At 43.1% G+C, this 60,948-nt stretch overlaps 2 protein-coding genes across 2 annotated transcripts in view; one reads left to right on the top strand and one right to left on the bottom strand.

Moving 5' to 3' along the window:
- Positions 1 to 401: 401 nt before the first annotated feature.
- Positions 402 to 45,967, top strand: arid1ab (AT rich interactive domain 1Ab (SWI-like)). Its single transcript, XM_053489853.1, has 20 exons — positions 402 to 1,651; positions 13,193 to 13,405; positions 18,446 to 19,009; positions 19,287 to 19,403; positions 32,655 to 32,883; positions 33,038 to 33,127; positions 33,736 to 33,903; positions 35,039 to 35,351; positions 36,631 to 36,770; positions 37,563 to 37,654; positions 37,854 to 38,063; positions 40,093 to 40,291; positions 40,604 to 40,736; positions 40,855 to 41,030; positions 41,307 to 41,448; positions 42,090 to 42,203; positions 42,299 to 42,392; positions 42,549 to 43,380; positions 43,492 to 43,622; positions 43,744 to 45,967. Exons 1-20 carry the CDS (start codon positions 809 to 811, stop codon positions 45,583 to 45,585), a joined length of 6,642 nt encoding a protein of 2,213 aa, XP_053345828.1. The 5' UTR covers positions 402 to 808; the 3' UTR covers positions 45,586 to 45,967.
- A 4,606-nt stretch (positions 45,968 to 50,573) lies between these two features.
- kat2b (K(lysine) acetyltransferase 2B) overlaps positions 50,574 to 60,948 on the bottom strand; it is a 15,234-nt gene continuing 4,859 nt past the window's right edge. Inside the window, exons 7-18 of the mRNA XM_053490407.1 lie at positions 60,772 to 60,869; positions 58,843 to 58,968; positions 58,299 to 58,438; positions 57,928 to 58,136; positions 55,672 to 55,798; positions 55,454 to 55,564; positions 54,619 to 54,762; positions 53,481 to 53,595; positions 53,367 to 53,397; positions 52,128 to 52,191; positions 51,924 to 52,008; positions 50,574 to 51,728 (exon numbers count right to left, since the gene is read on the bottom strand). Of these exons, the coding sequence (XP_053346382.1) occupies positions 51,535 to 51,728; positions 51,924 to 52,008; positions 52,128 to 52,191; positions 53,367 to 53,397; positions 53,481 to 53,595; positions 54,619 to 54,762; positions 55,454 to 55,564; positions 55,672 to 55,798; positions 57,928 to 58,136; positions 58,299 to 58,438; positions 58,843 to 58,968; positions 60,772 to 60,869 (1,444 nt within the window). The 3' untranslated portion in view covers positions 50,574 to 51,534. The remainder of the gene's footprint in view (positions 51,729 to 51,923; positions 52,009 to 52,127; positions 52,192 to 53,366; positions 53,398 to 53,480; positions 53,596 to 54,618; positions 54,763 to 55,453; positions 55,565 to 55,671; positions 55,799 to 57,927; positions 58,137 to 58,298; positions 58,439 to 58,842; positions 58,969 to 60,771; positions 60,870 to 60,948) is intronic.

The following is a 60,948-nucleotide window of genomic DNA, read 5'->3' as shown; positions in this document are numbered from 1 at the left end:
CCCTTTCCATGCGGAACCACGCTGCAATTTCACGCGTTTCCCTCTCCGTAGTGCAAAAACTTCTCGCTTTGCCACTCCTATTCGCCGTGTGCACATGCAGGGAGCACGCATTTACCCACCTCCGTGTGTGACAAGCAATATGCATCAGTGTACTGCAGCATGCAATAATATCTAACATGTGCACTAGACTCGTTTACTAATAATAATGCACTCGATTAGGCCGCACATATTCTTTATTATTATAGATTTCCCCCTTTGTTCTTCTTTTAATCATTCAAAGGAGTAAAAAAAAAAAAAAAAAAAGGCCACATCCTAAAACGAAAGTAACGTTTGTTAATGTTACTATGTCGCCCCTGTAGTCCGGATCCGCGCGCGTGCTCAGCTCCACGCCTGCTGTTCCACGTGACTCTGCGCTTCGTCGGTAAAATGGCTCGGTCTCGCGGAGCCTCGTGCTGCCGAGATCGGATTCTCGCTCCTACTCTCCTTCTGTAACACACAGTGTGCATGCATCCCGTGTCCGGTCCGTTCGTCCCCCAGGAGGGTCCGTTGTTTATATCAATCACGCAACTTCGTTTCTTTTTGTTTGTTTGTTTCTTTTTTCTTTTTAAATAGAACTTTGAAGCTGGAGCGCGCGCCGGCTCCGGTCTGGGGGGAGGAGGAGGAGGAGGAATGATCCGGGACACGGGTACATTGTTCACATAAGTGTGTTTAGATTCAGTGAGGGGGGAAAAGAAAAAGAGAGAAACAGAGAGAGTGAAGGAGGGAGAGAGAGAGAAAAGGAGAGAGAGAGAGAGAGAGAGGAGGAATAATGGCCGCTCAGGTCGCTGCGCTGAGCACGAGCCCCGCCGCCGAGCTGAAGAAGGCGGACGCGCACGAGGACGCGCTACCGGGAGAGACGACGCAGCACGAGAGCGCAGAGACCGGCGGACAGAAGGAGCTCCAGGACGGCGCGGATGCACCGGGAGGAGGAGGAGGAGGAGGCGGAGGGAGGCGCGGAGGAGGTGGAGATCCTGAGCTGAAGAACGGTAACGACAATTCGTCCCGTAACAACAACAACAATAACAACAACCTGGACGCGGGCGTCGCTCCTCCTCACCACCACAACCAGCAGCAGCACCCGCACCCGGGCGCGTTCCCTCCACCGCCATACGGCGGCAGCCAGCACTACACCCGGGGCCCTTTTCATCAACATGGCGGACAACAAAGCCCTGGCATGGCACCGGGGCTCCCGGGCGGCGTGATGGAGCAGTACCCGGGTAACTCACACGAGCACGGCTTCTCCAACCACTACGGGCCTTTCCCGAACCGGACTCAGTACCAGGGCCAGGGTTACGGCATGAACTCCCCGCGCGCGAACCAGCCGGGCAAACCAGGGGCAACTCTCATGGCGTTTAATAATCAGAGGTATAACATGAACAACCCGCAACCGACCCCGACCCCGACCCTGAACCAGCTCCTGACCTCCCCCGCCGCCGGGGGCAGGAGCTACCAGAACTACCCCCAGACTGACTTTAACGCTCAGGACGGGACGGGGAAAAGCGCGGGGGAGCTGAGCGGCACTAATCACTACGCAGGGGGTCACGCGCCGTGGCAACAAAGAGGCCATCACGCGAGCCCGGGCAGCACCGCTCACGCGCTCAACAGGAACCAGGTAAACTTTGTTGCGCTCAAACTTTCCTAGAGCCGCACGCGCTCACACACACACACACACACACCGCGTCTGCCATTGTTTCTGTAATGTCTCCTCTAAAATGGCTGCCTTTTCTCTTCTCCTCCCTCTTTCACTCTCTCTCTCTCTCTTTCTGTTTTTTTCCTTCTTCCTGAACTAAATGAGTGTAACACACTTTTATCATCGTGATGATGATGAGCTTCACTCAGTCGAGTGTGTGAATGCACCAAAAAAAAAAAAAAAAAGCTGCGCACTTGACTTCTGTGCTTTTTGTGTTGCTGCAGTAGGAAGAGCAGTGCAGTAGAAACACACACACACACACACACACACAGTCCACCTTGGCAGTGTGTTAGTGTGGAGAAATAAGTGCACACACGCATAAAAAAAAACACACAGGACAATTTTACAAGATGCTGCAGACTGCTGTTAGTGGAGGCCATGTCGTGTGTGTGATTCTTGTTTAGGAGTGTGTGTGTGTGTGTTTCGTGCTGGCTGCCTGGTGAACAGCTCAGTGCCTCGATCAGGCAGCTCTGCTGAGGGATTTGAATTCTGGAGGTAAAAAGACTTCTGTCAGAGCCAGGACACAGTTGGTCTCGGGTTGACATGCGAGCTGAAATCTGATTGGCTCCCTGTCTGCTCCTGGCCGTGTATAATTGTGTCTAATGCAATGCTGCAAAGAGTCCTGCTGACGCGCTGCTGCACTTCAGCTCTGTGTGTGTGTGTGTGTGTGTGTGCACGCCTCCAGGATGTACTAGGTTATGAATCAAATCGTCAGTGCTGTATGAAGATAAATAAACGTGTGTGTGTGTGTGTGTATATATATATATATTAGTGTTTTAATATCTCGCAGTCAGATTTTCATCAGCCTCATGCACAATCTGAAGAAAAAAATAATAGACATTTTTATTTAACATTACAAAAGAAAAATAATGTAAACTAATCCCATTCAAGGGCTTTAGATAATGGTTTTTTTTTTTACACCTTATCAATAATAAAATAATCCAAACATGAATGTTTCACGCTCAATAGGCCCGCTGTTTACAGTATGACTTTATCATTGTTTACACATTTAAGGAATGAGCGGTGATGTAACTGGTCTTTATTTACAGTATGTATGGGAATCACCAGAGAGATGACCCGATATAATGATATCGCGATACTCAGACGTCGATTCAATTTGTAGTGCGATTATTTAGTTTCCTAAATATCCCAATATCATTGAATAATATTTTTATTCATGATTTTGTTTATTGCAGGACACTGTGCTGTGTGAATAGTTTTGAGCGCCACCTGCAGGATCATGGCAGAATGCCAACGCTTTAACCACCTCAAATGCATTTATAAATGTAAATTATTATTATTATTTTTTTTTGAGGCATTGTGGCGAGATGTGTATCGGGACTTTAAAGACATAACTGAATCAATACCCCCCAACATTTCTTATTTATAGTAAGGTTAACACTTTTTACCTGTAACTGTTCTTTTAATCCGTCTGTGGGATTTCACTTCCCTATACTTGTAATTTGAGTTTACGTTATCCAGTCTTAGAAAACCCTTGATGCGTGTCTGTTTGGAGAAATGAACTGTGGTACTGTGAGCCGATGCCATCTGCCCAGGATCTAACAGGCTGATTTGAGTGTAAGAGGGAGTTAATTGTTAAACTTTTAGACGAATGACCGGCTCATTAGCTAGCCTACTGGGTAAACACATGACCGCCAGCGAGCTAGTCAAGGGGCAGTTGTAGCTCAGAGGGCTAAGGCACAGAGTCACTGATCGGCGGTTTAAGTCCCAGCTCCACCAAGTTGTCATTGTTGGACCTTGAGCAAGGCCCTTAACCATATCTGCTATCATGGCTGACTCGCGCTCTGACCCCAGTTACGCTGGTATGTGCGAAGACTGTGCAGTAATGTATATTTGACAAATAAAGGCTTAACTTAAAAACTTAGTCTGGATTAATAAACTAAATTAGGTCAAGAAAATGTGATTAAATGTCCAAGGAGGGAGAGAAAGTGTATGCATAGTTTTTACCCTGTTCTGAGTTTAATAAGTTCACGATGTGTTTAGTGCAGCGGGTGGAGCGATTCACAACGGGTATGTTCATCATATTAGAGTAGAAGTGCTACTTGGCTACCTTTTGTGTGGGGGTTTTAAGGACGCTCGTTATGCGTCAACCCAAAAAGCCCTCGTTCACTTAAGTACAATTAACTCACCTATACAGTGCAGTAAAACAAAGTTATAGACTTATAATACAAGGAAGTGAACAGAAATGCACAACAGTTTGTTTTTCATATTATCCTTTTGCAAAGCAACAACACTTGTGTAGGCTGTGGGATTTAAACCTTGCTCAGTTGATACCAAGGTGCCCAAAGTGCCCTCACACCATTACATCACCACCATCAACCTGAACCGTAGATACAAGGCAGGATGGATCCATGCTTGCATGTGGTTTACACCAAGTTCTGACCCTTCATCTGAATGTCCCAGCAGAAATCATGACTCTTTAGACCAAGCAACGTTTATCTTCTGTGTTCTGTTGTCCAGCTTTGGTGAGTCTGTGTGACCTGAAGCCTCAGTTTTCTGTTCTTAGCTGACAGAACCACCTGCTTGAGTTTTAGTCCCTTTCTCCTTCAAGGTTCAACATGTTGTGTTCAGAGATGTTCTTCAGCGGTCCTCAGTTATAACGAGATGTTATTTCAGTTACTGCTGCCTTTCTATCAGCTTAGATCCAGTCTGGCCATTCTCCTCTGACCCCTGGTATCATCAAGACGTTTCACCCAGATATCTGCCCTCACTGGATATTTTCTCTCTTTTAGACCATTCTCTGTAAACACTACAGAAGCTCATTTGTGAAAATCCCAGTAGATCAGCTGTTTGTACTGTAACAAAATCTGAAAATTTTATTAAAGAGGTTTTTAAAATCGCAAGATTAAATTGGCACGGGCGTCTCAAGATTGTAGCAGGTTCTTCCTGGTGATTCCCGTCCCTAATCAGGTATCATTTAACAATACCACGGTGTGTGTGTGCAAACAAAACACATGGGGGGGGGGGGGGGGGGTTGCATTTCCTGCCTTTTTTTGTCATTGTTTTATTTTTGTATTGGTTTAAACGAGCAAATCAGATTGTTCTTCTAATGTGACGTCACTTAAGATGAGAGCACCTCAGCTCTGCTGTTCTCCTGGGGGATTTGATCAGATACTGAAATGGCACATTTGGAGGGGGAGTGCAATATCTGTGGGAAGCTTTCACCTGTGCTATCTTGTGAAAATAAAGGTCAGATAGGGGACCTTAAAAAGCAGTCTGTAGTACCATTCTGTTCACATTCCATGATGTTGGGAGCGCACGCTCTCTCAGCCGCCTCGGAGTGTTTATCTTTCCTGCAGTCTCCCAATTCCTTCTCCTCATTTTTTTTAAATTTATTTATTTTTCTATAAGAGCGCTTAGTTGAGTCTGGAGGCTTGATGTGAAAATTGCTGGCTGAAAGACTCGTTAACGTGGTAGTTCAGTTGTGTGGTGTTTGGCCTGTGTGATTCTCCTGCTCCGTGGTCACTGCACTGAGTAACCTCCTGAATTAGACTGTTTAAGACCATCAGGCTACGGCGTCTCTGAGCGACTAACCAACAGCATTAACCAGGTAATGAAATGCAACCAATGAACAGTATAGCGCTGTACATTGAGTTTTAGTCCCTTTCCACCACACCACTTAAACTTCTGATGTTGACATGAAAAAGGCGGTTACGAAGCTCGTTCTCCATAAACGTCACATTACGGCGCATCATACAAAGGATTATACATCTGTACCTTAAGAACATTTCTCGTTGGTCTTGCGTAAAGCGTCTGCTGTCCGAGTCCCTGCGCAGTTTAATGTTTTGTTGTAGTTAATTGAATAAGTGGGTCAGTTTTCGATTCTGTTCTCTAAAGTTTTTAGGCCATACCCCAGTCTCAGCAGAAAACTGGAAGCGCTTCTGCATTTTGTGAGATTCTTACATCATCTTCGGTCAGTGCGTCGCCGCCATCTACTGGACCGGAGTGTGGCGCAGAAGATCGGCAGGAAAAAATGATTTAACCAACCGATACCAGGATCTAAAGAAAATTTTGTGTATTTTGGTTTTACGATCTTTAAATACTTCGTAACTTGTAAGAAATCTGAACTGAATAGAAAATCCCAACATCCGACCCTTAAATGGTGTTGAAGCGACAGTCTGCCTGTGACCCCTAGCTCCACTGTAAACAAGCTGTTACTATGGAAATGACTCATTTCTGACACCTGCGTTGTGTCGCACTAGAGAGAGGTTTTACGAGTTTAGCGAGCTCTTGCGGTGGGGGAGGGGTGGCACAGGCCCACTAATGGTGTGTGAGCTGCAGTTCGAAACGATGCGCTTGGTGACGTGATGCGTCTTGGTGCACACAGTAGCCTTCATACTCCCTGACTGGTAGACGTGATTTCTCATTCGCAATAAAATGGTCTGTCCTGTGACCTGGTGCCGATTTGGAGAAAATGTGGAAGTTATTTAATCGTCCATGTTTTATGACGAACATACAGGTAAAAATTTAAATTAAATGTTACAAAAATGACATGTTTACATTATGTTATAGGTTTTAGAAAGAAAGATTGTCGATAAGACAAAATAGTAATATATAGGGCCGTGCTCTGTCTCCCCTGACACACACTAACTGGAGGTCAGAAATTCTAGTTGTAAGTGCAAGGCGGTGACGTCGTGGTTCCAGCATCACCTCCGGAGTTCGCTTAGATCAGACGTCGCTCTTCTTCTGATGTTTAAAGTGAAGAGATTTATATACAGATTAATTGTAGTCACTTCCTTGTAAACATTCGGCTGTGTTTCTGAATCCAGCTGTGTATCTGTTAATAAACGACGACTGAACACCTGAGCGGAAAATGAAGCACAGCTGGCGAGCCATCATGGTGTTTGAGCGCTCCTGTGCTGATTATTCGCCGAATCTCCTGACTGTGGTTATTTACGCTAACTGCAATGATCATCAGTCATCATGTTTCATATTTAGGTTTCGACAAACCGTTTGATTTGTCTACAACAGAAGGGATGCGGCTTCAAACCACATGGACCTTCAGGCTGATAAACTCGTTGTGGTGTGTGTGTGTTTCATAAAGTAACAACAGAAACTAGACTTGTGCGATCTCACCATATTGTCTCTCGGTGAGGTCAAATTTATTGAGCCTCTTAAGGGACGCTGGAGAAAATAAATGTACTTGTTTATTTCTTTAATACGTTACAAAATATTTAAACATAAAATGAGTGTAAAATTCTTAGAACTTTGTGTGTGTGGTTTAGAAATCCGTCTTTCAAACTTCTCATTGGTTACGAGAACTCAGTCCTGAGATCTAGATCATTAAGGCGGGACTTAAACAATATTTCTTAGCCATTAAATCTTGGTGTAAGTGTAAACATATTTGTGCCACCGTAACAGTGATGCACTAAGTGTTCTGACACCTTTTTATCACAACCAGCATTAACCTTTTCATCAGTCTGATCTACACCAGCGCTACTCGTGGATTGGACGACACTTTTGGTCGGTTTTGACCGCTGCAGACGAGGAATATCCCGGGACGCCTGCAGGTTTGGAGTTGCTCTGATCCTGTCCGCTACCCATCACAATTTGGCCCTCATCATAGTCACTCTAACAGTAACGCCCATTTTCTTCTGCTTCCAACACAAAAATCCACTTTTAGTCACACTGTGTTGTCGCTAACACTGTGAGAGTTTCTTATTTACTTCTGTAACCTCAAATCCAAAATCTAAATCTGGGTCGAGTGCTGGTGATGCAGCAGAGGAAAGAAAACAGTCATGAGTGAAAAGAAAGTGGGAACAATAGAGCGATAGGAAACGGGTGCAACACCATCGGCATGTTATGTACAGTACTGTATTAATGTTTTCAGGAAGCGTTTTAAGTGTTTTATTTTACACACCAAGCCAAATATTTGGGTAACGCTGATTAGGAACCGTACCTGGCTGATGCAGAACTGGAACTCGTCTCTTGGACGCTCCACAGAGGTTATAACCGTAATCTGCTTTACCGTATCATGTGGTATTAATAAATGAACCGCTGTGATATAAACAGAATAACACACTGGAGAGCGAGTGCCGTTATCTATAAATAATGTTTTATGGGAACGGTAACTCTGCGTGCACGTCACGCTGCCTGACCAGTCGCTCCTAAAGAATGGAGGTCTCGACTTGGCCAGATTAATAACTTAATGAAATCATGGCGGGACATTTCTTCTGCTGATTCGTATCCTCATTTAGATTATGTCTTGATGTTTTTACTCTTTACTGCATTTCATTACCGCAGAATCACGTAAAACTCCAGCAGAGAGCTTTCCGCCTGCACGGCCACGCCTCCGCCCCTCCCCCCCTTAAACCAAGCGGCTAGCGGCTCTGAAACGTTAAATGGTTAGCGCGGTGTCCGAACTCGGAGGAGCGCAGTCGCACACAAGCTGGTGAACATCTGGAATGTGAGTGTGCACGCGGTGTAGTGGAGAGACGTGGCATGAGCTCTGGCTTTCTGCTAAAGTTTCATGAGAACTGGATGAGACCTCAGCAGAAAGCCAGACAAACCCAAACACGAGCTCCAGTGAACAACAGGAGTGTTTATAGAGGAGCAGACACTGGCAGGGTCGATCGCGTTATCGTGTGTGTGTGTGTGTGTGGGGGGGGGGGGGGGGTTTGTGTGTGTGTTTGTATACAGAAACATTGCTCCAGTACGGAACGGTTTGGAGTCGGACTGCAGTTATTCTGATAATCGCCTGATCTGTTGATTTATTGTTCTATTTTTAGTAATTAGGATATTTAATGTTCATATAAATAAATAACGCTGGAAAAAATCTGCTGCCTGCCGCGCTTACTCAGTGAACCTCAGTGATTGGGCTTTACTTAGGCTCTGTGTGTGTGTGTGTGTGTGTGTGTGTGTGTGTGTGTCTGTAAAGAGGGAAATAAAGCGGGGGAGAGGGAGACAAGCATGCATAATGAGAAAGAGGAGCCATGAGAAAGAAAGAGGCACAATGATGACGAGAAGTAGAGAGAGAGAGACAACTAGAGAGAGAGAGAGAGGGACAACTAGAGAGAGAGGGACAACTAGAGAGAGAGGGACAACTAGAGAGAGAGGGACAACTAGAGAGAGAGGGACATATGATGAGAGAGGGACATATGATGAGAGAGGGACATATGATGAGAGAGGGACATATGATGAGAGAGGGACATATGATGAGAGAGGGACATATGATGAGAGAGGGACATATGATGAGAGAGACAATGAGGCGATGAAAGGGAGACACAACAACAATGAGCCACAGACACAACAAAGAGCGAGAGACACAATAATAAACACATGAGAGAGGGGTGTAGGGGACATTGTGGCAATATGTGTGTGTGTGGCAAAGAGGGAGAGACACAATTGGAGAGAGAGAATGAGACAGCAAGCAAAAGAGACATAAATGCACATCGAAAGAGGGTGAGAGACATGACAGACAGTGTGGGAACAGAATAATTTTGGAATCGAGTGTGAAGCCGTGACTCTGACAGTAACAGCTCGCACGGCTCAGGCGCGCTCGCACGGCTCAGGCGCGCTCGCACGGCTCAGGCGCGCTCGCACTGCCCACACTCACTAACCCGTGCTGAAACACCAGAGTAACAGTGGCGGCGTCGCTCCAGCAGACTGTCCTGTCCTGAATGCTAACACCCCTCTGGACCTGGGGGTGATGGAACCTCGTGTAACTCACGGTTTGTGTGTGTGTGTGTGTGCTGGATGTTTAAATGGATTAGTGTGTTTAGTGTGTTTTCTGGCATTTCTACAGGGGATTAAATGAGCAGCATCCGTTGTTTCATCTCTTCCTCATTCATCCGTCTGCGTGTTGAGATCAGGCACAACCTCTTCAAGACAGTCTAGCCATCGCTTCATCCCGTATACCATGGGAAAGGTTTAGCGGTTTCACTCTCTACAGTGAAAGTCCTATCTCCATGTCCCCAGATGTAAGTCGAAAGCCACATTAGAACATCTGAGAGACTTTAGAAAGGGGGTTTAAGCTCTGATGAGGTCAAGTCGAAACATTTGGTCTAAAAGGTGCAACACAGTGGTAACAGCATCGCAATGATGATCATGCTCTGGGGGATGTGTCCAGATCCTTTATGGAAAGGAGGAACATTGAGGAACCCAAGATGTAGGGTAGTCTAAGTTCCAACAGGACAATCAGTCGGAGCTCAGGACCGACCTCAGGATCTCACGGTCCACTGCACGGATTTGCACAAGCACTTCATTACGTCATCATATGCAAAGTTTGGTGTTACACAGAGGGAGTGAAGTTGAGGTGAAGTAACTGTTCCTCAGAAAACCGTACATCTGATCACGCTGAGATTTGGTGCTAAGCAAAGCAGAGGCGGAGCTTCACCGGCCAAGCTTTAAAGTTGACCTCACGCAGTCGAGCTAAATGAAATTAGAATCAGTTTCCCAAACTGTGTGTATATGATGAAGCATTGACGATTTATCCGATTTTGGAATAAAACATTTTTGCCTCTTCTACAGAATCGTGCTTATATTATAACTTACATTGCTTGACCAGGTGCTGCTCATCATCAGCCTTTGATTAGTTGGTTGTCAGCAGGTGTGTAGACCTCTGTTCTGAATGTACCAGACTAAAACTTGTGTGTGTAACACTATGCCAAGAGGGAACGACATAAGCATGGGTTTAGAGAAGCAACTGTTGCTCCACATAAATCTAGAAATGGATATAAAACCATTTCCAAACAATTTAGAGTTCAACATTCTCCAGTGAGAAAGATTATTCACCCCCCCCCCCCCAAATAAAACCCTGCAACGATCAAGTACGGTTTGTCTGAAAGGGTGTCCAGAGAAAGCCTCTTCCTTCTAAAAAGATCATGGAAGCACGATTAAGGGTTGCAAAACTGCATCTAAACAAAAAAACAAATTGACTGGAATAAAGGCCCATGGACTGGTGACTAAAACTGAGATGTTTGGTTTTTGCCAAACAGCATTTCTGCAGGATCACCTCATACACACTGTCAAGCACGGCAGTGGAGGGGTGATGATTTAGGGAGTGGGCAGATGATTTGGGCTGGTTATGCAGGACCTGGGCACCTTGCAGTCATTGAGTCGACCATGAGTAATCCAGACGTAAATGTGAGGCCAAGCTTGGTCTAAATTGGCTCAGTAATCTAAAGCAGACCATTAAATCTACATCAGAATGGCTGAAAAAGAAAAGAATCAAGGTTTTGGACTGAGCTAGTCAAAGTCCTGGCCTTAACCTAACTGAAATGCTGTGGTGGGATCTTAACGGAGCTGTGCATAAGCAAATCCCCCCAAAACCTCAATGCACTAAAGCAAGAAGACTGGACCTAAACGATGAGACATACAGGAAGTGATTACTTCAAGTTATAGTCGCTAAAGGTGGGTCTACAGGCTACTGAAACAGGGGGGTACTTATTTTTGCCTGCATGGTTTTTTTCCCCCCCCCCCCCCCCCCTTTTCGGCTCTTTTGTTTGTTTGTTTAAATAATGTCACAGTGAAAAAGGTAATGTGTTGTTGTTGGTCTGAGGTTGTATTTGCCTAATGCTAAGACTTCCTAAGTTTATTGATTTATTTTTATGCTTTTACACAAAAAACACATTTCCCCTTCTTTTGATCAGAACCTTCGAACATGACTGTGTGTGTATAGTTCTAGTGTCTGCAGACAGCTTCTGTAGTTCCTGAGGTGAGAGATTGAAAGCAGAAGTAGTTCAGTTCTCGTGAAAGGGCTCACGGGGTTAAAGTTGTCTGAAGTGGAGTTAAAGCTCTACGGGTTCTCGCAGGTTCTCCGCTTTGAGTAAACCTAAGCGTTTAACCTCTTCACATATTGGTCTTGATGCTTGTGTGTGTGTGCGTGGCTCAATCTCTTCTCCTGTATATCCCAGGCGTCTCGTCCTGCTCGGGGTTAAACGGTCAGGTTCAGGATCAGACGCCGAAATGTGTCTCGTCTGTCCTTCCAGACGGCTTTGAGGCCGCGGCTGCGCTTCCATGATTCATCCGGTGCCAAGAGTGTTTTATTAAAGCTGCAGGGAATCAGGGCTGGCCTTGGTTCAGACACATGCACGAACAAACAACCCCACACACACACACACACACGGCTTTGTTGGACCCATCCAGACTGTGCTGTGCCTTCCTGCTATAAATAGCTCTAATGGTCTTCTTCAATGACCTACGGAAAGGGGTGTGTGTGTGTGTGTGTGTGGTAGTGGAGGATACTAAAACGAGTGCTGCAGTGTGAGGATCGTAAGGCTGGATTTAGACGGCGTTTGACTTCGTACCTCAGAAGCTCCGAGTGACCGTGTGTTTGAGCTCCATACACTCGGGCCTTTAAAGTCATCCCTGTGTGTAAACACTGCAGAACGTCACTGCTGTTACTATTCGCTGATCCTTATTTAGCTAAAATTGGAAGTGAGGAAATAAGGAGGAGCGAAACAGCCATCGATTTTTAGGAAAAGTATGAGAATAATTGTACTGTAGTTAAAATGATTATTAATTGATTAGCGATTGGTTTATTCACACCGCTGATCGATTATAGGATGGTTACTGACTAGTGGAGTGTGTTCGGTTGTTGGCGGTGTTGATGTATGTCAGGCTGTTTGAACCGAGTGCACGGAGCTGGACAGACAAAAGCACTAAAGAGATTTTTGACAGAGATGAAACAAAAACGCTAAGTATCACTCCGCCGCTGTCGGTACTTAATCGAACGAGTTCGTTAGCAGCTCCGTCGTTTCTCTTGATTATTAGAGCGTTCAGAAAACAACAACCGTTTTTTTCATTTTTGCCAATGTTTGACATGGGACACGATGCTTTATTAGACAGGAATAAATCACATGGTTGTTGGGTTGTGAATGTTGTGTTGTGGTTTTGTGGTGTTGGGCACAGCGCTGAGCTTCGACCCATAAGCAGTGCACCAGGGCTGTACCGGTCACGGTGTGATGCGGGTGGCGTGGCATGGTGCGGGTGGTGCGATGCAGGTGTGATGCGGGCAGGGTGGCGCGCAGGTGTGTAGAATAACCTAACGTAAAATCTACTATAGCCTCACTTCCTGTTTATAAACTCTTTGCTCCGGCACTCTGTCCTCTCCTCACACTCAGGCAGGACAATGACAGACTAATTGTCTGTTTTTAGACTCTTTCATGGACTCTCTAGTCTCAGTGTTTCTAACCAGGCTGTTTGTCTGTGTCTCACTTACCGGGCAGCAACTGTGTTCATGACAAGAGCGAGAGTGAAACAACGGAAAAAACGCAGTGGCTCAAAGCCCTCTGCAGTCGGTCTCATGAACATCCAGGGAGTGGAACGCTTGATTCTTGAAAATCGATAACTCATTGCCAGAGACGCACCTGTCTGTGGGAACTGTACACGGTTAAGAAAGCAGAGTTTTTGAACCTGCGCTCGGAGAAAGCATTTTACCTGAACCTTAAAGTGAACTTACTTGCAGCAACCAGATGAATTCCTTCTTTTCCTTCTCTTTAGACCCCAACGCCAATGGACCAGGTGGGGAAGATCAGGGGTCAGCATTTCGGAGCAGGAAACCCTTACTCTCAGCAGCAGGGGCCTGCACCTGGGGCCCAGCAAGGGCCTCCTTACCCCGGGCAAGGCTACGGTTCCCCCGGAACACAGAGATACCCAATGGGCATGCAAGGACGGACCCCTGGTGCTGTGGGGGGTCTGCAGTACGGACAGCAGGTGAGTTCTGACTTAAGATGCTTGACTCGTATGATTTTAGGATTTGGGGTCTGATTACATCCAGCATAAGCTGCTTCCTCGGATGCAGTCTGGAGGGGCTTAGGACGTTCATTCACATGCTTCGGCTATTTAACTGGATATTAAAAGTTTTGCGTTAAAAACTACCCTTTGGTAGGATCACACACACAGTTAAGCGGCGCGATGGCTACAGCTCAACTAGGCCATTTGACTGGACTATTGTCCTTGTCTGATTATACAAGCACAGCAGAAGAATCAATTTGTTGACCGAAGTATGTCCATCTTCACTCCGACCGGTGGCTGTATGCCTGCTTCCAGCTTTGTTGGTATTGTATTCCCAATTGACCACACTGGTATCACATTGAGCGCAATCTGTGCTTTATACCTGCTATACGGTTAGGTTTTTTCTACAAATGAGATGCACGCTATCCCCCATGGTTACGGTGTTACCCAAAGGTAGACGACACTGTCGTATTGTTAGCGGCTTCTTCTGCCGGTGCGCATTTTGTTCGACTTCCGGATCGAAGGCTGGGACGGTTAATATGGATCGTGTGCAGAGCGCCTTGGCCGGTTTCTGTGTCCGATTGAGTTATACGTGCAGGAAAACTCACGCACTCAACTCCCAGCCGGAGTGCGAGTCAGACTTTGAGAAGTTTACTAGAAATGAAGGGGAAAAATTTATTTAGACACATAGTCATAATTTATGTAATTGTCTGTATGCGGTGATCCTAATGGAGGGTAATGAGTCTGATCCAAATGGATGTCCAACGGGCATATTACTAGGGCTGCAACTAACGATTATTTTGATAATCGATTAGTTGGGCGATTATGTTTTCGATTAATCGGATCAAACCTACCCGCTTGTTTAATTTGATATTTCGCTTATAACTATAAAAAAAAAAAAATCAGGGTGTTATTTATGTATAAAAATAAACTTTTAAAAATGCAATGGCCACATAAAGAGTTTAATAATCTTTAATTTTGACATTTTAAACCTTAAATGAAATGTAGTATATAATATATACAGTGTATATATATATATATATATATATATATGTATATAATATATACAGTGTGTATATATATATATATATATATATATATATATATATATATATATATACACTCAACAAAAATATAAACGCAACACCTTTGTTTCTGCTCCGATTTTTCATGAGATGGACTTAAAGATCTCACAATATTACCATTTCTCTCAAACATTGTTCACAAATCAGTCTAAATGTGTGATAGTGAGCACTTCTGCTTTGCTGAGATAATCCATCCCACCTCACAGGTGTGCCACATCAAGATGCTGATCTGACATCATGAGTAGTGCACAGGTGTACCTTATACTGCCCACAATAAAAGGCCACCCTGAAATGTTGGAGAGAAATGGTAATATTGTATAACTGGAATGAATTTTAGATCTTTAAGTCCATCTCATGAAAAATCGGAGCAGAAACAAAGGTGTTGCGTTTATATTTTTGTTGAGTGTATACAGTTTTAAAAAAATACACTGATATATTTAATTGATAAGATATACAGCTAAAATAATGTAATTTTGTATAATAAAATGATGTATGCATAAGTAAAACCACAGTAAATTACAAGTTAACTTTGTAGTGGACTATAAAAAAAACTGTAGAAATGCAAAAATCTAATAGTCACAAATATACTGTTATTTGCATTCGCTGAAAACCACAACAATCACTAAATGTAATATTCTGTTATTCGCACCGTGTAATTTAAACTAATCTAAAATAGCGCCATTTAACTACTCACTATTGCTCATGAGGTGATTGCTAACTTCGGGACAGTCGCGCTAGATCTGTTCACGTGCTACTCGCTAGCATCACATTGCGCAAACAGTTTAAACAAAAGCACTTCAACTTTTACACGATGAAGAGATACAGTTTTTACTGACCCTGCTGACGTTTCGCCATCCGTAACACCAACGTGTTTTCTTTTTAAGTGTTCGTGCATGACATGCCGTGAAAGTTCGGTCTTGCATAGCGTGCAGGTTATCGTCTTCTTAGAGGAGTTTAATCGCTCCCATACCTTGGAGGACTTGGGGCGCGCGCTTTTTCCTGCAGACGCTTTTGTAACCTCCATTGCACGAGCGGCTGTGTGTATTTGTGCATCTTGTGGTCGCGCGCCTCAGTGACGTGACCAGCCCAACTAATCGATAACGGCATTCGTTGACAACGAATTTCATTATCGATAATTATCGATTTTATCGATTAGTTGTTGCAGCCCTACATATTACACAAGCAAACACTCGGTCAGATTTCTCTCTCTTGTTGGAATAAATATAATCTTTCAGCGCATGTTTTCCCCATGTGAGGGTAACACTAAGTTACGTGATGAGTTTCTGGGAGTTCCGCGAGCACTAACGACTCTCCCACCTTTACTTACTTTAGGTTTTCATCCATCGAGTCTCCAGCTGTGAAAAGAGCTCTGATTGGCTCGCATTTAACCAATCATAGATTAGACTGAATGCTTGTGACCAATTATAATGCAGAAGGTGGGATTTATCAGAAAAGAATAACCATGGACGTGATCAGGTGTATGACTCCTAACCTCAGAGTCAGGGGGAAAGTCTTTTACAGGTCTTGGAGATTAAACCCTTTTTAAGTTAGAATTTCTAATCAGAAAGATTTCAGTCAGATTGAAGAAATATTACAGTATAAATGCGGATAGCGTGAGCAGTTTAAACGGAACAGTGTTGCACGAGACGTTCTGTCCGTGACCGTGAGCCGAATCAGAATTCCGATCTCAGGACACCAAACCCATCACATGAACTAAAGATAATAAACAAGCTTGAAGTTTGTTTGCGAGCTACTACAAGCAGGAAGTGAGGCGCGGTGTGTCGGAGGGCGCGTGCTCGAGCAGCAGTTTGTAAATGAGTGAGTGGGAGGAGGTGGTGCACCTGAAGGTGATCCTGATCATGAGCTTTCTCTGTTTTAGTGAGCGCTGATGAGATAAAGGAGGAGGTGCGACGTTTAGAACAAGGTTAAAAAAATAAGCTTCCGTTTCATTTCAACCCCTTTTTGATGCCACTTGCGCCTCTCGTCTTACGTGTGCTTTTCAACTCGAGTAAAGAAAGAAGAGAGGAAGAAGCCTCGGTTTGGGGAAACCCCTGAGAGGTGCCCCTGCTTCTGATGTCGCGCAGCACCCCGAGAGGGGGACTGATCAACAAACCCATGACATTTTGAACAGCCTGATTTCATTTTAATGCAAACGTTTATTGCTAATTGTCTGTTGAACTCAACTGTTCCAAATTCTTACCCATGATCCTCAGCACTGTTACAAAATCAACCCTAAATAAAGCTCGTTACCCTGACGCTTGATTTGCAGGATGGTTCTTCTGTAATGTTCGTATACCTTTGATGACTGAATTTCCAAACAGGAAGTGAGGGAGGAAAAGTAGAGCTTAAGAAACGCCCCCTTGCTTCAGCCACACCCCTTTATCAGTCACGTCAGTCACGTCAGTAACTCTGACTCTGTGCACATCAAGAAGTTTTATTCGTTGTACTGCTATGCCTTGACACGTTATAATCCGATAGAGAAGCCAAATGGTTCAGGCGCTGCTTATCCTACAGTTTGTTTCGCTACAGCACACACACTTCATTTATTCTATTGTCTACTCCATTCAGAGTTTTTCCAGCCGGCTGTACAGAGCGTAACACACACTGCAGCGTCAAGGCAAAAGGCACGTTAAGGACTGTGTGTGTGTGTGTGTGTGTGTGTGTGTGTGTGTGTGTGTGTGTAGCATGCATGTACAGTGCAGTGACCCCCCCCCTCCTGATTTCCTCTATCTTTGCATATTTCTCACACCACATGGTTTCAGATCCTCATACAGAGCGCAGCGAGGAGAATGTGAGGAAACATGAAATGCAGTCGTTAAATGACTGTTTCATGTATAGAAGAGAGAAATGATTATGCAACATCTCTATCACTTCGCCGTATAAACTCAAACTGTTTGAAAAATCTTTGGCAAATGGTTACAGATCAGATTTCTCCAAAAATTAAAGTGCAGATATTAAACCGCCAGAGCATGGATTAATTTTTGTGTAATTAATGTCGCTAATTAGAGTGTGAATCCCTCTTTCTTTGTGCCAATCATAACTGCAACCTAAACCTCAGTGAAGCTTCTCAATTATCGCAAAAATCATAATCACGATTATTTTAGTCAATATTGAAATTTGGTAACAAGAACAAACAGTCACTTATTTTTATTTATTACTTACAGAACTACAAACTTAAAATTTAAACAGCATTTAAAATGTTCAATAATTTTATAAAATCTTTGTACTTCTTTTGTTACTGTTTTATACATAAGGCACTGATTTCTTTCTTTAAATAATAGTAAATAAAACAAATTATAACGGGTATTTTTTAGCATGTTTGGCTGAAGAAAATGTGTTTTGGTCAGTTTTATTGACGCAGGATGCATGTGTATGGTGCAATTAAACTACAGTAGGCGTTTATAGTTCTGTTATTTGGCCTGATTTTTTATTAATTAATTTATAATTTTTTTTAAACCAGCTTACATTTCCAGCATTTGCCAGACACCCTTATCCAGAGTGACTTACATTTTAATCTCATCATACATCTAAGCAGTTGAGGGTTAAGGGTCATGCTCAAGGGCGTAACTGCTACAACCTGGTGGTGATGAGGTTTGAACCTGCGACCTTTCGATCGGTGGTCCAATGCCTTAACCGCTAAGCGACCCCTGTTAGTGGGTGTATGGCCAAGTTTAAAGTCTTTGGCAACTTAAAATTCAAAGGCACTGAAGTTTGGTTTGTACTTTTTTAATAACCTCAGTTTTGTATTAAGCCTCAGTGGTGATTTTGGGATTTATGACTTTTATTTGTTTTTGAGCCCACTGTTTGAGTTGTTCCGCTTCTACAATCCTTGTTTTTTGAACAAATGTAAACCTTGTTCATGTAAAATTACATTTTTAATGGTATAAACTGTCCTTCTTCTGATCCCTCTGTCCTTTTTCTTTATCTTTTGTAGATGGGTTATGGACAGCAAGGCCCAGGAGCTTATGGTCAGGGCCAAGGAGGTTACTACGGTCAACAGCACCCTCTTACTCCCCACGGAGGACTTCCGCAGGGTTCGTACCCTCAGCAGCACCCCAGTGGCCCGGGCTCCCAGCATCCCTACTCCCAATCCCCATCAGGTCCTCCGTACTCCCAGCAACCGCAAGCCCAGACTTCGTACCCCCAAACTCCACATTCCCAGGCTGGCCAGCCCTCTTACCCCCAGCCTCAGACTGTTCTACAGTCCCAGTCAGCTCAGGGCCCTCAGCAGCCTCAACAGCAGCCTGGATTCCCCCAAGCGTCGCCTGGTTCCGGACAGCCTCCTGCTCCTCCTGTGCCTCCTTCTTCTCAGACTCAGCAGCAGCAACAAGGCTCAACACAACAGCAGCAGCAGCCCAGTGTAGGGCCTCCTCAGCAATCCCAGCAGCCTATGGGTCACAGTGCTCCTCCACAGGGGCACTCACCTTACTCACAAACTCCACCAACACAGACTCCACAGCAGACAACGCCCTTCCAGCGCTTCCCGCCTCCACAACAGGTGAGGAGCTCTGGTCTGGAGTATTAGTGAGTCGCAGGGAGCGTCAGTAGGTATGGGAAAACATTGAGATACAGCCACAGAAAGTGCACAGTTGCTTGTGTGTGGGTTGTTTCCCCCTTCATTATTTCTCATCAAGTAGAGTTACGACTTTATTTTTGCCAAGGGTTAAAGCAGGTCGGTGAAGTCTGAAAACTGAGCAGTCATCCCGATACTACAAGCGAACTGGTCTCTCTGTTCGCTTGTAATCATCTCCCTCTCTCTTTCTCCTTCCCTTTAGGAGTTGTCCCAAGACTCATTTAGTTCGCACGCTTCCGGTCCTACCTCGAACACACCCCTGGCCTCCAGTAAGAGCGGTACAGAGGACAGCATGCAAGGCCGCCCTTCAAGCCTGCCGGTGAGTTCTTACACGTCTGCTCAGCTTCGCTCATCAGGTTGCAGTTAATTAAATTCAAGTTTAGTCTTTACCTATGCAGCAGAATGCTTGCTCTGGGTAATGTTTAGCATCAGGTGTAATAAATCACCACGTTCATTCATTTAGACGAAAAAATCCCTTTCCAGTGCTTCCTCGCATTCTTAACACAAGTGTGTCCTCGTCTGCTTTCTCTTGTCATTTCCCACTTCCTCGAGTCCTCGATGCTGTTTTAATGACCGTTCCATGCTCTGGTAGCTTAAGTGAAGTGTGTTACAACCATCGCAGGGACGAGGGAATGATTTTGCATGGGCAGAACTCATTGCAATCTGATACGGTTTATTTTTTGATAAAACAAATAAAGGTTTTTGATGTAGGTGGATGGTGCTGGCATTGGTGGCTCAGTGGTCACAGGTTCAATTCAAACCCCATGCCCAAACCCCAGCCACTGGATGCAGTGCTGGTCCCAAGCCCGGATAAAATGGAAGGGTTCTATCAGGAAGGGCATCTGGTATAAAGCCTGTGCTAAGCTGTGTGCAGATCGGACGGTCCGCTGTGGCGACCCCTCGATGGGAGCAGCCGAAAGACTGGCAACAACAACAAATAAGGTGTTGTGGAGTGTAGGTAGCGGCTCGGTCACATTTATACTTTAGATTGTTATGGGTTTGGCCCTGGACATCAATGCTTCTGTCTGATACTCTCATATGCACACGCAGTGTCTTAAAGCATGGTTGGCTGAGTATGATCTAAATAGAATTTTCACTAGTTGAGCGTATTTAATTTTGTGGGACGGGTCCAAACGGGGTCAAGGTCACCACAAAGTTAAATGTTTTTTCACTAGCTTTCGTACTGCTTGTCTGAAAGAACGGTGAGCTTTTCTGGTTTACATTATACACTGTTGACCAAAAGTATTGAGACACGAGATAAATTTAATGTTATAATGACATTGACAATTTTTTTGACATTGAAGATGATCAGGGTCATTTTTTATGCATTGAAGTTGCTCTACAACAATCCATTTAGTATGATGTCCTGTATTTTTTAAAACCTGCTCGATCCAGCTGGGCATAGAGTCGAATAGACATCTACAGTACTCTGGTGTCACTCTCTCAAACCCGGACGATCACGAAGAGAAGACGGATTCTTGACCTCTTCTTACTTTACATACTAGTTTCTCACAACTAATTAGTGAAGTGACCTGTTCTGGGACAGGGAGAAGTGGAATACAGGTTGTATTTTCTCATGTTACTTTTGGCTGCTCAGACAGCTAAGGCCCTAGGTTGTTCATTTGGGCTTCTGAGGATCCGTGTGCGAACCTCGGCGCCGGTGGGTTGACGCACCACTTACTACCCAACTGCTGCAATCAGTGCAGACCTCAAGGTTAGAGAAATAGGAGGGGCGACTCGCTTGAAAAGAAAGTTTGACTATTAGCCGTCACCGTATAAATGCAGCAGCTGCTGTACTGAGTGCCACGATACAACCATATTATTCCATTCTGATATCATGCCTAGGGAACTTTTTTGATCTTTCTGGGGGGAAAAAACAACATAATTTGATGGCTAGAGTCAACGAAGTGGGACACGAAGCTCTCCAAGGCGTCTGATTCAGCATGTAAATAAAGTTACATTTTGCAAGTTGTGGTTTGTTGGTATAATTTGTGGATAAAAAAAAATACTACCTCTTCCATTGTTTCTGGAGACAGTACAAATTAATCGTGTGAACGCAGTCTTGGTGTCAAATGTGACTGTGTGTGTGTGTGTGTGTGTGTGTGTGTGTGTGTGTGTGTGTGTGTGTGTGTGTGTGTGTGTGTGTGAGAGAGAGAGAGATTTGGCTGGAGACTGCATATCTCTGTGCCTGTGAGGAGGGGAAGCCTGAGCATGAAAGAGAGTCGGTGTATATTCTGTGCCGGCGGGGGATGCACTCAGGACGTGATTCCCTCTGCTTTTATTTACTACTTCTGGTTATTTATTTATATATTTTCCCTGGCCAGAGGCAGTACTAGGTTTTTTTTTTAATTTTTATTCCTTTTAGAAATCCCCTCACCATAACCCCTTGACGATTCACCATCAAAATGCTCTGTGCCGCTAAGCTAATCGTGCTTAAACACACACAACACTTCTGATCTAAACTCTTTGATCTGAACTTTCTGCATGCTCCTTAAGCAATAACTGCTCAGCACCTCCTCTTCACCTGTTCACCAGTTCATCTGTTCACCCATTTCCTGCCGCATGTTTGACAGAAGATTTAGGAATCAGTATCTCTTCAGAATTCTGAGAACTGATGGGATCTGATATCCATATTCGTGAAAATACATATTTAATTTTACACCACTTCACAAAACCCTGATCACTTAAGAGGCAGTTAGTGTTAAATCCCTCATAATACAGGTACAGTGGAACCTTGGATTACGAGCATAATTTGATTCCAAAACACTCATAAACCAATTGAATTTTCCCATAAGAAATAATGGAAACTCAAATAATTCGTTCCACAGCCCAAAAAAACAACATAAAAATCAGTAACACAAAATATTAAATTAAAAATAAAACAAATTTACCTGCACCTCACCTTTAAAAAAAAAAAAAAAAAAAAAAAAAAAAAGTAAAATTAAATCCCAACAGATAAGTCTTTCCGTGTGTGTGTGTGGAAATCTAAAGTAAGCTCCCCTATTCCCCTTCTCGTCTTACACAGTTACCCTTCCTCCACTCTTTTCAAAAATAAACAAGAAATCTCTCTAATGACACTCGATTGAGCTACACACCAACGGAACCACTGCTGTAAAGTGAAAATAAAACAAATTAACCTGCGTTTTACCTTTGAAAAGAATCGTGACAGGGAGTGTTTCTGTGTAGGGCAGAGAGAAAGAGTGTGTGTGTGTGTCTGTGAAGGCGAAAGTAGGAGGGGTCTGCGTGTGTGTGAGCGTGCGTGAGCGGTGCACATGGAGGCTGAGTCTTGAGCAGAGAGAGGAAGTGGATCTTTAACCTCTCTAATGAGACTTGCTTTTGCTACACACACACATACAGACACAAAATAAAATATGTTTTACGGACACACACATGGTCACAGTGTTATAGTAAACAGTACACGCGTGCACGGATGTTGATTATACCAATAAGAGACGAGCACTAAGACCCAGCAGGGGAGACGATTACCCACAATTCCGCAGCTCAAGAAAGAGAAAACCCGTTGTCTCAGTTGTGATCACGTGACACTTGGCCTCAAAACAACAAGCGCAAGCGTGATACATGATACTCGGTACTCGTAATCCAAGACTTATTTGCTATGAAAAAAATTGCGGAACACTCGCAAACTGCGTTACTCGCAATCCGAGGTTTCACTGTACTGATTCTTATGCATCGTAAAAGCCGGGTCCACCTAATCAGGCCGAGAGAAAGAGAGCAGAGAGGGTGCAGCGTTGGTACTGTAGGTACGTCCATTACTGAGGGCATCACCGCCCTTCTGATATTCAGTACTACAGCAGGATCTGATATTACTTTTATACAACAGTTCCACAAACACCATTAATTATAACCAGATTAGATTTGTTTCTTTATTTAACCTGTTATTTTGCTCCAGCACCACATTTCCTTGTGTCTGGCGGAACTAACAAACCGTAGCTGATGACTGACAGTTAGTGCAATTAACTCTACAGCCAATCAGGGGCGTCTGTGAGCTTGCGCACGCGGAAGGAGCGGCTAGCGCTTTCCTCCGAGTGTGTGACTCCGCCCCTAACGGTGCGTGAGCGAGCAGTTCGGAAAGATACGGTTGGCTGGCGTCACGCGGTTTGGAGGAAACACGTGATGGTCTTCGCCCTCCCGGCTGAGTGGTAGTAGCAGCCTTAATGTGGAGCCCCCTAGTGACGGGGAGGAATTGGCCACCACTAAATTAGGGAGAAAATTAAAAAAATATATATATATTTTAAAAATATCTAAGTGTTGTTTCTGTCCACTCATGTTCGGCTTAATTTAAGTGATCGCTCTGTTCCGTGACCCATCCTGCGTTATTGTACCACTTATTTATACTCGCTCGCATGGGTCCTGATCTAAGAGTTGTGAAATGAACTTCCTGCTATGGCTCTGTGCTCTGAATGAGCGGTATGATGAATGATTTTAATCTGATGGTTGAGTTTTTTTTATTTTATTTGTAGGGGGGCCAGGGAGAAGTGTCTCAGGTAGAAATGTGTCGTGCAAATCAAAATGTTCTGGCGTAACAAGTCAGTTTCTAAGTCTAAACCCTTTCACTAGCGTTCGCAGCAGCGTTGATCACCGGAGCTAACGCGAGCGTGTGACGCCCGAGCCGGAGGGTGAAGTCACACCTGGAAGTACTGAAGAATCGTGCTAGGACAAAAATTTTTTAAAAAATAAAAACACTAAACTGCAGTTTTATGTCTCTGTGATCCTGATCAGACGAATCTGAAGAGCTGGAGGGGAAAAATACAAAACCCTCCTGTGAGTCTCGAGCATTCAAGAACCCAAAACGAAAAGCTACTGACGGAGGGTGAAGAGTGAGACGCTGGTGCGCCGGAACAGGCTCGACTCGTTCAGCCGGTCGGGTACCTCATTCTTCCTGCTTCGCCTGGCAGCGTGCGAGCGTTTAACTTCACCTGTGTTTTGTATTTTGATCCCGAACTGAGTACGGCGCGAACGTGAAGTACGTTTGGTGACTGTTAGTTAAAGTATCAGAACCTCAAGAAGAAGAAAAAAAACAAATTTTAGTTTTAGTGCAGAATCAGAATAACGAAGAATTAATTAAAACACTTCCTGCTTATATCTTGTGCGTCATTTATAACATCACAGAGACGCCTGAATATGGTTATTTCTGTAGATGCTGCTAATTGGCCGATTCTCGTTGTAATAAGTAACGCGATCAATACGAATGCGCTCTAATAGCTTACTGTTGCCATAGTGACCGCTCATACACACTCCAAGCAGTTTCATATTATTAATAATGCAGATTTAAAATGTGTTGGGTTGTACGTTGTTACTGTGGTCATGTGGTTAACATTGATTGATTTATATAACATTTGTGGGCGGAGTTTCAGCTCTAAGAGCTCAGGACGAGTTCCCCAGACGGTGAGCCGCGTTAAGTGTGAGTGTCTCGCCTCAGTTTGGTGCGTCTCCCCGGTTGTGTGCGCGGCCGTATGCAAAAAAAAAAAAAAAACACCAAACAGCTCCTATCCTTACTGTTGTTCTCCATTTTTTTTTTAGTTCTTTTTTTTTTTTAGTTTCAGGTTGGTGGCAATACTGCCACCTACTGGACTGGAGTGTCCACCAGAAGATGTCAGGAAAAATTCTGAATATAATCAATCACAACAACCAAAGATTTAAAGAAGTTGAAATGAGTGAACGGTTTTCCTCTGATTCACAGCTCTAGTGTGTGTGTGTGTGTGTGCCAGGCTTGTGAGAGCACAACGGTTTATTACTGCTAAAAGAGCAATAAGATAAGGACAGGAACTCGCTCGTCTCTCAGATGAACTCTGAGTACCTTTTCTGCACCACTTTAAGAGGTCAGAGGCCAGGGATTGTAGAATCACCCAAACTGTGTTTTTTGTTAATAAAATGAATATTATATATTATTGTTTAAGCCTTTGAGTCTATACGTGTAATAACACACTGCAGCATGCGGTTCTACTGGAATCAACTTCACATCACACTCACTGAAGTGAGCACCGAAGAGTGGACTGTGTGCTAGTGTTTACATACGGCACCGCAAACACGCAACAAATCTTTCAAATAGAAATAAGAACATGAGAAATGCTTGTTTATGCAGATTTATGGTTTGTTCTGCCATCTTGTGGTGTATTGTAGTACTGCATGTTGTTTGAGTCGCTACATAACCCCCTGCATGGTGTGTTGTTGTTGACACACAAACTATTTACACTGTAGCTCAAAGTTCTTAATCGGTGGTGCAGCATTTATAGGATTTAAGAATAGCGTATTTAAAAAATAATAAAATGTATTATAATTCCAGGCTTTTCTCACAGCTCATTATCTTAAATCTATATCAATTCAAATTAGGATAATAATTATTACAGTGGTTGAGCGGAAAATGTCTTCTGATGCATGTTGCATGTCGCCGTCGTTGTATAATAAAACATTACATAATGCACATGAAGTTTATCACAGAAATAACTGACATTTGCTTGCGTTTGGATTTTTAAGTTGCTGGGCCACAACATGGCAGGTCCTCGTTCTAAAAATAGGCCCAAATGGTGGGAATAGTTTTGCATATTATGAAAAGTATTACACATCCAGGCAGCATGGTGGTTTACTCATGAGGCTACGTCACCTTCAGGGTCAAGGGTTCGACTCTGGTGGAGTTTGTGTGTTTTTCCCCGCACTTAATGGGTTTCCAGTTCCCTTCCACAGCCCAAAGGTTTTTGTTTTTTTGCAATCTAATTCAAAAAGAGAAGGTCTGATTTATTCCACAATGATTACGCATAAAATATAGAAATCTTTTAAATCTTTTAATGAACTTGCATTAGAGAAATTCCTGAAGAGCATGAATTGGCACTGTGGCATCGCTGATGCGTTACTGAACACCATGTTGCTTTGATCGCAGCCTCCAGCTCGTCTGTGCTGTTGGGACGAGTGTTTCTCATTGACATCAGCCCATAGATTGTTTATAGTGTTCAGGTGAGACGAGTTGCTGGTCAGTCACATACAGTCACATCAGTCGTAGTTTTGGCCTGATGGGAAGTCCTGCTGGAAAAGAAAATCAGCATCTGCAAAAAGCTTGTCAGCAGATGGACGCATGAAGTGCTCTTAAATCTCCTGGTAGATGCCGTGTGGACTTTGGACTCAAAAAAAAAAACATAATGGACCAACACCAGCAGATGACATCATGACGACTGTGGAGACTTTACACTGGACCTCAAGCAACTTGGATTATTTGCTTCTCCTCTCTTCATCCAGACTCTGAATGAAATGCAAAATTTACTTTCATCTGTAAAGAGGATTTTGGACCCCTGGGCACCGGTTCAGTTATTGTTCTCACCCCAGGTAAGACACTTCTGATGTCTCTGGTTCAGGAGTGACTTGGCGCTAGCATCAGCATGCACCAGTTGTATCTGATTTCCTGAAGACGTCTGTGCGTGGTGGCTCTTGATGCACTGACTCCAGTCTCTCGTGAATGTGAGGAATCGGTTTTGCTCGACGCTCCTCTGAATAAGGCTGCAGTCGTCTCTGATGCTCGAGCAGCTTTTCCTACCGCACTATTCCCTTCCAGGCAACTCTCCATGAATATGCTTTGATACAGCACTTCCTGTGACTTCTCCTCCTTGTGGAAGGTGTTGATGATCATCTCCTGGAGAACAGTCGAGTCAGCGGTCTCCCCCATGCGAATTACTGAACGAGACTGTGAGGTGCGCGGTGTTTACACTCTATGAAAAGCAATTCACTGACACTTAAAGTTAAATATTCTAATAGTTTGATAGACTGGATGTGTCATCTCCGTGAGCCGTAATCATTAAAATTATAGACGAAAAAATAAAAAGGCTTGAAATGTTCATGAATGCAGGAAATGAGTTGAAGGAGGAGGGGGGAGGGGGGAGGGGGGGGTTAATGGTGGGAAAAATCAGACTGAAGCCTGAGGGACGAGAGACACCAGGCGAGACTGGATCTGAACCCCTTCTTGTGCTACATCTCTCCTTCATCTCCACACCTTCAACACCAGACTTGTGCCACCTCACGCTCTCTCTCTCGGTGTGTGTGTGTGTGTGTGTGTGTGTGTGTGTGTGTGTGTGTGTGTGTGTGTGTGTGTAGCAGCTCACTGCTGTTCTCGGCCCTGTGTTTAGAGCCTGTGTGTGGTTTTGCTCTATTCAGGGTCCGGGGCGTGTTTCCTGTTGCTATTCTGAGGCCTGCGCTTCCTGTCCATGTGCATGCTTTATTCAGATTCAGGGGCTCCTGTCTCTCTTTCTCTCTCTCTCTCTCTCTCTCTCTCTCTCTCTCTCTCTGATTAATGTTGTTTTGTTTTCCTGTTCCTGCTCACGTGTGCTTTTTGTCTTGTGTGAATCATTATTAATTAGAAGAACCGTAGAGTGAAAAAGTCTCAAGTTTGCTTTTAATTAAAAAGAAAAAAAAAACATTTATTTATTTAATTGGCTTCTTTTTCTGTTGGTCTCTCTCTCTCTCTCTCTCTCTCTCTCTCTCTCTCTCTCTTCCATCCCTTGTGTCTCGTTTTAGGTTCCTTCTGTACGTTTTAAATTAAATTATTTTTACACAAAATAAGCTCCTCCCTGATGTCTGAGTGACGCGAGTGGAGCGTGAGAATAGTTGGCTTGAAGAAGCTTCCGCTCAATCAGAGACATTAAACTGTGTCCTGTGTCCTCCTTCATCTCTGAGCTGTGTGTGTGTGTGTGTGTGTGTGTGTGTGTTTCCGCTGGACCATGTGACTCATTTCAATTAATAACCCCCTCATCCTCCACCTCCTGTTCCCATCATGGTGCGCTGTGGAACTCGGAGTCCCTTCCCCGCGTCTGGTTCGAGCGAGTGTGATGAAGTCGCGCGGTGTCACGATGAGCGCCGCTGCCTAGTGTGGAAACGTAGGGAACTCCCTACCTAGTGCACTTCCCAATAGTGTAGGGTTGTGTAATTTTGCAGATATGTAGTGTTTATTTATTCTTATTATTTCCTCACTTGTTAAGGCTGCACTCGAGATTAAAAGTATTGGCACACGGTGGTGTTTGAACCTCGAATCGCTGTCATGTAGTGTAGTCTAGTGTAGTGTACTGTAGTGTAGTGTCACATGCAGGGATTTATTTGAAGTATCGCGCTGTGCCTTGTTTACTCTGAGACGAAAGCACTGTTTTAGCTGTAGAGTACGCACACACGCGCGCACACACACACACACACACACACACACACACACTTTAACTGCCACCTTCCATGAGACTGAGTAAAGATGACCGAAATAAACATTGCATTAATGCACTTATTTTTAATAATCTCATTTTAAACATTAATGTCACACTCGAGGTTGTGTTCTGTTGGACTGTTCTGGTTCTGTTCTGGTTCTGTTTGCACGCGGTGATGTGCAGCCTGAGTACTGAAGGCATCACAGCGGTGCTGGTATTCAGTACAACAGCACAACCTCAAGTGATATTGCTTTTATACAACAGTTTCACAAACCGCGTTTATCATCAACAGATTAGTTTGTTTATTTAACCGGTTAGTTTTCTCAGTTAGTGTAATTAACAGGAGTCAGAGTAGTTTTAACTTCTTAACGGTACCCTGTAGCCAGAGGAGAATAAACCCTGAGAAACAGTCCTGAGAAACTGACGAGGTTTACTTTATATTTCTTCTTATTGCACTTCAGAACATCAGCTCTGTTGAAAAAACTAGTGCACTATGTAGGGTGTCCAGTCCAATCCCTCGTTCTCCACATCAAGTAGTGCACTTGATCAGGGGTGGAGATGGATTCGGGACTCAGCCTTGAGTTAGAAAATAGACGGATGGTTAAGAGGTGATTGAGAACGAGTTAGAAGTGATCACTGCGGAGACAGCGGGTTGTTTACGGTGATGTAATGTTATCAGATGTGTCTTCTGTGACTGGAGGTAGTGTAATTTATCAGGTTTGATGGACGTCAACGCCTCGCAGGACACCAGACATCCCTGAACGTTTCCGTGATGGAGAAACATTTAGACGATCGTGACCGGATGTACATTTCTGACCTTATAGATGTTATTCACTAAAATCCGCTCACAGTTTCTGCCAAACTTTTCTACTTCAGTATAAAACAGAACAGTTTCTTCTAGCCCAAGCTGTTGCAGTTCTACTTTTGACCACTAGGTGTGAATATCACTGTAGTCACTATTTGCAGATAATCACTGGTCTGCTTTATTATTATTATTATTATTATTATTATTCCTTTTTTATTTTTAAAGGAAACATCTGTGACTCAGTAGGTCGTGGGGGGCAAATGTGTGTTTAACTGGCAAAATTCTCATCTATAAACTTTTATTTATCGGTTTTATGGTAATTTTACATCTTTTTGTTTTGTTTGTTTATTATTTTTTTTTAATATAAAGATGCGGTTGACCAATATTTCACCCGTCACATGTACATGGTCACATGGTCGGCTGTGGTGTGTGTGTGTGTGTGTACAGTGGTGAAGCGCAGTAATGGCTGCTGTTTGAGACCGGACCTCTCCCTCCTCCTCCTCCTCCTCCTCCACACTGGCTCTGTAGCGCAGGAGCGCCCTCTATTGGAGGAATTCTATGCTGCAAAGTTTCAGCTCATGTGCTCTGCTTAGTGACTCCGGTGCAGATTTATTAAGTTAATCACGTTTTGTTTATTTGTCATATGCATGTCAACACAGGAGCGTACAGTAATGCTGTACTCGTATAGAACCTTGTGAGAACTTTGCGGGTTGTTTCCGGTCTGACGTCACAACCGGACGGTACATGCTCGCGGGTCGGTGACGTCGGCTCTGAAAGCAGAAGTGCAAAGCGTTAGTTTGTAAAGCAAGTTCTTTACTAGTTTAGTAAGCCAGTGAAAGTCAACCCTGCTCGGTTACTATGGCAACGTGTGCTGATGAACACACCTGCTCTTGTGGAAGCTCGAGTGTAATGCGTGTTGCTGTAGTCTCTTCACCTGCTGGAAATATTAAACACTGAAGGTACCACGAGGGGTGTTCGAGTCAAAGCAGGACTTTTGATTGCATCAGTGGATTACAGAAATAGTTTTTAACTCGTGTTCTGTTATTCTGCACATTGTTTTTTTTTTATCAGATTTATGTCTGAATCGCCGAATTCCTTTAATGGCCCAACCATGTAGAAATGTCATAGATCAGGACTGTACGGGGACGTGGCAACAACTCCCAGAGTTCCTGAAATGACATTAACCCCCCCCCCCCCCCCCCCCCCCCCGAGTTTGCAGGAGAGACTCGGACTCATGACATGCTGATAGTGACGGCACTGACCGTGTGTGTGTGTGTGTGTGTGTGTGTGTGTGTTTGCGCTGATGAATAGCTGAGAGAGCAGGACAGACTGAAGTCTAATGTGAGGGAAGTGTGAAGGTGTTGAAGTGTAAACAGAAGTGTGTGTGTGTGTGTGTGTGTGTGTGGTTTGACCAAGGAAGGGGATGAGAAAACTGAGTGTGTGTGAGCTGAGGTCATTTACAGTCTGTGACCTTATGAACCTGCTCTATACACACACACACACACACACACACACACACACACACACACACACACACACACACACACAGACAGACAGACAGTAATGTTACCTCATTATGTCACATTGGCCGCAGTAACCAGAGTAAACCCTGTTGCCCAACGCTGCTGTAGTTCTCTATCTAATGCTCTGTACTGTGTGTGTGTGTGTGTGTGTGTGTGTGTTAACTGTTTAAATGTTATATAAAGTCCTGTTTATTAAGTGCGTTAAACATCTGCCTCCTAAGAGCAATCAGGAAAAATCCCTTCGGTTGCGTTTCATGTATTTATTCATTTTAATTTCTGTACGTTTGCGCGTGAAGTGGTTAAATGTTGCAGTTCCTCTATAGTCCTGCAGGTGGTGCACTTTAAACTCTATATACTGCCGCACAGTTTGTTTAGAATTGTAATAAAATTGACAGAAAAAAAAAGTTATCTATCGGGTTGGATCAGGATATTTCCAGAAATATAATACAGATAGAACCGGCTGCGAGGTTCCGTGATGACGTCGTCTCGGAGGTTCTCCGGCGGTTCCCGCTGGGTGATGCTAGTTTTCCAGTAAGCCATCACAAGCCGTGACATTTTCGAACGTTGCACATGAAGAAACCTGAGAAGTATTTTTTCCTGGTGTAAAGTAGACATGATGCGATCCTCATCCTTCATCCTCGAGTGTACAAACGTCACCTGATCGTTTATTTTAAAAACTCAATCGCGTACACCGCAAACCTTACAAACCTGATAATGCGTAAAAATAATTCAAGCAATCAAGACTCTTCATATAGAAATGTTACCAGGAGTAACTTTGTTGTTTATTGTAGAGTCATGTATCCGGCGCGTTTCCTTTAAATTATGATCATCACTTTATTTAGAAGGTAAAACAGCTGTAAGGTGTGAAAGTCTTGATCACATGATCATTTAAAATGTAATGCTGTGAAAATCCCACTTTCACTTCTAGTTCTGTTTTTGGTATAAAGTGTGTGTGTGTGTATAGAGGCTGAGCTCTGTGGATGTGTGTGATGAGTGGGGTGTGTGTGTGTGTGTGTGTGTGTGTGTGTCTATAGAGGCTGAGCTCTGTGGATGTGTGTGATGAGTGGGGGGTGTGTGTGTGTGCTCGGACAGAGACGGCGCTGACTCTGATGAGCGCTCAGTTCTGGTGAATGGAACGTTCAGGATGGGGGAGTTTGCCAGCCTCGTCTTGTGCAGTCAGCAGTTTGTCCTGCTGATAGCGCCGCTGAGCTGCTGCAGCACAATGGGGTGGGGTGGGTGTGTGTGTGTGTGTGTGTGTGTGTGTGTGTGTGTGATGTTTGTGTACATATCAGGGGTGTGAAACATGGCCCGTGGGCTGCGTCCGGCCCGATGGCGTCTCTAATCTGGCCTGGTGTGTGGCGTTAGAGTCCGTCAGTACGCTTCCACGTCCACCTCGGACATTAAACTGGACTCTGTGTAAAGACACAACAGGGGAGTCAATTTATTCATTAAAAAAATTAATAAAGGTAAGGTATGTCTAACAATACGTCTGCTTTAGTGTGTGTGTGTGTGTGTTGTGTTTAAGTTCCCTCTGTAAGGCTCGTCCAGTCTGACTAAGCGTCTCTCATCCTGGGTTTCATCAGCCAGGTTGTTTGTGTTGTTTTTTTTTTTTTTTAAATAGCATCTGGATCCGTTTCAAGTGCAGAGTCACAGCCGTCTGGGCCGCGGCCCGTCTGAGGGAAGTGTGAGATTTCTGTGGAAGTACTTGGCCAGTGACCAGCGCGCGTGTGTGTGTGTGTGTGTGTTTAATGCTCATTTTTTTCCTCCTCTTTATCCTGACTGGTCCTGATGTTCCCTTAAACCTGAGACAGTTGAGTGTGTAAACCCAGCGTTCCCATGCCTTCACACACTTGGCTATTAAACATTATCCGAGTTAAACCATAAAATCTTAAAACACCTAAAAATTCTTTTTCTTTAGTGAATGAGCACGACGGGCTGAGTATGATCAGAGGAGTTTGATTTGTGCTCCGTGTGTCCGCGTTGTTGTGAGTTTATACGCATCTTTAATGAGGATTTCTTTGGATTCGTCTCATCACTCCATCTGTCTGTTTCAGGACCTGGGCTCTATCGATGACCTGCCCACGGGTACGGAGGGGGCGCTGAGTCCGGGGGTCAGCACATCAGGGGTCTCCAGCAGTCAGGGCGAGCAGAGCAACCCAGCCCAGTCACCTTTCTCCCCACACACCTCTCCTCACGTACCGGGCATCCGTGGGCCTTCGCCATCGCCTGTAGGCTCGCCCGCCAGTGCCACCACTTCTCGCACTGGACCCCTTTCACCCGCTGGTGGGCACCTGACCTCTCTTTAATTACAGATATAAAACTCTATATGTATGTTTGATCAAATCAGGCAATATACAGTGAAGGGTCTAATAAAACATGCTGTTTGCTTAAACTTTTGTGATATTAATTTGTTTAATTCCGTGTCGGCCATTTTCAGGAAGTCAGATGCCTCCCAGACCTTCCAGCGTCCAGTCGGATGGAATCCTGCATTCTTCTATGAACCAGGCTGCTGTGGGCCAGGATAGAGGTGAGGCAGTCGAGAAACTCCTCTACAGCACTCATCTTTCTCTCAAAACCACTTTTTTCTAGAAGATAACTTCAGCCAGAACCTGCACTAATCACTCTGGGTTCTGATTCTCACCGCTGAGACCAGCAAAGGCGTCGTCCCAAAGGCGTCGTCCCAAAGGCGTCGTCCCAAAGGCGTCGTCCCAAAGGCGTCGTCCCAAAGGCGTCGTCCCGAATAATGATCAAAAGCAATAGATAAATCCCTGATTGGATGAGAAATCCGTAGCTGTAGATGAGTTTTTAGTACCCAGGTGTGTCTGATGTCAGGAACTTCTGCGCGGGAGTCTTAAAAAAAAAAAAAAAAAAAAAGACCTACTGTATAAATGTGTGTGATATAAATCAACATCCTGTGTGTATGTACAGTGCCTCGGGTTTCTTCTTTATTTAATATCATGTTTGTTTTGTATACAGTATAACTATTTAATACAATTACTTTCGATTAAGCTAAAGGAAATTTCCAGTTTTAATTGTCGTTTCTATAGTTAAGAACATTAACACCGTAAGTATTTACGTGGTACAGGCGCATGCAGCCAACTTTCTTAACCATTCCTTGTTTTTTTGTTGCTGTAGTCTACATGCGGAACACACAGATGCCTGCTTACGGCTCGCCTCAGCCCGCGTCTGCCTTATCCCCACGCCCATCATCTGGAGGCCAAGTGCATGCTGGGATGGGTCATTATCCTCAAAACAACTCCATGGGCAATTACGGGCCACAGGGAGCACAGTACGTTCCCCAAGGTAACAATAGAAACAACAGAAATGTTTCCTTACAAAATAAATTTCTGACAACTAAATAAGTAAGTTTGATTTTATACACAAAGTCTCGTGTCCGAGGGGGTTGTTGGGAATTCCACGGTCTGGTTATGGTATTCCCGGCAACTCCAACCCCTCTGGCGCCATCTGCTTACGTTGCACCAAAGTCAAAGCATTTCGTTGGGTGTCTCAGCTAGAATTGTCCACGTGATGGTCTGAAGGCAAAATGCACAATCAGAATAATTTCCTTTCTTTTCACACAACGACATGTCAACTGCATGTGCAAATATCGTGCATGGGCCACGGCACCCTTTGGAAAGAAGAGCAAGTTTATCCGCGATAAAGTAGCGACCTACCGGACGTGATGCTTTTACCTTACCTGTGTACTCGATCATTTTATAGTTTTTCTGTTCGAGTGTAAACCTTGTCCAGTCAGATGGACTTCAGACGTGTTCTAGAGATTTTTTTAAATGGATTCACCTGAGCTCAGTTTAGTCCAGGGTCCAAGCACCAGGCGAAGATCGTTTTCATATTAGGGACCCGCCATCGTTTTGAACTACACTTGACCCCAAACTCATTTCCGTCACTATGCAAAAAACGTGGTCTCGAGCATAAATACAGCGACACGGATCGAAGTCGATACGTCATCAGCGCCATCGTTCTCCTCCATAATCTTAGTGCATGTGTAGTACGCACCACTCTCTTCCTTTGACCTACGTGGCTAGAGCCGAGGACGTAGAAGGACACGGGAGTGGTGTTCTCAATGTTTTTCTTTTTCCCCTCAAAATATCATAAATATTAGGCGTAGTGTGAAGATTGACTTAATTGTCATCTTCACTGTATAATCGAGGCAGGCAAACCAGTTAGGTGCGTACTGCCCCCTGCTGTACCGGAGAATTTAAATACACAAATTCGGCTTTGAGTTTTAGGATTAACTTAGGCGGATACCTCTGATACGGACCTCTGTGCTTTAGAAGCAGACTGTGTCTGTAGATCATGTGACTGTCAAACACACACACTTATTAAATTTCCCTCTAATTGTTGCTGTCTGATAACACATCAGCTGCCAGTCTGCGTCTGTTTAAATGTCCATCTTCACCGTTTCCACTCTCTCCCGCAGGCTACCCGAGACAGCCAGGCTACAGTGGCATGCCTGGTCCTAACTACCCTGGTGGTCCAAACATGGGCAGCCCGATAAACCCCATGTCAGGGCAGGCAGGAGGTGGCGCGTACAGCGGGATGCCTCCCGGGCGCATGGTGCCGGGGCCAGGACAGATGGGCTCAAGGCCGTACGGCCCGGGAATGAGTCCCAACATGGCGGGCATACCGCCTCAAGTGGCCTCAGGCATGTGCCCTCCACCTGGCATGAACAGAAAACCGCAGGATCCGTCCTCAGCGGGCATGCACCACGGTCCGGCAAACTCCGTACATGGGTAGGATTCTTTACTGAAAATATGCTTCGAGCTCAGCGTCTCCCGTGGAAACGTGGTACTTTCTGTAAATAATCAGCTAATCCAGAACTTCCTAAATGAGCCTGTAGCTAACTCTATTTTATTGCTTAGAATTTTAGAGTCTTGCTTGTAATTGTTAATGTGTGTGTATATATATATAAATTAATCAGTTACAGTATTTTCTGATGATAGAGTTATTGATTAACTAACGTACTGTATAGTGGGTGTTATGGTGTAATACCTCTACACGTTGTTTTGGAAATGAGCCTGAAAATGATTTTTTAAGTCATTTCAAATACACACACTTTTCTCTCTCTCTCTCACACATGGCTTTATTCTCCCTTTATTCTTTACACAAACCCCACACAGGTCTTCATCCCCAATACTCACCTGTTTAAATCACAACCTCAATACCGCTGCCTTTAGTTTTGTGATGTCACATAATTTGCATTATACAGAAAAAAAATATGCTTCTTTAAAAAAAAATATATATATATATATATATTAGTGCTGTCAATCGATAAAAAAAAAATTAACTAATTAATCACACAATTTTTTGCAATTAATCGCGATTAATCACAATTAAAAGACTGAAAAGTTTTGGATATGTAAATGTAAATAATTAATGTAAACTCAAGACAATAAAACTATTTAAATTCAAATATGATTGTTTATTGGAATTTTTGTTTAACTTGTAACACAGATTTTTTCATGTAAACAACATACCTGCAATAAACCATCAATATTCTCCAAATTAACTGTTGGCTTGAAAGCCATATTTATTACAGAAATAAAAACACAGGTATGTGCCATTTGTGTCATTTGAATTTCAAAACAATCAATGCAATTTACATTGGCGAGGCCCTGTAGAGTTTGTTTCGGTGGGGTGTTTTATATGTCAAAGACGAATTACTTCTGTGGTATTTAAATTCGGCTTTGCAAAATGTACAGATTACTTTTGTTTTATCCACAGAACCATCCGGCAGAGTTTTATACTGAAACTTTCCGTCTAAAAGTCCTTCCTTGGTCTTATCCATACTTCTTTGCACGTTGAACACACGTCGGCCACAACAGGAAAAAAAAAAAACTGCAACCGCGTTAATTGCGTTAAATTTTTTTAATGCGTTAAATATTTAAAATTAATCGCATGCGTTAACGCACTAATTTTGACAGCACTAATATATATATATATATATATATATATATATATATATATATATATATATATATATATATTAAGTGAATAACTTGCTTTCCCCAGGCCCGCTGGTTATCCCGCTATGAACCAGGCCATGATGGGAGCCGGGCCTCCGTATGCACCACCTATAAACAGCATGCACGGGATGATGAACCAGGCAGGGCCGTACCCCATGGGGGGCAGCGTGGCCAACAACTCAGCAGGTGAGCACCACTCAGCATGGAGCTTTATTACACAGTGCCACAGAGATCTATTATAATGTTTTTACCTGTTGTGTTTCTGACTGAAGCATTATTCCAGCGTAAAAGTGTAAATCTGGCATCAGACATGGCAGGTTTGATTTATGGCTGATACTTCAGCTATCTGTAGCCGGGAGCCTAGAGAGAGCGGATTGACCGCGGGATGGCACACTCGCTCCACATCAACCATGGCGATTTCTCATGCAAGTGAAAGGGATTGAATAGCGCTGTCCTCCGAGGGTGTTACGCTGCCGAATAACAGCAATTTGAAATGATGCAGTCGGCGGTTTCAGTTGTGGCGAAGGAAGCATGTTTTAGCTTCGTCCACCCTCATGCTAGGCGTCCATGATGACATGTTGGAATTGGACCACTAACTAAACTAGGGTTTAGTCTTTTAAGACCTAGACCTTTAGGGTCCTGATCTTTTATTTTCAGGAATTCTTCATACGGATAAATACAGAAGTGAGTTCCGAGTGTCTGGTGCTTTCACACCGTTTATTCTGGAGCTGTTGGTTATTGTTATTTTCTAAAAGGAAAGAATAATTTAATCTGTTTGTGGGAGCTTCAGCAAGGCTCAGATTTGTTGGGTCTTCTGGCATTGATTCTGCTTTGCTATTTTTTATAAATGTAAAACATCGTTGAAGGATTCTTTATTACAAGTTGTTGGGAACCTTTTTGTCTGTTTCTGAGAAGTACGTAGGTAAATAGAGGAACGTAAACGCATGTGGTGCACAAACTCCTGCTTCTGTTCTGCAGGTATGGTGCCCAGCCCCGAGTTGGAGAAGATCAACCAAAACCAGAAGATGAATAATAAAGCCGATGGGACTCCGAAAACCGAATCAAAAAAGGTAAGGAGCCGTCACTGAGTCGTGGCCTTTAAGACTAAATAAACGCTAATATTTTGGTTTTAGTGAAATATTTCTCATGTTGTATTACTTGAATATTCACTTTCTTCCATTTGAAAGATTTCTTGATGAACAGTTAATCTTTTTCTGTTTGTTTATTAATTTTTTTTGTTTATTTCTTCTCCCCCTGCTGCCTCTGTAGAAGTCCAATTCGTCCACCACCACAAATGAGAAAATCACTCGTCTGTATGAGCTGGGTCCTGAGCCCGAGAGGAAGATGTGGGTGGACCGGTACCTGGCGTTCGCCGAGGAGAAAGCCATGGGCATGACGAACCTGCCGGCGGTGGGACGCAAGCCTCTCGACCTCTTCCGTCTCTATGCGTCTGTTAAAGAGATCGGCGGCCTTATGCAGGTGTGTACCACTGAAGAGCATTTGTTTTAGGAGCTTTTGTCTCAGAATTTGACACGAACATAAGGGATGAGAATCATGGGGAGCGTGCGATACTGGTGCCGATTCTTTAAAGTTCTCAACTTTAAGTATTATTTCTTTATTTACCAGCTTCACAGTTTCTTCCGCAAATGCCTTTAAAGTCTTGAACACGTATGGTTCAACTGTGAGCACATGGGTGGCACGCACAGCTTCAAACACGCATTTCCAGAAGAATTGGGGCTCGAGGTGTTTGGAGACTTGTGTAATAAGTGGGTTTAAGACTAATTTGAGTTTACATGCAGAATTTTTAACATAAAACTGCATTTCTGTTGCACCACTCCAATTCCAGAGTGCACAAGATTCTGTTATATCGTAGGCTGATCAGTTATAAAGTACAGTGAAATCTTGAATTGCGAGTAACGCGGTTTGCAAGTGTTCCATAAGACGAGCAAAGATTTTTAAATACATTTGGATTGGAAAACGAACAAGTCTTGGTTCACAGGTATTATATATCATGCATGCGCTTCTTGTTTTATCGCCTAACGTCACATAATTTTTTCTCTCTCTTGGCCTGCGGAATTGTGGGTAATCGTCCCCCGCTGGGTCTTAGTGCGCGTCTCTTACTGGTATAATCAACATTAATGCGTGCATGTACTGTTTACTATAACACTGTGACCGTGTGCGTGCATGTAAAACATATTTTATTTTGTGTCTGTGTGCGTGTGTGTACAGCGCGTGTGTAAAGCAAAAGCAAGTCTCATTAGAGAGGTTAAAGATCCATTTTCTCTTTCTGCTCAAGACTCAGCCTGCTCTGAGTGTCTGTGTGCGTCATTGGACACCGTGCCACACACACACACACACACACACACACACACACACACACACACACACACAGACCCATCCTACTTTCACCTTCACAGACACACACACACTTTTTATCTCTGCTCTACACACAAACACTGCTCTGTCGTGATTCTTTTCAACGGTAAAGTGCAGGTTAATTTGTTTTATTTGTTCGAATAATTTGAGTTTCTATTATTTCTTATGGGAAAATTCAGTTTGGTTTACAAGTGGTTTGAAATACGAGCCCACTTCCCGACTGAATTATGCTCGTAATCTGAGGTTCCATTGTATTGAGAGCCTTAAAAAATTTGATCTGTGTCACATTTAGGGTTTTAAAAAAAGTCACTTCAGGCTGTTAATGTGCCTCAGTCTCAAATCTCTTGTAGACTGGAGTTTTTCTTCTGTGCTGCCGTGTATTTGGTCTGATCCATATTGCCTTCAAGCCTGACTACTTTCCTAGTCCCTGCTAATGAAGTGCTCGTACACACACCCTGCACCATGCTTCATTGTGCGGTGCTGTTTTAGGGTGATTAGCGGTGTCGGTTTTTAGCTCCCAGTAGAGCTTTGTGCCGATTCCAACGTGTTTTACTTCTTATCAGACCGGAGAAATGGTATCCATATTTACTGAGTCCCCTGTGTGCTTTTTACAAACTCCTACCATGATTTTATAAGCTGTTTTACAGCAATTCAGTTTAATTGTATTCAGTTTGATTTTTCAAAATTCCCAGTGATGATCTGTGGAAGAACTTGAAGAACCAGTTTAGGACAATAACATTAAACGGATTTAAATGTGCGCTTAAAGCTGGTTCCCCGTGGTCTTTGTGAAACAGCGGTGTTACAAATATACAGTATCCAGGTGAGATTATATAGTGAAGTGGACTTTGAGTACAGAAAGTCCAACCAGAATAGAGCATCAGGACAAATCCGGCAGGTTCAGAGGGTGTGAGCAATCACAGCAGGAGAGGTGTGGAGCTCGGTTCAGATGTTCTACAGCCATGGTGTTGGGACCAGATGTCACTAGCTGTAGAAAATAGATAGGCCAGATATAAGTAGGTACAGAATAGAAAAGGTTGTATGCCAGTGGATGCTGAGCCTGATGACCGTTTTGGATATTCTTTGAAAAATCATTCTTTCTTTGACTCTGTGACCTCCTTCCTCTGTTTTTCAGGTAAACAAGAACAAAAAATGGAGGGAGTTGGCGACAAACCTAAATGTTGGAACCTCCAGTAGCGCAGCTAGCTCCCTAAAGAAGCAGTACATTCAGTGTCTGTATGCCTTTGAGTGTAAAATCGAGCGTGGTGAGGACCCACCGCCAGACATTCAAGACCCCAAAAAGAACCAGCCGAAGGTACAGCCACCCTCTCCAGGTCAGTGTACAGCCTCATTTCGGGACCTTAGATTCAAGAAGTAGCGAAAATTAAGACATTGAGCCATGAGACATGACATGTTTGTTGAAAAATATATATTTAAAAAATATGATACAAAGCTAGTTCACTACTGAGACCCTTATCAACATGGGTGGCAATAATTCTGCAAATAGAGCCGACAATCACATTGCTCCTAAAATAACTAATAAGTTTTAACTGGTTTGGGATGTTTAGACGGTGAAGATCACGCTGGCAGGTTTTATTATAAGCGAAAGAACACCTGCCTGCACTTACGTCTGTTTCTTTCTCCAGCCGGGTCTGGATCTTTACAGGGCCCTCAGACTCCACAGTCGACTTGCAGCTCCATGACTGAGGGAAATGATTTAAAACCCCCTACACCTGCGTCAACACCCCACAGCCAGATGCCCCCTATGCCCGGTGTGCGGTATGTCCACATTTTTTGTATTTGCTCGTCATGTAAGGCTGATTAGTAAGAGTGTTTTTAAGATGACACCCTTTAGTTTTTATAAAGTAGCAGCTCTTTCTGTCGAATATTTACACAGGAGCAGCGTGAACGTTCAAGACCCATTTGCTGATGGTGGTGACCCTGCCTTTGCTAGACGGAACTCAATGACACCGAACTCCAACTTCCAGCCCGGAATGGGGGGCCCGCCTGATATGATGGGGCGCTTGGGTCCGTACGAGCCTAATAAGGACCCTTTTAGTGGTATGAGGAAAGGTGAGAGCTCTGCTGTTAATTCTTTTGGTACAGCTTGCAACAATACATGAAATACGTCTATTTTTATGTATAGAGGTGACTAGACACAAGTGTTGGTAAAAATCTTTCCTGAAAACCTGAACTGTCATATAGCTATATTTTTGGAAATAAAATACTTGCGACATTGATTTGCTTATCGATATTTATAATTTACAGAATCATTGCTAGGATTGTATTTTGGTTTTAGTATTAAAGGGCTGAGGATGTTACTTAACTATGTGTCTGCTCTACATCTAGCTGGTGAGCAGTTCATGCAGAATCCAGGCCCCACCAGTGGAATGAGTGAGCAATATAGCCGAGGCCCTCCAGGACCTATGGGTAACATGCAGTTAGGTCACAGGCAACAGTATGGACCATATGGACCAGGGTATGACCGGAGGTATGAGCTACTGCCTGAGCTTCTGCACGACACTTTTGCCATGTGCTCACGAAGTCTTGCATTAATCCCAACTATATGTAATATAAATTTTCTTATTTTGATTGTTAATAGAGACATCCCTACTATTGTTATTATTTTCAGAGAGGAAAAACGTGAATTAATGTGGCCTGTACCTCCCCAACAGGAACGCAGGAATTACTTTTCTGAAAAAAAAAAAAAAAAAATTCCTCCTGACAGTTTTCCCCAAATTCCCATTTTTCCAAGGTGGCACTGTGTTGTGGCAAAATGTTCATCTGGGTGTCTTGAATACGATGCAATGATCTCCCGTGCAGACCCACTTTGCTCCCCTCCCCTAGCTTGCTCTTTTTATCATGGGTTTGTTGGGGGAAACACACACATTCTTAAAAAAAAAAAAAAAAAACACTTTTGTAGATTTTTTTTTTTTTTTTAGACCCACACAAAACGTATATGCAATGAAGTGCCAGTACTCCTGTCTTGTTTAAGCTTTATATTGTCAAAATTCTTCACTCTTTCTCTCCTACACACGTGCACGGCCACTCGCCAAAAACAACTTTTTCAATATATAATACACCCATATATCATGGGAAGGGGAAATTTACCCAACAATGTTTTTTTTACAGACAAGATCCAGGCATGAGTCCAGATGGTAGTATAGCTCCTGGAGCTTCACAGCCAAACACCATGCCTTCTGGTGCAGACACGGGGATGTATTCGCCTAATCCACAGCAGCAAAGGTTCACATTATTTCTTGTCATGTTGATCGATATAATAATGTTTATTACCTTGTTCCCAAATGGGAATTGTTTAGCCGTATTTCCTTTTTCTGCAGGCATGATTCCTATGTTAATCAGTACCCTAGCCAAAATGCACCTCCTAGTGGACAATACCCAAGTCAGCAGCCTGGACTGTACCCACAGCAGCCGGTTTGTATCACACTAAAAGCCTATTGCACCAACGTTTATTTATGATTGAGATTATCCAACCCAGAGCTACCAAATGTCATTGTTAATTATCCACTATCCGTTTTTCTGTTTGCCTTTAATGTTAAATAATTTTTTTTTCAAAATTCCATCTTGCAGAATTACATACAAAAGAGGCCTGGAGATGGTGGTTATGGTCCCCCGGCAAAGCGCCATGAAGGGGAAATGTATCCATTCAGTGGCCAGCAGCAACAGGCCCCTCAAGCCTCAAGTGGACCCCAATCCCAACCCCAACAAGAAATGTACAACCAGTATAATGCCTACCCAGGCACAGATCGACGTCCACCTGGTCCACAAAGTCAGTTCCCTTTTGGTTTTGGACGGGACAGGGGACCTAACGCTGGAGGCTCTAACTCTCAGTCCTCTATGCCACCGCAGATGATGGGCAGTCCCTTGCCGTCTGTCCCTGATGGGCCCCAAGGTCCCATGTGGCAAGGAAGAAATGATATGACCTATCCTAACTATCCCAATCGTCAGGGTCCTCCTGCAGTTCCCACTCAAGGTCCAGGGTACCATGCCATGAATCGTTCTGAAGACATGTTACCTTCAGACCAGCGAATCAATCATGAAGGTCCATGGCCGGGTCATGTAAACCAGAGACAGCCTCCTTATGGACCTGGTAGTTCTGGCCCACCCATGTCTAGACCACTACAGTCCAATTTTCAGGCTTCTCAAAATCATATTCCACAGGTATCAAGTCCAGCACCCATGCCAAGAAGCATGGGGAACAGTACGTCTCCCAGCAAGTCCCCTTATATGCAAACTGGGATAAAGATTCAGAAACCTGGATCTGTAGTCCCAGCGTCAAACATAGCCCCACCACCAGTACAGCCTCCCATGATGAGGAGAGATGTAGCCTTTCCTCCAGGGTCCGTGGAGGCGACCCAGCCCATCCTCAAACCACGTCGCCGACTTACGACAAAGGATATTGGTAAGAAGCTGTGTATATATTTTAACATTTTACTTCAGAATAAAATGTGTAGATCAGCTGCTTGATCTTTGTTTTGTGCGTGTTTTTATTTTATTTTATTTTTTTATATAGGAACACCAGAAGCGTGGAGAGTCATGATGTCCCTCAAATCAGGATTGCTGGCAGAGAGCACTTGGGCCTTGGACACCATCAGTATACTTCTTTATGATGATAATAGCATTTCCACCTTCAGTCTTTGTCAGGTGAGATATCTGAAGCACTTCTGATAAACTGGACATATGAATATGGATAAAATTGCCACAAGATGAAAAGCAGAAAAAGAGTGTTTGATTTTTAGCCTGATCATGCTTTATTTTCTTGCAGCTTCCTGGCTTCCTCGAACTCGTTGTGGAGTACTTTCGTAAATGCATCATTGAAATTTTTGGCATCTTAAAAGAATATGAGGTCGGAGATCCAGGGCAGCGAACGCTGATTGACCCAGATGCTCCAGACAATGATATGTCTGATGATGAAATCCCAGATGGATGGCAGATGGATGAGGAAGAGGTCAAAGAGGACAAAATTTGCCAACACATGCCACAGATCCAAATCAAGCATGAGAAGGATGATCATATTCATGACCAAAAATCCAGTGAAAAGTCTGAAGAAGTGAAGTTTCTGGAAATTTCTTCATCTAAAGCCCGTGAGATAACTACTTTCTTACAGGACAGTAGTGCGGAACAAGATAAGCTTAAACAGGCAAGCAAATTTGACAAGCTTCCTATTAAGGTAGTGTGGAAGAAAGATCCATTTGTCATTGGTCGGACCGGCAAATTGGGCCGGCGACAGACTTTTGACAGTGGACTGATTCACTGGAGTGTTGGTGGAGGCGACACCACGGAACATATCCAAACTCGCTTCGAGAGCAAGATGGAGCTGCTTAAACCTCATAAACCGGTGCCTGTAAATACAGTGGACCTGGTTACTGAAAAGCGAAACAAAAATAAAAGAAGCAAACCAGAACTGCAAAATAAGCAACAGTTGGAGTCTCAGCCTTCCTCAGGCCAAGCATTGGAGAAAGAGAACAGCTTAGATGTTGCCAGTGCATCTGCTACCACTATGGACACTGCAGAAGAATCTGTAAGGAATGGCCGGGAGAAAAAGGAGGAGACCAACAAAGATAAGTTCCTGTTTGGAATTGACCCATCACAGAACAGCAACATTAAAATCCTTGAGGATGAGCCACATAGCAAGGATGAGTCCCCATTGTGCACGTTGTCAGACTGGCAGGATGCACTAGCTCGCCGCTGCATATGTGTTTCCAACATTGTCCGCAGTCTCTCCTTCATCCCTGGCAACGACTGTGAAATGTCCAAACACCCAGGCCTGCTGCTTTTACTGGGCCGTGTGGTGCTCCTGCACCACCGGCATCCCGAGCGCAAAGAGGCTCCTGTCACTTATGAGAAAGAGGACGAGGAGGATGAAGGAGTCAGCTGTGAGCAAGATGAATGGTGGTGGGACTGTCTGGAGGTTCTGCGTGAAAACTGTCTGGTCACGTTAGCTAACATCTCGGGCCAGCTGGACCTGTCCATGTACCCTGAGAGTATCTGCCTGCCACTGCTGGATGGTCTTCTTCACTGGGCTGTCTGCCCCTCAGCAGAAGCCATGGATCCCTTCCCTACACTGGGCCTTAATGGATCGGTTTCCCCTCAGAGAATGGTTCTTGAGACCCTTAGCAAGCTCAGCATCCAAGACAATAATGTTGACCTCATTCTGGCAACACCACCCTTCAGTCGCCTGGAGAAATTCTACAGTTCACTGGTACGCTTAATTGGTGACCGCAAGATCCCTGTATGCCGGGAGATGGCAGTTGTGCTGTTAGCCAACCTGGCCCAGGGTGACAGCCAGGCAGCTCGGGCCATCGCCGTGCAGAAAGGCAGTATAGGGAATCTCCTGGGGTTTCTGGAGGACAGTCTAGCAGCCACACAATTCCAACAAAGCCAGTCTTCACTGTTACATATGCAGGGACCCCACATTGAACCCACTAGTGTGGACATGATGCAGCGGGCTGCCCGTGCCCTGCATGCCCTCGCCAAAGTAGAGGAGAACCGCTCCGAGTTTATGTTGTACGAGTCACGACTACTGGATGTCTCTGTATCCCCCCTTCTGAACTCAGGAGTGTCCCACGTCATCTGTGATGTACTGTTTCTAATTGGCCAGTCATGACAGCTGTGGGGCTGAGCGCTTTGTTCTCCTTCTCCCTTCAAATCTGTTTAAACGGAGAAGTGTAACGGCAAAAACTGACTGTCCTTTTTTAATTTATGCAAAAATCACCTCAAATTCCACTGATGGCTATTTCTACTTCTGCTTCTTTCTAAAGGAAGGATTTCACAAAGTGGATTTTACACAGAAATAAAATGAAGAGAAACTAATGTGGATACATTACTTATGACCTTGGGAGATTTTGAAAGGCTTTTTTTTAATGAAATGAAACATAGTTTAAAAAATAATAAAGAAAGAAAACTAACCAAAGTTGCTGTCACATTTACAGTGAATTTGGGGAATAAAGGTGCTCAGTGGTCCTTTGGGTTTACTGGGTTGGCAGATACCTTCGTTTAGAAGCTGTACACTTTCAGACTCTTATTTGTGCTTTAATTGTAACATGGATGATGTATACACTGAGCCCAGGGACCAGGTCATTGGCTGTGAACAGACATCTGTAAATGGAAGGCCTGTACAGTGGATTGTATGACTTTTTTTGTACTGTACACCTTAAAGTGATGAGCTGTAAACATACTGTAATATTAATAATACTGTTTCACACTGAGATAATGCTGAATTGGCAGCAAAAACTGTAGTTTTTAAAATGATTTCGTTCTTATTTAGAGAGCGGGGATAAAGACATTCCCCCCAAAGTATCGTGTACAACACCCCGACCTCTTTATCCCTTGATTGTATGACTTGACCCTCAAAGAAATCACCTCTTAGGACTGGTCTTGAGCTTCAGATGCAGTCCAGGCTGCAATGTAAATAATGATGTACAATATGCTTTTCTCTCTCTCTCTCTCTCTCCCTCACCTTATTGCGCTCTTCACCATTTTTAATCTTTGATTAATTAAAGGTTACACTCAAGATCTCTTCACTGCGCATTGCCATGTGTTTATTTAATTCCCTTCCTCCACATACATCTTGAATATGGATTTTTCCCTATTGATGGTCATCCTAAACACGTTAGTTCACGTGTGGAGAAAGACAATGCATCCAAGGTCTGTGGCTCTAAGTGAGCTTGACGTTTAACCAAATCTAGGCAATTTCTAAAGAAATCATTCCTTACCCCAAAGTGCTATGGATTCTGCACATTTGTATTTCAATGTAGCTAAAAACCTTGATGTTTTTTGGCTTAATGAATATAATTTATTCAGTATGAAATCTTTATACTATATGTTCCACATGTTAAGAATAAATGTATCTTCGTAAGACTTTGTGATTGATTTCTTTGATATCCCTGTAGTTGATTCCATTTGATAGGAAATTCTCATGATGAAACCGTCTACATTTTAGGCATTTTTAGGTAAACTGATTTCTTCAATTGATTCTCATCACCCAGTGAGCAACTAGTGATTAGTTGGCTGTGTTGAGCATAATGTTTGAGCATAATTACTTAAGTTTTTTTGTTGTTGTTTTTAACACCGTCAGTCCTAAGGCTATGTAAGAAAAGAACATCCAGTCATGTTTCAGCCGTTTGTATGGTCCAACATGGGCAATCAGAAAGTGATTTTCAAGGCAAGAAGACTCCAAGGAGGAAAGGGTCCATCCCAATGGAAGGAGAAGGTCTGGATGGCAGAATCACTTGTTTAAGGATGGGTGGACTGGTGAACGACCTAAATATTAGGTATGCTTGTGTATGATAGTGATAAAAGAAAGGTTCTATTGTGAAAAGTGCTCAGGTAAGACTAGCTATGAGAGCATAATTAAAATGGTGCACCAGAATGAAACAAAGACATGAGGCCTCCCTGGGACATGAAGCAATCAGTCATTTTACCCTCAACAAACCTGAGCAAAGTCCTAAGAGTGGAGGAAGACTGCACATAAACATACCACTTCACCATAACACTTTATGCTGGTGAGTCCCCAGGACTCCTTTTTTACCCAACAAAAAGCTGAAGTATATACAAAAGATTCAAATTGAACACAGAGAAGGTTAAAACCTTAGTTAGAACTCTGTTTCATAAACATGGGGCTTTGAAAGGAAGTGTTGCGTCTTGCTGTACGGTTTGTGGTACGTACAAAAAGCCTGCATCTTTTTATCGGATGAGATGTGGTGGACTATAAACGTTTAAAATTGTCCTCTAGAAAATTTGGTACATGTTAGAATAATAGTAATATTTTAAAATTAATGCAAACATTTACCAGAAGCTAATAGCATGTGTATACGATTGGATGATTTTGCTTATATCTTCTGGTTCTAGATACACTATATAGACAAACGTATATGGCCAAACCTGTTAATTATTGAATTCTGATGTTTTAATCAGACTCCTTATTCCTGATCGGTGAAGGATAATCTTAATGCTTCAGCATGCCATGACATCTTGGATAATGCTATGCTTCCAACTTTGTGGCAACAGTTTGAGGAAGCCCCTTTTCTATTCCAACATGACTGTGCCCCAGTACACAAGCAAGGACTAGAAAGACATCATGAGTCTTGATGACTGGCCTGCACAGAGTTCTGACCTCAAACCCCTAAAGCACCGTTCGGATGAACTGGAATGGAGATCCAGCATTGCATCCAACGCCTTATAAATGACCTTATAAATGCTCTACAGAATTTCTGGGCACAAATTCCCAAAGAAACACTCCAAAATTGTGTGTGTGACCAAGTCTACATTGAAGTATTTGTATTTGGATAAATTGTAATTTCACTTACTTACTCATCATCTATACTGCTTTATCCGGTGTTCAGTACACACCCTGGACAGGGCGCCAATCCATCACAGGGCACACACACATACTGTACACACATATACACACACTATGGGCAATTTGGGAATGCATTTGGGAATGCTAATTAGCCTAATCTGCGGTGAGGAAACCCGAGTACCCGGAGGAAACCCACCAAGCATGGGAAGAACATGCAAACTCCATGCACACAGAGACGGGACTCAAACCCTTGTCCCTGGAGGTGTGAGGCCATAGTCCTAACCAGTATGCCACCATGCTGCCTATAAAATGCTGATCTAATAAGGTTGTATTGTCACTTACAGTATTGTAAGTTTTTTTCTGGCTTTAATAATCTGAATTGTGTACCTTACGTTCACATTTTCCTCATAAAGGAATCACTACATGTTACTATTGTGCAGAATTTTGTGGCTTAATTCTGGTTAATTTGCTACAATATTCAATAGGAATTTAGGAGTATTTTTATTTTACTTGCTGTTTGAAATATCACCAATTTAGTTTGATTAGATTGATGCCATTTATGTTCTAGTTTATGTACGAGCGGTCCATTACCATGCATTTTGAAGCAAGGCAATCCAATATTTTTTTCAGGCTTTAGATATCCAGTTTGGATGAGTCTGTGCCCATGGTGGCTTAGATTGCTGGTGTTGACTGATAGGATTTGTTTGGTCATGTGCAGAAGTAAAAGGTTGTAAAAGCAAAACTTTGGTGTGATTGTTTATTCCAGTCTTCTATTTGAAGCTCTCTCTCTCTCTCTCTCTCTCTATATATATATATATATATATATATATATATATAGAGAGAGAGAGAGAGAGAGGGAGGCAGATGGGCTACAACAGCAGAAGACCCCATCGGGTACCACTCATCTCCACTACAAATAGGAAGAAGAGGTTACAATTTGCACGAGCTCATGAAAATTGGACAGTTGAAGACTGGAAAAATGTTGCCTGGTCTGATAAGCCTCGATTTCTGTTGAGACGTTCAAATGGTAGAGTCAGAATGAGAACATGGATCCATCATGCCTTGTTACCACTGTGCAGGCTGGTGGTGGTGGTGTAATGGTGTGGGGGATGTTTTCTTGGCACACTTTAGGCCACTTAGTGCCAATTGAGCATCGTTTAAATGCCACGGGCTACCTGAGCATTGTTTCTGACCATGTCCATCCCTTTATGACCACCATGTACCCATCCTCTGATGGCTACTTCCAGCAGGATAATGCACCATGTCACAAAGCTCGAATCATTTCAAATTGGTTTCTTAAACATGACAATGAGTTCACTGGACTAAAATGGCCCCCACAGTCACCTGGATGTGCATCCCACAAATCTCCATCAACTGCAAGATGCTATCCTATCAATATGGGCCAATATTTCCAAAGAATGCTTTCAGCACCTTGTTGAATCAATGCCACGTAGAATTAAGGCAGTTCTGAAGGCGAAAGGGGGTCAAACACCGTATTAGTATGGTGTTCCTAATAATCCTTTAGGTGAGTGTATATATACACACACATAATGAGAGATAATTTCTCTTACAAAGGCCTGGTTATGGAATAGGCTCCTTGTTGGTGTTCTTCCTCCCCCCTTCTCTCTTGTTACACTCTTCGAGTTACTAATGTTCCTGACCCCTGCTGCAGTCCAGACCTGCCTGGTTCACATTGTTCAGGACAACACTGATTTTGCAGTTCTTCTGGCTTTGCCTACTCTGGGATCAAACCATCTTTTAATAAAGATTGCAATCAAAACTTTTAGTTGGTCATGATAATCCTGTCTGATAAATTGTTCTTTATTCTTACCAAGCAAAGTGTTGGTGCCGCCATGTAACCGTTTTTCTGTGTCTTTGGGACGGTGCTTTGGTCTGAAAACAACTGGTTTGAAATGGGGACAGACTCAATTCCTTGGTGGAACGGGTGTACCCGATGCCCTACCTCTGGTTCCAGTTCTCATCACATGGACCCAGTCGTTTTAAAAGTTTAACCTAGATTTGGGAATCCCATGCTTTGCTATTCAGGATCAGGTAACCCAGTTTATTTTGTGCTGGATGTTCAAAACAATTTTTGATAGGATCATCCTGTTTCAAATGCAAACCTTTCAAGATGATCAAATCCAGATTAAATATAGATGAGATTAAATAACCACAAACAGTCAAATCCTTTATTTATTATTAATATTTTTTTGAAGATTTCACTGTTTCACTCTTGGTAAGCAATTAAAGAGGTCATGTGCTGTTTTACTTTGTCCACTTTGCCACTGTTCATATTTTCAGTTAAAACCAAGTGCATTATTTAAAGTTCAGTTGCAAATCTTCAATTTTTATCAACCAGGGGGAAATAGGGGAGTCAACTGCGTTACTCACAGGTGACTTTACCTGTATTCTCTATACTAATGACTAAAAGGTCACAAGTTCAAGGTCAAATGTTTCCCAGAGGTTTGTTAGATCTACATTTTTAATAATCCTATAAAATGACATAGTACAAAGTGTTTTCCTAAATATTTAAAAGTACAAATATTTTACAAAACAAATCTACGAGTTATTGCACATTTTCTTTTGTTGTTGCCTTTAACTACAGGGTTGTGTGTCCGTCCCCCCCCCCCCCCCCAATCACTTATATATAGAAGTTAAGACCAAAGTAAGACTTTACAAAGCCAACAACCCCTCAGCACGTTTTCTTTCCCTTTGTTTTAAAAACGCTTGTGTTTTTAGGACAATTTTTTAAATAAGTGCAGAAGATTTTTTACATAGAAATTGTAGCAGAAGAATGTGGCTTTTCTGAGTGATGTCACTTTCATGACGTATAAAGTATGTTCATCTACAAGAGGCCAAACTTGCTACCATAGAAAATATACAGCTATTATTTAAAGTTGATTTACATACACAGCTTCTCAGTCAAAACATGTAAAATGTTATCTTTTTGGCAGGCGTAACATTGAAGATGCAGGAGACGTCCTTGTGCAGATTATACTCGCGCGCTCACACACACACACACACACACACATCTCTCTCTAAGATCGACTACACTACCAGAGAGCTTCGAAGCTCTGCTCAGGTACAGTTTTTGTGCTACAAACAATTTTATAGAAACAGCTTTTCGATCTGTAGAACAGTTTCTGTTGCAAAAAACTGATGCCAACAAAGTCTCACGAGTGCCTTTGGACAGAAAAAAAAGTGCAAAAAGGGATAAAAAAAATAATAAATTGAGGACGAGTCCTTGGGTCTGTTCTACTTGTCGATAAGGCCAGCCTCTTTAATTTTAATGTAGAAGTACTTCTCCAGGAGGTTAGCGCACTTGTAGTACTCGCTCTCAGGAGGGTTGTACTCTCGACAGTTAGTGAAGATTCGCTGCATGTCTGCCATGAACAGCTTCCTCGTGGTGTAGTAGCGGCTCTTCAGGCGCTCACTCATTGTCTTCAAGTCTGTGCAACAGTAAAGAAAAGGGTCATGATGGAAACCCAATAAGTTTATATGCCATGTTGTGCTTGAAGGCACAACCCAATTAACCTAGCTCTAAACTGTTGCTTAAACTTAATCAAAGCCAGAGCGAGGGAACCCTGGAGTGCTATGTGTAAGAACTTATTTTATCACTAAGTGTGTGTTAAAACCATTCCTACCCATTGGAAAGCGAATGACTTGGTAATACCCAGGTGCGTCATTCTTCTTCACAGGTTCCATAAAGGGCCATGCGTTCTGGTGGGACTGAAGGAAAGGAGTACACACACACACACACACACACACACACACACACATTAAATAAAACTGGCACAGATTACTAGGAAATGGTTAACATGCAAGGTGTGTGTGTGTGTGTGTGTCACCTTGACTTGTTGTAGAATGTTTTTTAAGGTGCTACACAGCTGATCTGGATCTTTTACTTCTTTGCTGAAACAAAAAAAAAAAAAAAAAAAAAAACAGATGCGTCAGAAAATTCAGCATAAACTTGCAATAACTTGCGGATGTGGAAATAAAATGTGGCCACATGTCTGCTGTAGAGGACATCTGGACACAGTTCATGAAGGTCTACAGAGCTCTTTGGACTTTGTGGCTCAGGTTTTGGTCTAACTTTGACTGTAAATTTGCTTTCCTTTCTGGCTAAAACATACATTAAACCCATATACAATAAAATACATAATCAAATGAGGTGCACAAAAAGTAACGGGTATTGAACATTTTCAGTCATGTAACTATTCAGAGAGTCTTGAAGGTGCTTCAATGAACAGATCTTCTCTTTTCTGAAAACCACCAGATGTCGCCATGCCTCTTGGGATAATTTTTGCAACACATATGAACAACGTTTTTCTAGGGTTTAAAAACTGCAAGCACAGTTCTGTGAGTCAAACCTCCCTTTATTTCTCTAAGGATATTTCATCAAGGTGGAAAATATTCTCAGCACGTCGACGCCAGGTTTCATGGTCGAAACTTGATCCTTTAATGGCCCAAACATGTGGAAATGGCTGGGCATGAGGTCAGGACGGTACGGGGGATGTGGCAATAACTCCGGGCTGAGTTCCTGTAATGTACGAGTGGTGTTGGTGAATGATTGGACAGTTCCCACAGACAGATGCTTCTATTTCGCAAATTGGTGACGAGTTATCTATTGATTTTCAGGAACCAGATGTTCCACTGAATGTTCATGGAAACGACTGCACGTATGGCTTTCTTAAAACGTTTGCAGCACAATGTCTCATAACCGTACAGTGCTCGAAGTCTTCTGTAAATGTCAATCGGTTTTACACTTCACTCACCAGAAGTTTCATAACCCCGGGTTGATTAGAACCTCGTATTCACTAGGGTGTGTGATGGGAAGATAAGCCTTTTTTTTTTTTTTTACAAGTGTATTAGTGTATATAGTGACAAATATTTTTTTATTTACTATTAAATTATTTTTATATGAAATAAAAAAACATGTATTTATTATATTAGGGTGAATATTAGTGGGACATTTCCTTTTGATCTTCACCTGTATATTCATCAGTGATTTCTTTGCATTTGAACATTGGAAAGGAGATTATAAGGTTTTTATTAAGGTCTTTTGAAGAAACTTTTTCGACTCTTACCTTTTCCCCAAAGGTTTCCAGCCCGTCTCACCTACGAAGAAATAAAAACTTCATCAAACCAGAACGTGAAGTGTACACACTAGATTTACACCCGGTAACAGAGGTATGACATACGTATGCCTGGAATGCTCTCGATGGGAATCTGGCGAACACCCTCCTTAAAACAGGATAGACCAGGATACACCTTGTGTATCTGCGCCTGCTTCCTCTCGATCAGCTTCTTAATGATCTGTTAGGGTAAAAAGAGAGGAACCATAGCAGGGCATTTGAGGGCAGTAGTGCATTTTATTCCAGCAAACAGATGGACAAATAATATACAACTAATAAAAAATACTAACAGGTGAAGCAGTCTGTTTTTTAAGATTGCCATGAACACTTAAGACAGCCATAATCCCGACCCCAACTACAACAACAAAAAAAAAAAACTTAACAAGTAATCCTGACTTACAAACATTCGAGTTGAGAATGTGCTTTTTTATAAGATTAACAATTTTTTAGGCGCGGTTATGGTTTTCGTGTGGAGAAAGGGGACAGAGATTTAGTCGAGTGGATTGGTATGCTTTTACATTGTATATTCGTGTCAAAGGCGTTTAAGACTCACTTTGTCAGATTTACGAACAAATCCGACTTACGAACGTGCTCCCAGAACGAAACCCGTTTGTAAGCTGGGGACTACTTGTATCTTCTATTTCTCATTCTTTCCTGAGGAAACAGTTTGGACTGGTGCACATTTATGATTTGCATTATACAGTGTACCTGCAATACATGCGAATATGTGAAATATGATAACCCTGCTCACGAGGCCACCTTCAACTCAATTTGATCTGTATTGCGCTTTAAACAATGAACAAAGCAGGATTACAGAAGCAAAAAATTCATAATGTGTGGAAAACCTGCCTGAGACAACATGAGGGAAAAAACCTTAAGAGAAACCAAACTCAAAGGGAACCCGTACTCGAGTAGGAGATATCGGATAATAAGAATAAACACAAGAGATGCGTTTTCCAAAAAACAAGGGCGAAGTGTGTCTGCTTAACTGCAGCAAAGGATGCTGTAATTTCTATATTTCCTCTTCTGCACTGCATGGGATTCAAACCCGGATCACCTGTTCAGAAGGCAGCAATGCTAACCACCGTATCACATGTATTACTGAGTAATAACAATGCTAACCATACTGAGGCATAAGGAGTGCAATAAAACAGGTCAGTGCGTCATACACCACTGGCACACACACACACACACACACACACACCTCTTTCTGTTTCTTAATGATGACAGAAAACTCTGTATATGGTATGCTGGGGTTGAGTTCGCAGCCCATGAGTGTAGCTCCTTCATAGTCTTTAATGTAGCCCACATACTTAGCTTTGGGGACCTTTATGTCTTTGGAGAATCCCTAAAATGGAAAGAAAGGAACGTGTCATTAAACAGGTCATTAGGATTCCTCAAGTCGGCCTGTTGGAGGAGGTTTGTTTCTATTATTGCACCAGGATTTATTCATTGGGAAAGACATAAAAAAACATTTACTGTATATATACTGTATATTAACACATTAATTATCAATTATATCCCAGTAAAATGGTCACATGATCATAAAATCATGGGCACCCGAGGCTCACCCATGTCCAAATACTGATATTTTTAACAGCAAGCAAAAGTAATGGTTTGGAGTGTTGCAGTTATTGTGTGGGTTTCACTAAATAAAGTACGTCTCTCAAAAAAACTTGCAGTTTTGCCCTTCAGCCTTACGCTGTGTTATAACATGTTATATAATTGATCCCTTATGACGTATAAACTTTCACTCCTGATTCTGAGTCACTTTATTTCACTGGAATTACGTGCTGTGTGCTTTTTAATCGAGCAGAAGTAGCAGCACAGACACCAGTACTCTGTCCATCCTTCTGTCCAATTAAAGCTTAAACTTATGAGATGACACTGACGAGCACCAGTGCAACGTGCTGCCGAAGGTTAAACACTAACACAACCGTATCACTATTTGTATAAAGGGTGTAAGAGTCTTGGTGCTCATGCTTATCATAAAATCAGGCATGGTTTCTGAAACAAATCACCACAGACGACTCTCTCACCTGCTTTTTGAAGTAGCCGATGGCGTACTCATCAGCATACGTGAGGAAGTTGAGGATCTCGTGTTTGATGTGATACTCTTTTAGGTGGTTCATTAGGTGTGTCCCGTAACCCTGAGACAAACCGGAGACACACGTCAAACCCAGTGCTTTGAAAGTGCAGATATGCAGAAACTGTTATGATTAAATATAAATACAAAACTACGTCAAGTTCTTCTCACCTTGACCTGCTCGTTGGACGTTACAGCACAGAACACTATTTCTGTGAAGCCCTGAGAAGGAAACATCCGGAAGCAGATCCCACCAATCACACGGCCATCTTTGATCAGAGACAGTGTCTTGTGTTTTCTGTGCGCAGAGGAAGTAGATGTTCATTCAGTTAGAAACTATAAATAATGTCTGTGCTCACTGCTTAAACCAGCGTAAACCACTCCTAAACTCACTCGCCCATTGTTACACAATCAATAAATCCTGACACGATCATCTTGATGCCCATGCCATCAGGGTAGAAGGAAATTAATAAATGGATAAACCTGATCTTTCAGTGCATTCAGTTTTTTTTTTTGTGATTTTATTTCACTATGTGAAACTATGGATGTTTTTCTGACCACATTTATGGAAAGAAGGTGAAGAGGTGTGTACAGGCAGGTTGGAATGGGTGGAGAAAAGTGTCAGTGATAAAAAAAAAAAGTATCAGTGAAAATGAAGGGAAAGGTGTTCAGGACAGTGGTGAGACCAGCGATGCTCTACAGCTTAGAGACAGTGCCACTGAAGAAAAGACACAGGATGGACAGGATCAAGAAGGAGTCTATCAGAGGGACAACCCATGTTAGATGTTTCAGAGATAGCCAGAAGTTGGAGAGGCCAGATTGAGGTGGTTTGGACATGTTCAGAGGAGATATAGTGAGCATATTGGTAGAAGAGAGAAGAGGATGCAGAGGACAGGGTGAGATGGAGGCAGATGATTCGCTGTGGTGACCTCTGACAAGGAACAGCGAAAGACAAAAAAGAATGAAGATTTCTTCCTTGAAAATGATGGTTCGGCACTATGCTTCCATGATTTGGTAACGCATTTTACAGTATTTACCCTGTTTTGGTAGTTTCATCAATCTCTCTGGTTGTTTTCTTTGCTTAAGCAGGACAATAATTTGACCCTTCTGAAACGGAGCAACATCTTTGCCATGACCACAGGACCTGTGGTCTCCTGACATGTTTATCGAGGAATGAGAAGCTACTGCATCAGTTAGGGTTAAATAACATGTTTCCAACTGAACCACATTAATTACTGCAGTAATTCTCTAATGAACGGCGCTTAACTATTTGTGTAGTTAAAAATAAATGGTGACTTTTTTTTTACTGGATATTGTACGTACATACCAGTTTGTGATAGTAATTAAATTTATTAAAATAATTATGTACTATTTCACAACAAAGATTAGGAACATATACAGCAGGAACTGTGTTCTTCAAGCAAGACTCCAGTCTCCAGCATCTGTACACCCCCTACACCCCCGATCACCATCCATATGTCCATGTTAAACATCTTATTCCTGATTCAGTCCCCAGTGTTTGCTGTTATAATTCGCTCCACTCTTCAGAGAAGGCTTTGCACTAGATGTTGGTGTGTGCCCGTGTGGATTTGTTTGCATTCACACATTCCACAAGAGCATTCGTGAGCTCAAGCGCTGGTGTCGGGGTGTCAAGGAGGCTCCAGTTCCGGTTTATTGGAGTTGTATTCAATCAGGACACTTGAGTTCTTCCACTCCAACACACTCGTCACACACTGTCTCGATGGAGCTCGCTTTGTGGGTTTCACAGGGTCGTTGGTTTGGGGTTGGTTAGGTCCTTTAAGTTCCACTGAAGGGAAACTAAAGGGAAACTGTAACACTACGGCACACAGAGACATTCTGTATAACTGTGTGCTTGGAAAAGAACCACAAATATTGGGGTGTGATGGTCAGGGTACAGTGTATGTACATTTGGCTATATGGTGTGCATCACCATGGACATGACGGTATAGTTAGAATGCAGATCACAAACACGGGTTTGTCCTAGTTTATTTTAAGTTAGGCCAAAGTTATGTTACCAAAACATTTTATCTAAAGTACTGTTCATAAGTCTTGACCCCTTTCATTTCTTCATATTTTCAATGCAAAAAGCCTGATTTTCTTGGAGTTTTTTTTCCAATGTAGTCATGATGAATAGTTCTCCAGGATTCCTGAAAGACCAGTGTATGAACCAGTGAGAAACAGGTGCAGATGATGACAGATGATCAGGTCAGTGATTAGTTTACTGCTGATGCTGAATTCAATTCAATTCAATTTATTTAGCGCTTTTAACAACTGTCATTGTCTCAAAGCAGCTTCACAAAAATGAAAAGAAAATGAAGAAATGAGTGGGGGCTCAAGTCTTTTGTACAGTACAATAGACTGTGACCCATGTGTGATTGGATAACATGCAATGGTTAGGACACCTACGGGTCAAAGACGAGGCGTGTGATGTACTCTTTGGGCATTCGGGGCAGTTGGTGAGAGAAAACATTCTGAAGGCCCACCAGCCACATCAGAATCTTCTTGTTGGGCTTCTGGTTGAGGGAGTTACCAATGACATGGAACTCTATCACACCTCGTCGCTCCTCCAGCCGTGCAGCCTCATCTCGTGCAGAGTGAGCTGAGAGGAGGTTGGTCTGAAAACAGGACAGAGGAAAGTGACAGGAGGGTAAGAAACAGGTTGATGTTTAAGCTGAATTCTTAAATCTGTAGTCATTTAGTTAATCCATCCTCAACAAAAGACAGTTCACGGTTTGTTTCTCTCCGACTTTCCAGGACAAAACCCACAGCCTGTGTACCTCTGGTCCGAGCATGGCAGCAGGGTCTGTGATGGTGGACATGACCTCATTAACCAGCTCCATGGGAATGTCACCCATGACACGTGCTTTTTTAGTGTCGTCATGGGACAGTGGTTCAGAGGACTTTCGCTTCTCTCCACCTTCACACAGACACACAAATATTTGAGTCGGTGCAAAAACATACAGTAAAGTGCTAAACCTGACAATTTCTTTATATTTCTAAGTAATAGATAGTAATAGTAATATTTGTTATCACAATCCATTAAATATCCTTATTGTAATCCTTATAAACAATATTTACAAATAGACCCATGATAGATGGTGAAACACTGGGGTGTTCATGACAGCAGGGGCGTGTGGACAAGTGGGATACCTTCATCCCACATTTATGAAGACCTTACCCTAATTTATTTAATAAAAATATGATTTCTAAAATATATTCTTTGACTATTGGCGTGATTATTTATAGTTTTGTGTTAAAATAACCGAATGTAACTGTTAAAAGCTTGAGCATTAATTTTGTGTCAGCTGACTAACATTGTACCTGGGCTAGGTTCCAGAGCTGATGCAGGTTTGCGTGCGGGACTCACACTGCCTGTTCCTGTCAGCCCCACCGGTGAGGACGTAGTGGTGCAGTAGAGCTGCCTGGCCACCTGGGGCGCACTGATCACTAAACCCATCAGAAAGAAAACATGAGGAACAGGAACAGAAGAACAGACAAAAAAAAGGTTAAATGCCACCTAATCTCATCATAAACGTAGAAACTGACAAATCTGTGGCCGCAGTGCAGTGTATAAAATAATCCATATACACAACCAAGAGCTTGTCAGTTAATATATACTGAACTCGATACGATATATACGATGGCACCTGGAGGTGGGTGGGATATATTAAGCAGCGAGTGAACAATTTGTCCCTGAGGTTGATGAGTTGAAAGCAGAAAAAAATGGGCAAGTGTAGGAATTGGAGCGACTTGGATTTGTCAAATTGTGATGTTTAGATGACTGGGTCAGAGCAACTTCAAAACTGCATCTTCTTGTGAGGTGTTCCTTGGACCACTGGCAGGAAAACCAGTGAACCAACGACAGCGAAGGGCTACAACAGTTCTTAACTGCTGAAAAAGTTAATGTTTGTTCTGAAAGTAAAAAGTCACACACACAACGCATCGCAGTATGTTGTGTCTACAGTTGCATAGCTTCAGACCGGTCACGCTGCCCATGATGGGCCAGGTCCACCGCAAAAAGCTCCTACACTGGGTTTGTGAATGACAGAACTGGACCACAGAGCAATGGAAGAAGGTGGCCTTATCTGATGAATTAAATTTTCTTTCTGATCATATTAATGGCTTGGTGCGTGTGCGTTGCTTACTTAGGGGAGAGATGACACCAGGATGCACTATGGGAAGAAGTCAAGCCAGCATAGGCAGTGTGATGATCTGGAATGACCTTGTGTCCTGCCATTCATGTGGGTGGTACTTTTAAACATTGTTACAGACCAAGTTACACCCCTTCATGTAAAGGATGTCCCCTTTTGGCTAAGACTTTCTGCAGGATAATGCGCCCTGACACCCTGCAAACATTGTGCAGGAACGGTTTGAAGAACATGACAAAGAGTATGAGGTATTGATCAGCCTTTAAATTTTCCAGGTCTCAGTCCAATTGAGCATCTGTAGGAGGTTACTGTTATTCTTTTGTCTGCTCCCGTCAAGGGGTCGCAGAGGACCATCAATCTGCAAACTTGGCAAAGGTTTTACACCGGATGCTCGTGTTGACACAACCCTCCCATTTTTATCCAGGCTTGGGAACGGCACAGCATTCAGTGGCTGGGTAGTATGGGGTGCAACAACACACCAACGGCGGGGGCTTGAACCTGGATCCTCTGATCCCCAAACCAACAACCTAGATCCTTAGCTGCCTGAGCTGTGGGATGTGTGGAAAAAGAATCCATGGAGGTCATGCGTCACAACTTACAGGACTTAAAGGATCTGATACTGATGATTTGGTGCCAGAAACCACACACAGACACCTAGTGGAGTGAAGGCCTCGATCGGCCTGAGCTGCTTCAGTGACAAAAAGGAGGACCTACTCAATATTAAGTGGTTGGTTATAATATTATGGCTGATTGGTGTATACATGTACTATGCACAACCAAAAATAGTTGCTGGTGCTTGAGGGGCTGGCTGGCATATTTCAAAGCTTGCTAATCTCCTGAAATCTAAAGTTCACAAAGAATTGGGAAAAAGCTAAAAATAAACAAGGGATAGCGTAATACACTCAGAGAAAAGAGCTGTTCATCCATGTCCAGTGTGATGGACGCGGGACAGAGAGAGAGAAAAAGCTGCACCTCCCTCCCTGAGAGCAATGCCAGTTTTGCTCTTTTGGACTATCAAATGATAGATCGAAAAATTTTCTGTCAGGCCACTCAGGAGCCTTTTCATACATTCCTAGGACATTATTTTTTAAAATGAAATTACCTCTAGGGATATGTCCACCTGGTGCAACACCCATTGGGTCTTCATTCCAGATAGGAGAATTGGGGCTGTACACCTCCTCCTCCAACATAGACAGGAACCTAAACACACACAGACACACACAATATATCAGCAACACTTTCACAAGTTGTGTGAAGATGGTACACGTGGTCAGGCAAG

This window comes from Clarias gariepinus, chromosome 28 (assembly GCF_024256425.1).
Source record: "Clarias gariepinus isolate MV-2021 ecotype Netherlands chromosome 28, CGAR_prim_01v2, whole genome shotgun sequence".
Classification (NCBI taxonomy): Eukaryota; Metazoa; Chordata; class Actinopteri; order Siluriformes; family Clariidae; genus Clarias; species Clarias gariepinus.
This window is presented reverse-complemented; position numbering and strand designations above follow the sequence as displayed.

What these genes read in the sequence shown, in the direction of transcription:
- arid1ab (XM_053489853.1), top strand. Translation starts at nt 809, where the DNA reads ATGGCCGCTCAGGTCGCTGCGCTGAGCACGAGCCCCGCCGCCGAGCTG. An exon ending in CCGGCAAACTCCGTACATGG is followed by an intron (nt 35,352 to 36,630) that starts GTAGGATTCTTT and finishes TGCTTTCCCCAG; the next exon opens with GCCCGCTGGTTATCCCGCTA. An exon ending in AGATCGGCGGCCTTATGCAG is followed by an intron (nt 38,064 to 40,092) that starts GTGTGTACCACT and finishes TCTGTTTTTCAG; the next exon opens with GTAAACAAGAACAAAAAATG.